Source organism: Dendrobium catenatum, unplaced genomic scaffold, assembly GCF_001605985.2.
Source record: "Dendrobium catenatum unplaced genomic scaffold, ASM160598v2 fragScaff_scaffold_231, whole genome shotgun sequence".
Classification (NCBI taxonomy): domain Eukaryota; kingdom Viridiplantae; phylum Streptophyta; class Magnoliopsida; order Asparagales; family Orchidaceae; genus Dendrobium; species Dendrobium catenatum.
Genome location: NW_021318693.1, coordinates 3,011,842 through 3,082,454, shown reverse-complemented (window position 1 = coordinate 3,082,454; position 70,613 = coordinate 3,011,842). Strand labels below are relative to the sequence as shown.

At 34.1% G+C, this 70,613-nt stretch overlaps 2 protein-coding genes across 2 annotated transcripts; both read left to right on the top strand.

Moving 5' to 3' along the window:
- The first annotated feature begins 1,289 nt into the window (after positions 1-1,289).
- Positions 1,290-2,589, top strand: LOC110115993. Its single transcript, XM_020849416.2, has 3 exons — positions 1,290-1,551; positions 1,628-1,733; positions 1,815-2,589. The coding sequence occupies exons 1-3, from the start codon at positions 1,379-1,381 to the stop codon at positions 2,127-2,129; spliced, it is 594 nt and encodes a 197-aa protein (XP_020705075.1). The 5' UTR covers positions 1,290-1,378; the 3' UTR covers positions 2,130-2,589.
- Positions 2,590-9,921: 7,332 nt separating this feature from the next.
- On the top strand, positions 9,922-40,960 carry LOC110115994 (chaperone protein dnaJ 49-like). The gene is made up of 3 exons (XM_020849417.2): positions 9,922-10,082; positions 10,162-11,307; positions 40,507-40,960. Exon 2 carries the CDS (start codon positions 10,164-10,166, stop codon positions 11,292-11,294), a length of 1,131 nt encoding a protein of 376 aa, XP_020705076.1. The 5' UTR covers positions 9,922-10,082; positions 10,162-10,163; the 3' UTR covers positions 11,295-11,307; positions 40,507-40,960.
- Positions 40,961-70,613: the final 29,653 nt, after the last annotated feature.

Below are 70,613 nucleotides of genomic sequence, written 5' to 3'. Positions count from 1 at the left end.
CTCGTCGAGCCGCTCAATTCGACTATAATAATTTCATATTTGAAAACCGTTTGTTAACTCAAATTATGGTTTGAACTTTCTTATTGCGCTTCAGGTGCTTGATTTGGACTCATTTGGGCTCGAATTGAGCCGATTTTGGTGTCGTTGAGTTCGTATTTCCGAGACACTTAGACTATAAGTTTGCTGAAATCAGAGACTATAAGTTTGCTGAAATCAGAATTCAGGTGATCCTAGATTTAGTTTCTGAAATTTCCGGCTTGATTTTGCTCGATATTCGTGCCCGATCAAGATAATTTTTTTATGATATATCAAGCATTATTTTGTGAAATGAAATTCTTACTATGCTCTTGTATCAACTTTTTTTTTTGGTGAAAACATATACTAGATATGATTAAGTATAATTTGATTTGATCTATGAATTGAATTGCATGGTTGATAAGTCGCTTGAATTATATTGCTATAGATTTAAACCAAATATTTATGTGATTGAGATGTTTATTTGCAGACGTAGCTATAGCATAGCTGTAATATACTAATGTAGATCTTTGCGATCCAACTCGGTTATCTTTTGTTTGTTTCTCTGAGAATAAGTTATTTAAAATAAAAGGTCTCTTTTACGTTTGAGGTACTTTATCCAAATTTTAGTTTTTTTAATGAAGAATACTTATTATTAAAAGTTATTTTATTTAAAAATTAATGAAAATACTTTAGTTTAGTCAATACTATACGTAAAATTTTCTATTCAACGAGGATATTTATTAGCGTATTTAAATTGTTTTATTTAAGATAAACTTGGACCTCAATCCTTGTGGAAGTTTTATTGTTTTTTAGTGAATCTGATTTTAATATGAAAAAAAAAAGAAAATTCCGATTATGAAGTCTCGTTATCCGGCTTCAATAATTCTAAAAAAAAGAAAAAAAAAACGTCACCCAACAACTGCTAATTTAAAACTATTAAAGAAATAAAATAATTATAAAATTATGTTCGTCATATCTAGCTGGCAGGATGAGAAAGAAAGATCTAACGTTATTTTAATAATGATAAAATTAAAAAACTAACATGTGATACCTTCATTTTTTTTTAAAACTATGTTCGAAATATCGTCATCAGTTTTACCATTTTTATTTTCCAAAAATAAAATAAAAAAATTTTACCTTCTATTTTTCATTAAAAAAAAAAATCAATGGCGGCCATGAGGCCATCTGTGTTTCTCTCTCCTCCTCTGCTCGCCAGTTCATCCCATAAATACAGCCCTGACCTTCTCACCTTGTACCAATTCTCTCTTACGCACTATCCGTCCTCCTTCGTTTTCTTCAGCATCTCACATTTCTTTTTCTGCTTGCTCTTCCTTTTCTCGAATACGAAAGCAAATAAGAGATGGTGGGCTCAAACTGCAAGATTGAAACCTCCGACGCTTCCCTCCCACTTACATCTCTTAATCACATCTCCATCGTCTGCCGATCTGTCGAGGAATCCCTCAATTTCTACCAGAAGGTTCTTGGCTTCTTTCCCATTAGAAGACCTGGCTCCTTCGACTTCGATGGCGCCTGGTATTTTTTTCTCTGAGTTTTTATACGAATCTGAGATCTTTTTCAGATTAATTAATTGAAAAAATCTATGTAATAGGCTGTTCAATTATGGCATCGGCATCCACCTTCTGCAATCAGAAAACCCCAAAAGCATGCCGATAAAAGCCGAGATAAATCCGAAGGACAACCATATATCATTCCAGGTACTGATACTCTGTCAATATGTTCTGTTCTTCATCGGTGTTTACTCTAAACGGATATTCTAATATTGAATTATTTTGTAGTGCGAGAGCTTGAGTTTAGTTGAGAATAAGCTAAAGGAGATGGGGATTAGCTACGTTCAGAGGACAGTGGAGGAAGGAGGGATCTTTGTTGATCAGATCTTCTTTCATGACCCAGATGGCTTCATGGTAGAGATCTGTAACTGTGAGAACCTTCCGGTCATCCCTTTGCCCGCCGCGGTTCAGGTGGCCGGCGTTTGTAAGAGGGTTGGCTGCCTTGTCAAGCAGCAGCAGCAGCAGCAGCAGCAGCAGCAGAAGGTTGGCCAGTGCCTCTCGCCGGCAATCCATGTCAAGGAGGCTCATATCCCCTGTGCATGAAGTGGACCAAAAAAATATCTCATTAAAAAAAAAATGGGCATTCATAATTCATGCATGATGTGATCTAAAAAATGAACCATATATTATTTTGGGTGCAGCATGCATTAATTATTTGAAGTGAGATGCCGTTTTTATTTTAATGATGGTAGGTAGACTAGTAGTTTTTTATTTCCTCAAAACCTAATGTAGGTTTATGGATCAATTTCATATGTTATTTTGTATTAATTTATATTAATGAATTCATATTTATTAATATAAAATAATATGAAATAATATATTAAGTCGAATAATATATACTCTCCTTGAATGAGAGGAATTATTAGGTGGTGATTTGCACGGTTGTGCAAAGTTGAATTTAGGGTCTTGGATTTTAATGAACTCTTATGTATATGTATTCTTATGGAGTGTTGGTGGCTCATGAGTGTGAGGTAATAGAAATATTTTATATGCATTGAATCTATACATTTCTATGATAAATATAATAATTTACTCATAATATCCACTTGGTGACTCATATTTGAGAGAGAGAGAGAGAGAGAAGGAGATGTTATAAGATTATTTGATGGGTCGAAGGGAGTTATAAATCAAATTTGGTTTAGTATAGTCTAGGTTTAGTGGAGAGCCCTTCTTAGAATTTTGAGTGAATTTTTATGGTGAAATGGATGAGAAACTAATATGGGAGTGCGAGGAAATAAGTATAAAAAAAATTTAAATAGAATAAAAAGGGTTAAATAAATAGAGTACTTACCATTCAAAGTGGTAAGGCTTCGAGTATTTACCAAACTCCAAGCCTAGGGTTATTGGTTGAGAGCTTAGGCTTTCAACTAAGAGGTTTAGGATTCGAGTCTATGTGTATACATTGTGTGTGTAAGTTTGCCTTAAATGGCCCAAAAAAAAAAACTTCTTAAATGATGAGGTTGGCTCCATAGCATCCTCTTTTATTGGAAAAGAACTAAATTTTATAACACAACAAAAAAATATTTCAATTAATGGCATGAAGTATTTATAAGCACTAAATAACTCCTGAAAACAAAAATAAAAAAAATCAATGAATACAGAAAATTCACATTTTGCATACATATGTTTCACTTCTCCATATCTTTCAACACATATTTTTGACAAAATCATACACTTTTACTTTGAAACACACACACACACACTTCTCAATCTTACGCACAAACACTTCTCAATCTTACACACAAACACTTTCCAATACACCCACAACAATTAACTTTTCACACACACATGATTCACTTTTCACAATCATCCATACACTTCACTATTCACATACACATACTTCACCTTTCAAAACACTTTTACATGTTTCAATTTTCAATGCACCTTTTAGGCACTCCAACTTTCAATGCATACAATTCATTTTTCAACACACACACACTTTACTATCACTTTTAAACATTTATGCACTTCACATACACTTCACATGTCATACCTACACACAACACTTCACTAACACACTTTATTTTTCTTTTCCAAAATATACATACTTTTCATACAATTCACTTCACTTTTCAATACATGATACATTTCCCAATGCACACATGCATTTTACAAACTTTAAACACTTCACTATTACACATTTACACATTTTACATTTTAAAACATACACCTGGAATGTTGCCAATTACTTTACACAAGCCAAAATACCCTTCTATTCTCCACAAAGTCATCTTATAAGACAATTATAATCATGAAAGCCCAAATCGATGAAACTAAAATATGTAATGCTCATAATATCTGAGTGTACTGTAATGACATTAACATTCTCCAATAAATTTCCAATTTTCAGACCATAAGCCATCAAATACCCAAAGGAAACTTTTGATCCAAAACTCACAAAATTGCCTTCGTATACACAAACTCATATACCTACTCTTCCAACTCATCATTTCTTCAAATGTAATTAAGAGGAAGAAGACTCCATGCAAATTTCTCTTTTCCAAAATTGAAGAAAATGCAAGATGACAAATTAAATATCATTGGTCACTACTACAACAACATATGTAATCCTCAAGAACACATTTAAAATTAACTCTAATTTTAGCATTCCCTCACGAGCCTTCGAGGATTTCTAGGCTAAATAAAATATAGCATACAAGAAAAAAGATTAGAAAAATAAGCTATTTCTAAAGCACAATCAATATAAATAATCAATGAATAATTAAATAAACTCAGTGTCCATGTGATAAGCGCCACTTAATTATAACCCAATGTTTGTAGAAATTAAAAGTGTCTAGGTTTAAAAATTTATTGTGGGGTTTATGAGGTTTTAAATTTGTGTTTAAGTATTAATAAATTAGAGTTAATTTTAAGATAGATTTTAAAAGTTGGGTGATTACTGCCTTTATTTACACCAGGGTCATGATTTCTATTTTGAAAGTTCGTTAGGGATGTTAAGCCCTATAGAACTGGCCCAAGCTAAGTAAGAGAAAGGTGAATTGGAAAACATTAAAACCAAAAACACGAACCAAATCACCACAAATAAAGTGCGGAAGAAAAATAAATGCGGAAGCGATAATAAAAAAAGAACACACCAAATTTATAGTGGTTCGATCAAACCTTGACCTACGTCCACTCCTTGGAGGAACCCTCCAAGTATTGCACTAACTAAGTGTCTCTCCTTTAGCTCCCACAGCTAGGCGGAGAAGCCCTTACAAAATCACTTCCATCTTCCCCGGTGCGGCGGAGTCGCCGGGTCCTTTGACACCAAGGAGATCTTCTTCTTTGGTGAACTTATCTCGAGACAAGCCTTGAATCCGATGGTTCTAAGGTACGTGCTCGCCGGAGCAACCGTGTGGAATCCCCTCCACACTCCCTTGAGTTCCGCTCGCCTTGTAAGCCCGGTTTACCTAGTAGTAACCAGTATTATTAATTAATTTAATTGGGTGGAAGTTAAGAGTTGATAATTTTTTATTAAATTGATCGGTTGTTGGTTTTAATAATTGAGTTTGATATTTTCTAAAATTTACGTTAATTATTGAATCTTTAAAATATTTGTGAATTATTTAATGTATTAAATTAAGGGGTCAAAATTTAACTTTTTAATTAAGATTAAAATATGTAATTTTATTATTTTTTCAAAATATTAGACCATAAGTTGAGTAATTAGATACTAAGTTTGCTAGATTTCAATTTTTCTAAATTAAGTTATGATTTTTTTATGTTTTGACACAAATTTGAATAACAATTGACCAAAATGTTGACTTTTTGACTTTAACTTATTTATGGTGGTTTCATATTTTTAATAAATACTAGACCCTAAATGCTAAAGGCTTTGTGTTTATTTAATTTGAAAATTTTTGGAATTAATTATGAATTTATAAAATTTAGGTATTTAATTGAATTATTTAATTGGTTAATTAAAGAGGCTTTTAATAATTTTGCTCCAAACTTCAAGAAATCACTCCCAAAGGTTAGGAATGACCCATGGGAATGTCCTCAAGTGTTTTAAATATCTTTTGAATTTTTAATTATTTTTAAATGTATATTTAATTAAATATTAATTTTATTAAAACTTAAATTAAGGACAAATTAAGGATCCAATCATGTGGCTTTTAACTTTTTTAGGTAGAGGGTTAAATTTTGAAAAGTTTGATATATTAATTATAATTTTTTGATTTAAATTGAATTAATTATGATTTTATTAAATTTGTATGCCAATTTCAAAAGTTAATTTTGGTTGTCTAAATGGTGGACCAATTGAACTCCATTTTCAGTGAAAATTGGCCATGAGTTCACCTGATCTCAAGGCACAGGCTCGCTAAATTTAGGCCTATGATGGACCTTGTAAGGTCGTTAACCAAACCACCCAAACCACCTTCATAGGCTTAATCTATACTACATAAATCAATATTGGGATATAAATGGGGATGTCTAACCCTTACACTAAGCATAACTAACACACCAAAAGCAAAAACCCTAATTCCCATTAGAATGGTGGTTAAATTAATTTGATCTTAAAGGCTAATTAGTGACCCTTGAATTCAAATTAATTGAAAAGTGACCTTAATCAAATGAAACAGAAAGGGAAAATTTTGGACAAGTTAGAGACATGCTCAAAATAGATCCCTCTAAATCTCAAGCCATGGTGAATTCCTGAGACCATAAAGCTTTGATAGGTCTCCTTAAGACCTTTCCAAAAGCCTAATATCATTTAATTTGGTCAATTGTGCGGGGAGTTATAATTTTTTTGAAGCTCATTGTATTTTTTAGATTTTAAAATATGGAATTATCCAATCAGCCACGCACTTTCAACACGGGCTTTATTTTATTGGGCGGCCAATCATTGGCGGCTGATTAGATAACATGAAATTAATCTAAGCTGTCAAATGTTTAATTAAGCAATCATGATATAAAACAGCTTAAGACCATGGGATTTAATTGGAGCTCTTGATTGAGATTAATGACTATGAATGTGTTTTCAACTTTCCATAGCTCTCCGCAACTATAAAGCTTCTCCAACGTGATACGAGAAATCTCTCAGGAGAAAGTTTACCAAACTTTGCAAGGAGCATCAGAGGGATGTAAACCTAGAATCCAATGGTGGAAAACCATTGGTTCGAAGGCTTACTTCACATTTGATTGGACAACTTAACTAGAGAGATTGGGTTTAGGTTTATACCTTAGGGAAAGATCCAACACATGTGTTTTTCTATTAGGAATCTTGCAGGGACATCAACGAACACTTCTCCTTCAGACGTCTTAGTCGGTGGGTCACCGAAAGCAGGTGTTTGAGAAGTGGGTGGAGGAAAGTCACCATAGATTGCTCAAATTAACTCTAGAGAAGATTAGAAAGCTGGGTGAAAGAATGGGAATGCTCAAAGGGCTCAAAGGATTAATTTCAAAAAGCTAGAGGCGAATGAGGACGTCTAGGTGAGAATGCCCTATTTATACATTGGCCATGGCGACATATGACCATGATCGATTAGCGAGACTGTTAAATGCTTGCTAGCTGGATGAGAACAACCTAGGAAGACTCTCTGAGCTTGAAGAAGGCAAATTCAGGCCCTGGAAAGGGCTTTAGCTAAGGCTAGTGATTGGATATCCCCTGAATCATTGCCATTCACTCCATCTACCATCAACCATTGCTCAGGTCAGGGCGAGATGGAAATTTTAATGGGTAAAGGGTATATGTATTAGGTCATGGTGAAACCAATGCAACGATTGGCTTGGTCAGAGGTGACCTAGGGTGAATTTTGGCTTATGGTTAGCCTCCTTTGGACACTTAGGTCAAGCCATATGGCTAACCCAAGTGGTCCCAAGGCTTGGGCCTTTAAAGGAAACCTCTTAGGAGACCAATGGACCATTTTAATGGTTTGGTTTGGCTTGGTAAAGCCTTGGCCAATGGGTTTGACCTAGGTTGAAGTGTATGTGTGCTTGGTTAACTTGGTCAACCAGGTTGACCTAGGGTCAAGGATTGGGTCAATTGAGTCTGAATTGATGGTATGAACTCAATGAAAGTAGTCTCAAGTGATGGGAGACCCCTTGGATTGAAATACATGTTTAAATGGTTAAAGGACACTTTAGTCAACCATGGCTGACTTGGTTAACTAGGCCAAACCAAAGTTTGGGTTTAGTTTAATGCATTACTAATGATATTTAGACAGCATTAGAGGAGATTTCAAGGTTTGATTTGAGTGGGCTATGTTGAGGTTTGGAGAAAATTTCAAATTTCCCATTAAGGGGCATTTTAGTCATTTGGGCCCCTGGTCAATTGAGGGTCAAGTTGGACCTACCAAAATGCACTTTAATGCTGAACATGTCATAACAAAGGTTATGGACATTATCAAAAGTCTTAGGAAGGGTCCTAAGGTTAATTTCCACTAAGTGGAAGGTCAAGTGACATAGGCTATAAATATTTGAAGGTTTTGCAAACTTTGAATTTCAAGTGAGTTTCTAAGGCTAGGGGCGTCCCCTTGGATTTAAATACATATTTAAATGGTTAAAGGACACTTTAGTCAACCATGGTAGACTTGGTTAATTAGGCCAAACCAAAGTTTAGGTTTAGTCTAATGCATTACTAATGATATTTATAATGCATTAGAGTAGATTTCAAGGTTTGATTTGATTGGGCTATGCTGAGGTTTGGAGAAAATTTCAATTTCCCTTTAAGGGGCATTTTAGTCATTTGGGCCCTGGTCAATTGAGGGTTAAATTGGGCCTACCAAAATGCACTTTAATGCTCAACAAGTCATAACAAAGGTTATGAACATTAAGGGTCCTAATGTTAATTTCCACTAAGTGAAAGGTCTATAAATATTTGAAGGTTTTACAAACTTTGGATTTCAAATGAGTTTTTGAAGGCTAGGGGTGTCAAATTGAACTAAAATTTGGAGGGTTTACCCTAGGGGCATGCCTAATCGATATGCAATTAATAGATTATGAATTGAGGTTATTTGACTAGATTTTGAAGTGATTGAAAAATCACCTAAAAAGAATATTGGCCTTTAACCTTGAATTTTGGTATGAAATTTTGGATTTGACTGGACTTTGGATTTGATTGATTGAGCTTAATTTATTTACCTCAATCACAATCAAATAAATAATTACTGATAATTGTAAATCATTGAAGTTTGATTAAATGAATACTTGTTGATGATTGTATATCATTGAAGCTTGTTTAAAGATTGGTTGAAGGCCGGTGTAGGGTAGGGTTGGATTAAAGTTTAGATTAGAATTTGATTGGGCTCTACGTGATTGACAATTGGATAATTGTCAACTATGAGATCAATAGGTAGGAGTCAGGATGGATCCTGATGACCTCATATCGAAATGAGGTCAACACCTATCTATCTTGCATTTTATACTTAAACTGAAATTATATTTTTCGAAAGAACCTAGGTTGTTAACTTGGTGTCCACTCCAGTCATGCAAAGCTTAGTTGCGCATTTCTTGCAATTCCTTTTGGGAGTTTAATCTTGCTTATCTAATAAATTGTTAAATTAAATGTAAATTCAATCATATCATAAATCACTAAAGCCCAATTATAATCCAGGTTTGAGTGTTTTTGATATTCTAGAATCTTAAAGCACTCTCTATATTTTCCCTTTGGATTATATAAATAAGTGTTCAAATTTGTTCCATTCCATCTTCGTAAAATAACTTATTCAATTCCTTTGCTGCAATCTTTATAAATCAATCAAGATTTAGTCATCACTTTAATCGAGAGCTTTTTTAGGAGTTTCTCCTTTGATATAATTAGTCATAGAGGCTTAAATTTAATTTATTTTTTAATAAATTTGTTTTATTATTACATGCTTATTTTATCATTTAAAATTTATTTAAATAATTTTCATATTTATTATAACATCCAGCTTAACCCAAATTTGTTTCCGATTGAATCATTGAACTCTAAACCTTTCCTTCTTTCTATTTTATGTTGATCCAATTTTCACAATCTTGACTATGACATCCAAATAATATTTCATCAAACAATTCCAATTGCATGTTCCTTTAAGTGATTTACTGATTGCTCGATTAAAATGGTGATTAATGACTCTGTTAAATTTTATATATTTTTAGGACCTTCTCGTGAACTCATTTATATTTTTTTGTGCTTAACAGATTTTATTTATTATTGGTGGACCTGTTTCATGTCAATTTTATTTTTATTTTTATTTTTTATTTTGTTGAGCCTTAACTTTATTTATTTTGATGGTTTTTTAGTATTTATAATATAAACATAATTGGACCTCAAGGAAAAAAAATTAACGGTTAGATCCAGCTTGTCCGCCGGCATCAAGGATTTGACGACTTACCTTGGTCTTACGTGCGGTTGGCTGTCCCGGAGAAATCTTCGTTTGCCCTTTTACATTATTCCGATTTTTTTTTTTGCCCAGCTTCGGCTTTTGCTTCGGTTTCATTGCATTCTGAGGATTGATAGCGCGTCGCGGGAAGAGATTGAGATACTCCTGTTGGTGTCTGCGCTTCGCTTTGGTGAGATTGATTCCTGCTGCTTCATTTCCCTCTTTTTCATTCGTTCTTACCGCTAATCCGTGAATAATTTGGTCGTTAGTGATGGATGGGAACAAAGACGAGGCGCAGAGATGCGTGAACATGGGAAAGGATGCTTTGGAGGCAGGGGATAGGGCTCGCGCGATCAAATTTCTAACCAAGGCGCGGCGCCTGGACCCTACCCTTTTTATCGATAACCTCCTCTCCTCTGCCGGCGCAGATGATGCCAACGGGACTGATGATGCCGGAGATATTTCGCCGACGCAGTCTGATGCTCCTGGAAAGGACTTAGACAAAGGTGGGGAAGCCTCATCATCTTCGTTCTCTTCTGCCACTCTTAGGGCTAGGGAGAAGTCTTCCCCAGCTTCAGCGAATGGATCTGCAGCGGCATACACGGAGGAGCAGATCACTATTGTTAGGGAGATAAAGAAGAAGAAGGATTACTATGAGATATTGGGGCTAGGGCGGAGCTGCACCGTGGAAGATGTGCGCAAGGCATACCGGAAGCTTTCATTGAAGGTTCATCCGGACAAGAATAAGGCGCCTGGTGCTGAGGAAGCATTTAAGGCGGTCTCTAAATCCTTTCAGTGTCTTAGCAATGAAGAGAGCAGGCAAAGGTATGATGTTTCTGGTTCTGACGATCCTGCTCCAGTTAGGCGGTACCACCAGGCTCGTGGACGTGGGTTTAATGCCAATGGTTTCTATGACGCTGACATTGATGCGGAGGAGATATTTAGAAACTTTTTTGGTGGAATGCATCAGGCAACTACTCCTTTTGGTACCTTTCATTTCCGTGCTGGTGGCATGGGTGGTGACGGTGGTCATGGGATGCATGACTCTGGTAATTTTAACATCCGCACTCTTTTACAGATCCTGCCCATCATTGTTCTGCTCTTGATTAATTTCCTCCCATCCTCTGATCCTTTGTACACATTCAATCGTTCCTACCCATATGAACACAAGGTTTTGACATCAAAGGGTGCCCCCTTTTATGTTAAGTCTGCAAAGTTTAACCAAGATTATCCTTATCAAAGTTCTGAAAGGGTTGCATTGGAGGCACGCATTGAGAGGGAGTTTGTTGGTTTGCTTTCACAAAATTGTCGGCTTGAGTTGCAGCGGCAACAGTGGGGTTTCCAGCACCAGACGCCTCACTGTGACATGCTTCGGAAATACCAAGAAGGAGAAATTGTTTGATGTCTATTGCAAGGTTTGTTCTGATAATTTCAGCCATTATGATAGTTTTCTATTATTTATGTATTTCATTATTCAACATGTTTAGGGTAGAATATGAAAAATAAAATAAAATATTACCCTAAGATTAGATTTGGGTATTTAAATAATGCTAATTAAAATATTTTTAAAAGTAAGATTCAAGATATTAAGATTTGGATTATTCACGATGATGCTATTATGTAAGAAAAAAAATAGTTAATGATATTAAGAATATTATAAAGTATATGCTTAAAGAATCAAAAGGAAAAATTTCTCGTTGTAAAAATAATTGGTGGTGGAATCAAAACGTGCATGGAAATATCCAAAATAAAAAGTTTGGTTAAAAATTAGTTTAAATGTTAAATTTTGAAAAATTGGGAAAATGATTTGCGATGTAAAGTATTTAGCTTTTAGTGATTTATATAAGAGATTAAATATTAAGGAGAATGAAAAATGTATGTATAAGTTAGTCATGTAAAGAGATAGAAGAAATAAGAACCTGGTTCAAGTGAAATGTATTAAAGAAGAAGATCAAAATGTGCTTTCATTAGAAAAAGATATTTAATATAGGTTGATGAGATATTTCGATTAGTTTTAAAAAAATATTGTGAGAATATGATTGATTTTAGTGACCTTGACACTCTAAATGAAAATAGAGATTTTTGTTTTTGTCATTATATGCAATTACCGGATTTGGGAGACGAATTCAAAACAAGTAGAAAGTCAAAATGACCTTTAATAGGATCAAATTAGGCTGAACCAAATCAAATTGGGCTGAGATCGGGTCAGACTCGAGTCTAAATTTGACTCGATTCGAGTCAATTTGGGCTCGAGCCGTCTCAACGAAATTAATCGTACGAAATTGAGTCCAAAATAATCAATAATTTTATCGAATCGAGCTCGACGCAACAAAAATTGATTATAAAATTAAATTCAAAATGATTATTGATTTAGATTGAATCGGGCTCGACACGACCAGAGCCAATTAATCGAGCCTAACTGAATACGATCGAGTCTAACTGAACGCATTCGAGTTTGATCCGGCTCGAGTCGGGTCGATTCGAGCTTGAATTGGGTTCGACGATGTTCGATTAAATCGATCGAAAGTGCTCGAGCGAAAAACGAGGTCAACAATTGTGGGACGTGTGATATTCCAATAGAGGTGTCTAAAATCTTAGGACATCCAGGAATTTCTTTGCTTACTAAAATTTTTAATATTATTTTGAAAACTAAAAAGATCCTAGATGACTGGAGGGATGTGTTGGCTCCTATTTTTATGAATAAAAGTGATGAACATGAGTATGCAAATTATAAATGAATTAGGTTAATGTGTTATATATTAAAATTATCAGAGAGAGTAATTGAGCATAGGGGTTAAGACTTGATACTAATGTTTCTCAAAATCAATTTGGATTCAAGCTGGCTAGGCCTACCATGAAAGCTATACATTTGTTTGAGAGGTTTGATGGAGAAGTAGAGAGGGAGAGAGAGAGTAATGAGGATTTAGATGTAATATTTATTAATTTAATGAAATCATATGAAAAAGTTTCAAGAGAAGTACTCTAGAGAGTTTGAGAAAAGTATGTTCTTGGAGAATCAAAAGGAAAAATTTCTCGTAGTAAAAAAATTCGTGGTGGAATCAAATTGTTCGTGAAAAGATCCAAAATAAAAAGCTTGGTTTAAAAAAATAGTTTAAAAGTTAAATTTCGAAAAATTGGGAAAACAATTTGCGATATAAAGAATTTAGCCGTTAGTGATTCATATAATAGATTAATTATTAAGGAGGATGAAAGATGTATGGATAAGTTAGTCAAGTAAAAAGATAGAAGAAATTAAAACTTAATTCAAGCGAAGTGTATTAAGGAAGATGATCAAAAAGTGCTTTTATTAGATGAAGATATTCAACATAGATGGATGAGATATTTCGAGAAGCTTGCAAGAAATATTGTGGGAATATGATTGATTTTAGTGACCTTGACACTCTAAATGAAAATAGAGAATTTTGTTTTTATCATTATATTAGGAAAACTGAATCTGGAAAGGCTTTAAAAATAAAGTGTGTAAAAATAGTGGGACATGTGATATTCCAAAAGAGGTCTGGAAATGCTTAGGAGATCAAGGAATTTCTTACCTTACTAATTTTTTTTAATATTATATTCAAAACTAAAAGGATGCTAGATGAGTGGAGGGATGTGTTGGCTCCTATTTTTATGAATAAAAGTGATGCACAAGAGTATGCAAATTATAAAGGAATTAAGTTAATGTGTTATGCATTAATATTATTAGAGAGAGTAAATGAGCATAGGGGTTAAGAATTGATACTAATGTCTCTCAAAATCAATTTGGATTCAAGCGGGGTAAACCTACTAAGAAAGCTATACATTTGTTTGAGAGGTTTAATGGAGAAGTGGAGAGAGAGAGAGAGAGAGAGAGAGAGAGAGAGAGGGAGGGAGGGAGGGAGGGAGGATTTACATGTGATATTTATTGATTTAGTGAAATCATATAAAAGGTTTCAAGAGTAGTGCTCTAGAGAGTTTGAGAAAAAAAGGAGTTAATGCTTATATCTAAGTTATTAAGGATATGCATGCATAAACTGTTACTTGTGTTCAAACACAAGGTGGTTAGGATCAAGTATTTTACTATTCCAATTGGATTATGTGAAGGATCAGATTTAATATCATATCTTTTTGCTTTAGTCATGCATGTTCTTACCAGGCGTTTGCAAGAGGATGCACCATACTATATGCTTTTTGCTGATGATATTCTTCTTGTTGTTAAGAATAGAGAGGAAGTTGAAAGAAAAATTGAATTATGGAGGTCAGCCTTAGAATCTAAAGGTTTTCATTTGAGTGGATCTAAAATTGAATACATAGATTATAATTTTTATAGTAATAATTATAGTAGTGAAATTATGACTGTGTGATCAAGTCATTAAAAAAAGTGCATATTTTTGAGATCTCAAGTCTATTGTTCTAAGAGATAGTGAAATAGATGGGGATATTATTTGTAGAATTCAAGTTAGATGGTTGAAATGAACGAATGCATCGGGTCTGTTGTGTGATAGAAAAGTACCACTCAAATTTAAGGGGAAATTTTATAAGATGGTGGTGAGACCTGCAATGTTTTATGGCTTAGAATGTTGGTCATTGAAAGAGAAGCATAAACTCAAGTTACGTGTTGCAGAGATTAGGATGCTTAGGTGGATGAGTGATTTTACACTTAGAGACAATGGGAAATGAGTATATACGCGAAAAACTTGGAGTAACTCCAATGGAAGATAATTTTAAAGAGATTCACCTTAAATGATTTGGTCACATAAAATGTCGGCCTTTTGATGACCCGGTTAGGAGAGTAGATGTGTTATGTCTCACTTATGTTAAGAAAGGCAGAGTTAGACCTTAAATGACTTAGTTAGAAAGTATTATAAATGACTTTTTTTTATTAAATTTAAATGAGAATTTAACTCCTAGAACACAATGAAAAAAAAAAATATTCATGTAGCCAATCTCACATTTAAGAGGCCATTATTCAAGTTTGGTATTTGTATGCTAAAGTAGCTTGCCAGATCTTGTTTTTGGTTGATGTGCTAAACTGGTCAGTTAGGAATTCTTTCTTTAATTAGCCACTATTTTGACTTAAAGTTTGTTACACGTAATTCTACTTCTGGAAATTAAACAGTACTATATTCTCCTTGCTGACCCACCTTTTGTAATTGCGTTTGATGCTGATGCACACTGGTGCTCAAAATGTTCTGACTTTCTGAGTGATCCTCCTTTATTATCCATGTAGCATACTTATCATATAAGAATTTAGCTATTTGCTTTAACCAATTGCGAGCAGTTCCATGAATTCTCAACTCTTCTTGTCTAGCACTTTATTTGCTGTCAACACCATTCAAACTGATCCTATTTTCACTTCTAGTGATGTGGAAGAATAATTTATTTTTTCTAATATTTTTATTTTTCTCTTGAGACGTCTGGTATTTTTGTTTTATGTTCAAGCTATTTTGGAGTTTTGCGGTGATTATTTCATATGATGAATTGTTATTACAATGAGATTATTATTGCTAAGGCATTGCGCAGGCTCTTCTTACCATTTTGTGTCCCATGTTCATTATTATGTATTTTTAACTTGATGGTTTGCTATGATAGTTGTATTTTCTCTTTACTTTGGTTGAAACTGCATAATTCTTATATGAGCTATAGTGTAATGATTGTGTTAATCAAGCAAAATGGATTTTCTTGGAATGGTTAGCTCTTCTTATAGAAATGATGTTAGGATTATGATGTAGGGCATAAGTTTTTCTTAATGATTTAGTCTTTTACCTTATAGGTAGGTGATCGAAATTGCTAAGCAATAAGCAGATACTTTGATGTTATCGACACTATCACAAAAAGAGTAGTTTGTTTAAATTACTATTAGATTTTGTTCACTTCACCATATACCATTAGTACTAATATATATATATATATATTAAAGATTGTTTGTCATCAGTTCCAACATCATTATTTATATTGTTTTTTAGTCATCAACAAGCCTATTGTATCTCATTGCATGATGACTTCATTTGTTGCAAAGTTAGCTAGAAGAATGCTTATTTGAGTTCAGCATATCGTACAATTATCATGATCAATCAACCTATCTGGTTAATTACACATGTAAAGTTCATGAAGCACCTGATTTTGCTAACATTCTGTGATAATAGATAATCCCACATTCTTTTTCAATGGGAAAGCCAGCTTGATAATAGATAATCTCAACCTTCTTGATCTTAACTACTTATATATACTTTTGTTCGGTTGCTATTTTTTGTGTTTATATGAGGTTTGGTGTCCGTAGCACAACATTGAAAAATTTCTTTGTTTTTAAATTTTGGTTGTAAAATACTCCTCCCATCATTTGTCATCCTTTTAGTTTTTAAAATATTATTGAAAAAATTATTAATCTTATCACAATAAGATTCCCCATTGCTCATGAATTTTTAATAGGTATATCATACGAACAGAAAGTTTTACCTTTATTCATTGTCTTCAAAGCTAATTTCACTTAGGGGTTGTTTGGTTGCCTGAAAAAGAAATGCAGTGTAAAGTAATTGCAATGTAAAGTAAATGTACTGTATTCCGAATACGTTGAGATTGTTTGGCTGTCTGCAAAATAAACGCAGGAGAACTGTTTTCCTTGTTTGGTTAGGTAGATCCAGAGTAAAGTAAAATCTATTTTTTTTAAATAATTTGATAGAAATCATGGATACTCATGCAACCATCTGTTAGTATTTTCATCAAAACCTATCACATCGCCATTTGCAAATTTCAATATTTTTTTTACATTCATAAGACTCGAATTGAAGGGCTCTTAGGCATTGTTTGGGATAAAATATTACTTTCTAAAGCTGCTTTTTAAAACATTTTTTTTTCAAAAAAATCTTTATACTATAAAACAAATTTATAAATAAATACAAATAATGTCAAAAAAAAAAAAAAACCTTAATTGAAAGCAAAAACTATTAATATGAATAAATTACATGCTTTCAAAAACAATTCTTTTTTAGCAACATATCTATCAAACGAATGCCCAAAGATTATATAGTTACACAGAGACAAGAAAACAATAATAAATCCAAAAATTAAAAACAAAATTTCTTCCTCTGATGCCTAACAACGAAGCTATTGTTCAGTCAAGAAGAGCTCATTTCTGTAGGACCCGAATCACCCATAACCTCAGCAAGTCCTGTCAGATTATGATAAGGAGATTCATTATTAAAATCTTTGCAACTCACACTGCCACCGGAAACAAATCTATTTTTCTTATTCAAATGTTTTTTATCCAAACGAGCATGAATATGTTTTTTCTTCATAAGGAGAAAGACTAATGCGATAGCAAGCACCACAACAGCTAACACCCCCAAGACTGGCAGAATCAAATTAGTGTTGGCTAAAACAAAAGACTGAACTTCAGATAGGAAATTAACAACTCCAGCATCATCTTTTTGGTTCTTCATTTGACAAGAAACTACAAGTTCAGTGGATGAGTCAACATGTGTCTTTATTTATGAAGTGAATATTCTCCTCTCTCAACGCCATCAGAACTTGTTCTTCAAGCTTCTGTGCTACCACAAACTACATAAGATAGTCATCTCCATGAACCTCTTTAGATATGGCGATATCAATCTTCTTAGGTTAAACCATAAAGGAACTGAGGCCTTCTTCATTCTTGAGATGGTTAATATTCTCAATTGCAGCTTTGAACAATAATTCGATTACCTGAGGTTCATAACAATTCAGACCTACAAAACTCATATCCAAAGTAAATGAGAAATCTAAATGCAACTGTATTCAACTGCTTCTCCTGGAAGCCAACACACATGAATTATGTATGCATTAACTAGCTTGGCATTCAATATATTTGCCTTGTAAGGCTTTGTAGGATACTGCTAAGATTGACTCAATTTATTAACGCTGCACATATATCCTAGCTATTTTGCAACATGTTTTCAAGCCAACTTAATTTATAGCTACTTTATGCAACTAAAAAAAGCTTATAAATCCTTCCAAACAATTTTTTTGTCATTTCAGTGCTTAAAAACAATTAATATATTACTCTAGCTATTCCATTTGTGTACTACTTTTAGGTTAAATCCTATTTATACCTATTCCTTGAACCGTGATTAGAATGAAGTCAAAATTAATAATTGCTAGGAATGAAAATATTTCCCAGAATTGAATGCTCACCTTCAATACCTTATGACTGGGACGAGAAGGATATGCAAACCAGACATCATTAAGTTCCACATCACAATCTTTTACACTGTAACAAAACAAAATATGTAATAATAAGGCTGTAGAAATAAATATGGATCAGACAGGACTTATATTCAGCAATAAAGTTATCAGTATTTTGATTAATCTAGTGGGACATTTATCACCAGATTTTGGCATAGAGGACACACGATCAAGAAGCTGAAAAACTCTTCTGCTTGCACCTGCAGCTTTCATTGCTGTTATATACAACCCTGACAGGGCAGAGACTGATGAACCAACTGCAAGTGGACAAATAACAGATATAAGAAGTCATCCAAAAGGTTATAATATGTAAATAACAAGCATCTATGAACTTCAGCATATGAAGTTCCACAAAATGCAGATCAATTTTTTCTCTATTTTATATCATAGCAGATTTTCATATTGCTTGATAACAATACCTGTAAGACTGTAAAGGATGAAAGAAGTTAGGTCTCCAATTGTCATGGATCCCTTTCATATTTGGGGATATTCTCGCCATTGATCTGTTCGACGGGAAGGACGAGAGGGTTTAGGGTTCGCCTTTCATCTTCTCCTTTTCGTTGTTGCTGTTCGTTTTCGTTGATTCGCAAGGGGTGCATGGATTGCACCGTCGCTTCTCGGCTCCCTTGTCGTCGTTCGACTTCGTTCATTCGCACGAGAGCGACATACCGCACAGATCGCTCCTTCCTTTCCTTCGTTGCTATTCGACTTTGGCTCCCTCTTAGCTGTTCGACTTCGCTCTTCGCAGGAGAGATCGCACGAGGCTGGTTCTCAAGAGAAGAATTTCAAACCCGCTCAATTTGAGCGGCTTTCGAAGTCGCAGGATCCGCCTCCCGTAATACACGCCTAATGCTTCGGAGGATTTCCTTTTGTTCCGCTCAAAATTAACCAAACAGCCAAATTTAGTAAATATATGTATTTGTTTTATTTTACCCTCCTAATTCAGGCAACCAAATAGCCCCTTAACTTTTTTTAACACTTTATAATGTACCTCATTATTTTGCTCATTTTACTTAAAGCTCTCATTTAATAATTTCATAAAGATGCATTCTTAACTTTTGCTTATAGCTTCATATATAAACAATATTCTATTCTCTTTGCATGTAATTCATCTAATTTGATCAAAATCTCCAGCTAAGTTATCTTTTGGCTTAATTATTCTTTTTGATTGTCTTTTTTTCTAGCATCAATCTAATTATATAAATAATACAAAAAATATAACTTTTATTTTATTCACTATGCTCTTTTTAAGATTTTTGGGGTTCTTACTATCATTATTTGCTTCAATAGTATATAAATTTTTTCTTTAAAATCACAATTTTTTAATAAGCTTTGTTCCCTCATTATAGTTTACTATTTAATTTATGTTCTTTTTCTACATTCTTATAAGGCTTTTATTGAAATTTTCTAATGGAATTCATCAATTTATCCCACATCACGTTTTCCTCAACTAAAAAGTTTTATTTTAATTCTCTTAACAACTTATCTTGAAAGATTAAGAATTTGTCACATTTTAGATTCCACTACCGTATTTTAGAGCAATTTGTTGTTTTGATTGTTTTCTTTGATTAAGATATACATCACATTATATATTGTGTGAATAAACTCTTTTTTGGATTCACCATACAATCTCTTAAAAAGATTTTCTTTTTGTCAAAATAAAAAGATGCCTATTTGTAATTTGGTGATTCACTTTTGAAGTAACTAAGTGTTCTTATTTTTGAAAGCATGTCTTCGCTATTGCAAGATAATAGATTATTTTGAAATCTAGTATAGTTTTTTCCATTATATTTCTAACTCAATAGTACTCAAAATGAATCATCTCATAGATCTTTCTACTTGAAATTCATGTCCATTTAAGTCAACTCTAAGAAATATTCTTTCCTTTTCAGGTACTCATAGTAGTATTTCCATTTCATACCTAGCTTGTTTTTTTATCACTTTTTTAATCCTACTTGAGGATGATAAATACTAACCACATTTATGATATTATCATTAATAATTATCTTAATAAAAATCACCTTACCACTGGTCTGTTCAATTGAATAATTTTATCTTTCAACCCTCTAACATATACTAACCCAAACTCATTCCTATTATGAAACATTTCAACGTACAATAACTTGTAATCTATCTCATTATCATTGGATATTTTTCCCTTCCATTTGGTTTCCTCTAAACAATAAATATTTATTATTTTAGTAATCGTTGTTTATTAATTTTTTAATCTTTTCATTCAAAGTCCTTACATTTCATGTTGCAAATCAAAATTTTAGTTCTAAATCTTGTAAACACTTGCTTACTTTCCAGCACAATTAAGTCATGTTCTGATACATCACTGATGTCCAAGCCAACTCTTTTCCCACTTTTTAACACAATTGGTTTAAGTTATCGTGCGTCACTTAAGGGCTGCATCCTAGAAAAGGCATCTCAATGTTAAGGGTTAGAATTAGAAGACATTTGGAATGTTAGAAAGCTACTATATGTCAAGGAATGTTAATACTTTAGTTGTCTTCCATTTAGTAGAGAATAAAGAATTGTCAGGTAAAATTGTTTATTTAAATATGTTTAGTGTTAACCATTAGAGGGATTGTTATTAGGTTAATTATTGGAGGAAAAAATCATAAATATGGTTTGTGCTTATCTTCTTAAGTTGGAGTGGAAGATAGTTTGATAAATCAATTTTCATGTTTGATAATTCAGTTTTCATGGAGTAATAGGGAATGAATGATAAAATTGAAGGTGAGGACTTTATTTAACAATAGCATAGGATTTTCCAATAATGAACACACTCCAAGAAATAGAAGAATTTTCAAATTTTTTTCTGAAGTTGAGCTACTAAATTATGAATAGAGTTATCTTAGAAATGATTTTCATAATAAAATTATAAGGTAATTTTTAGAGAACATTGAACCATGCAACCTAGAGTAATAGCTATGTGTTTATAACTTAGCAGTGTAAAGAATGCAATACATGAATGCTTTCATTTAATAAATAGGTTTAACGCCTATACCAAAACACAACTTGATGAAACATGTATAAAAAAAATAAAAAAATAAAAAAATAAAAAAATAAAAAAATAAAAAACTTGATGAAACATGTATAAGATCTAACTTGACATAAGAAGAAATTAGATTTGATCATGTTAACAATGAAAATTTACCATAAGAATTTGTTTTTAATTGGAAAGATGAAGTTACCTTCATTATATTGGTTTAGTTTAGATTGTTGGACCGACTTGAGCTCAACTCAAACCTCTTTCTCATGAGTGTTGGCTCAGGCTCATCTAGAACTTTTGTGTTTGATTCAAGTGGAATTATCTTATAAAGTATATTATTAAATTAATCTAAAAGTTGAATTTGAGAGAAGAATATGCTTAACCGCAACGCTTTAGTTTCATGTGAGATATCACATAAGATTTTAAGAGTTATGGTAGATGTTAGACGTTTATGATTTAACTAATCATTTTAATAATCTTAGAAACAAAGAGGATGTCAACAGATCGGAGCAGTAATATTTTTGTATCAAAATTTTAAAACAAAAAAGATGTAGACCTTGGCGATTATAGGGGAATTATGTTTATGAGTATTTCAATGTAGTTAAGAGAGTGTAGTTGAATATAAGGAATTGAGAATCATATCAGTTGAGTTATCAATTTGGTTTTATGCTAAGAATATCATTATATAGGTACTTTTTGTGTTGATTTGAAAAGTATAGAGAACAAAGAAAGGTTATTTATGTGATTTTAGAAGGCATATAATTAAGAATTGTAAGAATTGATTTAGTCTGTTGAATGAATAAAATGTTTCATGGGCTTATTGAAGCTTTATGAAGATAGATATGTATGTTTGGATAGTGACTAGCAATATATATATAATTTTGAAGTGAGCAATGAGGTTATAATCTAGTTAGTATACATGAAAAGTTCAATGCTTCATCCTTATCTTTGGTATTTGTTATTGGAGATGATTATAATTGATATTCAAAGTGAAACACTTTGTTGCATTGTTTAAAATGAAAATGAAGGTGCATGCCTCAAGGCATCCAACAATATGATGCACACATAAAACTCATTAAGGCTTGTCCCCAAGTGTTATCAATGAGGCTTATACATTTTTTAATTTGGATATATACTTTGAGGCATGTAGCTCAATAAGTTAATATAAAAATAATTATTGTTAATATATTATGCATCTAATATAATAGATCTTATGTTATAGCTAATATATATTCTATTAGGTTAGTTACCCCCATTTGACGCATAATTTAGTCAAGCCTCCCTTTTTATGCCAGATGTGTGGAGAATGAGTGTGCTAATTCCTATCTTTAAGAATAAAGGTGATGCACAAGATTATACAAATTATAGAAGCATTAAGTTGATTTGTCATACTTTAAAACTATGGGAGAGAGTTATGGAGCATAGGTTACGACGTGTTACTAATGTTTCTCAAAATCAAATTGGATTCATGCCGAGTACGTCTATTATGGAAGCCATACATTTATTGAGAGATTTGATGGAGAAGTATAGAGAGAAAAAGGAAGATTTTCATATGATATTTATTGATTTAGAAAAAGCATATGATAAAGTTCCAAGAGAAGTGCTATGGAGAGTTCTAAAAAAGAAAGGGATTAATAATGCTTATATTCAAGTTATTAGAGATACGTATGCTGGAGTTGTTACTTGTGTTCAAACGCAAGGTAGTTTGACCAAGTATTTTCCAATTTCAGTTGGATTACATCAAGGATCATCCTTAAGACCATATTTTTTTGGCTTTAGTCATGGATGTTCTTACTAGAGATTTGCAAGAGTATGTTCCCTAGTGTATGCTTTTTGCTGACGATATTCTTTTTGTTGATAAGGCTAAAGAGGGAGTTGAAGGTAAATTTGAATTATGGAGGTCAACCTTAGAGTCTAAAGGTTTTCGTTTGAGTAGATCTAAAACCGAATACATTTAGTGTAATTTTAGTAGTAATAGATCTAGTGGGGGGTTTGTGACTTTGAGCAATCAAGTCGTTAATAAGAGTACACATTTTAGATATCTTGGGTCTATTATTTAGAGTGATGGTGAAATACATGGTGATATTACTAGTATAATTCAAGTTGGATAGATGAAGTGGACGATTGCATCAGGCCTATTATGTGATATAAAAGTACTACCCAAACTTAAGGCAAAATTCTATGAAATGGTGGTTAGACCTGCAATGCTTTATGGCACAGAATGTTGGCCATTGAAAGAGAAGCCTAATAATAAGTTAAGGTTGCAGAGATGAGGATGCTAAGGTGAATGAGTGGCTTTACTCTTAGGGGCAGGATATGAAATGAGCATATACGTGAAAAGATTGGAGTAGCTCCAGTGGCAGATAAGATTAGAGAGATTTGCCTTAGATGGTTTGGTCACATAAAACGGCGGCCTTCTGATTACCTAGTTAGGAGACTAGATGTATTAGGTTTAATCAATGTTAAGAAAGGTTGATGTGAAACGATCATCTAAAGATGATATACTTGATGAAATTGCATGCTTAATTTTTAGAAAGAACAAATAATTATATATTTATAATGATTTGAACGACGAGATAAAACATTAAGAGTGGTAAAACGAGCTTAGGGTAAATCACATACAAAGGAGTTAAGATCGTAAAACATTCAATTTAATCTAACGAAGCATACATGATTGGCTTTCAACGATGAATCCCTAAACTAACAGTGAGATTAGTCGCTACAAGAAGATCCTTCACACAACTCTTCTAATTACTAGGCTTTAGCGGAGAAGCATTAACATGATCGTCATGAATTTACTAGACCACAATTGAGAAGCACTTCGAAGTGAAAAGAGTCGGGGAATCGTTTACCCAAAGACAAATGGTGCCAAAGTGTAGTCCGTTGGGTAGCCCATATATTTGTCGGTGGTCTTCCAAAGTGCTGGACAGTAGGATATCTTTGCTGGCATAAGTGGACCGCAAGCTGTATGCTGAAATCTGAGGACAACAGAGAAAAAACTGCCTACAGGAATTCTGGACAGTAAATTCAGCCTTCCAATGGTGCAGGATAGAGCCAAAATCGGAGAAAAATCTCAGGATTCTAGGCTTAGCAAGGGGAATTGAGAGGGAGAGGTGGTCGGGTAAGAGAGGAATCCAGGATTTACTTCCTAAAATAAAAGAAACAGAATTTGGAAGGCATTTATGGTAGTGGGGCCTTGAGGGGAATTTCGGCCAAAGGGAAAAGTCTTAGGTTTTGGAATTATTTCCAAAGAGCTTTTGAGTGAATGAGGGAAGTAATTAGGAGCATTAATTGGCTCTTAATTTGGCAAAGGAAAGAGGAAGAGGGGGCCGGCCTAGGAGAGAGGGAGGGAGAGGGCCAGAGGGGTTTTATTTCAAATAGGTGGGCCCCAATTAATTATGTGAATTAATCCCTAAATATGAATTTAAATTTCAGATTTAAAGCTGCGATTAATTCTTTAATGACGGGAGGAAATTTAGGGGGCATTTAACTTCTAATGCAAATTTGAATTTTGGATTTGAAACTCCCTCCAAGTGACCTCTCCAAATTAGGAAACTAATCAAATGCAATGAGGGAAAATGGAGGGGATGGAGGAGGGGTTATTGCGGGCAGGTGGTGGCAAAGGGGAAGGCCGTCGGCCTCCAGCTTGGAGAGGTCACTTGGAGGGAGTTTCAAATCCAAAATTCAAATTTGCATTAGGAGTTAAATGCCCCTTCAATTTCCTCCCGTCATTAAGGAATTAATTGCAGCTTTAAATATGAAATTTAAATTCAGATTTAGGGATTAATTCACTTAATTAATTGGGGCCCACCTATTTGAAATGAAACCCCTCTCCCTCCCTCTCTCCTAGGCCCCCCCTCTTCCTTTTTCCTTTGCCTAATTAAGAGCCAATTAATGCTCCTAATTACTTCCCTCATTCAATCAAAAGCTCTTTGGAAATAATTCCAAAACCTGAGACTTTTCCCTTTGGCCGAAAATCCCCTCAAGGCCCCACTACTGTAAAATCCTTCCAAATTCTGTTTCTTTTATTTCTGGAAGTAAATCCTGGATTCCTCTCTTACCCGACCACCTCTCCCTCTCAATTTCCCTTGCTCCTAAGCCTAGAATCCTGAGATTTCTCTCAGATTTTGGCTCTGTCCTGCACCGTCGGAAGGCTGAATTTGCTGTCCAGAATTCCTATAGGTAGGTTTTTCTCTGCTGTCCTCAGATTTCAGCATATAACTTGCGGTCCCCTTATGCCCGCAAAGATATCCTGCTGTCCAGCACTTTGGAAGACCACCGACAGATATATGGGCTACCCAACGGACTACACTTTGACACCATTTGTCTTTGGGTAAACACTTCCGCGACTCTTTTCTCTTCGAAGTGCTTCTCAATTGTGGTCTAGTAAATTCATGACGATCATGTTAATGCTTCTCCGCTAAAGCCTAGTAATTAGAAGAGTTGTGTGAAGGATCTTCTTGTAGCGACTAATCTCCCTGTTAGTTTAGGGATTCATCGTTGAAAGCCAATCATGTACGAGTCGTTAGATTAAATTGAATGTTTTACTATCTTAACTCCTTTGTATGTGATTTAGCCTAAAGCTCGCTTTACCGCTCTTAATGTTTTATATCGTTGTTCAAATAATTATAAATATATAATTATTTGTTCTTTCTAAAAATTAAGCGTGCAAATTCATCAAGTATTTCATCTTTGGATGATCGTTTCACATCAAAGGTAGAGGTAAATCTAAAAAGACTTGGTTAAAAAATATTAAAAATGATTTTTATTTATTAGATCTAAATGAGAATTTGACCCTTAATTGGACATAATGGAGAAAAAAGATTCATGTAGTCTACCCCACATAATAGGATAAAGGCTTGATGTTGTTGTTGTATCCCTTTTGGTGCAGGAGTGCGAGGAGGTTTGCCGTATGAGAGTTGTGGCCAAGTGAGTCCTAGTTGAGTGAAAGCTTACAAGCTCATATTCCAGAGCATCTGAGCACAAGAGCAAGGACAAATGGTCATCTGCATGTCTCTATTAGAAGTCTTGTTATTTAGAATAATTAATTTTTTTCATCATATGACTTTGCGGTTTGTTTTTATGATGATAAACTAAGTGAATATATTGATGATTTATGTCATATTTAATTATTCTTAATTTTTTTATTATTATTATTTTATTTCAAGGCTTATAGATCAATTTACCTCAAGGCTTATCCTTGCCTCGTTAAGGAAAAATGCTTTTGTTCCCAATTTTGCTTCTATTAGATAGGGATACTTCTAGCCTACCTTAAGAAGAGATGCTAAAGATTTTTTTAAAAAATGTCTACAATGGTGGAAGTTCGCCCCAATGCAACTGTAGCCTTCCCACAAGTTGCACTTGACCACAATCTCTTGGCCATTTTTTATGTGGGGAATGGATTTATTAGGCCCGTTCCCTCCATCAGCAGGGCAAAGAAGATTCATCTTAGTTATGATCAACTACTTCACTAAATGGATTGAAGCCAAGGCGCTCGCCCGTTTAACGTCTTCCGTTGTTTGAAATTTCATTTGGATCGGCATTATCTACCAACATGGAGTTCCTTTCACAATCAATACAAATATCAGACCATAATCCTCCGACCAAAGCCTCAAAGAATTCTATATCACTCAAGGCATTTGCCTCAAGTTTGCCTCTGTTCACCAACAACGAACTGTCAGATAGGTTAAAAGTGCCAACAAATTTATACTCAAGCTCCTAAGAAAAAGATCGATGGTGCCAAAGGGAAGTGGGTCGAACTATTTCCTTTAGTATTATGGGCTCTCAGAACGGCTCCATCAATAGTTATAGGGCATACACCCTTTTTTCTTGCATAGTACCAAAGTTGGACTACCAATACAGCTTGAATTGCTAAGCCAAAGGGTGCTAGCCATGGCCCATGAGACAATCGCCGAACCTAACGAATGAAATGTATCCCGCCAAGAAGGCTTACAGACAGCCACCGACCTACTATAAGAGCACTGAGCACAATTTGTGCTCCAAATAAGAAGTGAAGTGAAGAACCGTCAAGTATTACAAACTCCATGTCAAAGAAAAGACCTTCCGACTTGATCCTAAAAAAGTAGACACATTTGCTCGTCATGCCACTCTTGGCAAACTAGCAAGTACGTGGGAAGGTCCCTACATCATCAAAAGATAGGCCGCCTAGGAGCCTACCAATTATTGACCCAAAACAGAATCGAAATGCCAAGGACTTGGAGCCTTGACGACCTCAAACTATTTTATCCATAAAGTAAGTACTTGTCCTCTCTCGCTCCATGTTATTACTATTTTCTCTATTAAAGATCATTTTCTATTCATAAAAAAATCTCACGATCAATTATAGCATTAGAGGCACTGATACGCCTGGGAAGGGCACCTTGTGGGGCCTAGGGGAGATATAATTCGTTAGGTAAGGAGGAGGAATCAAAGAGGAGCTGTTAGGAAAGTTTTCTAATTGTGTTTATGATGTTTAGGAATGTTTTAATCATTTAGAAAAGTGTCCTAATTGTGTTTATGATGTTTAGGAATGTCTTATTAATTAGGAAAGTTTTCCAATTGTGTTTATGATGTTTAGGAAGGTTTCCTAAATTATGTTTAATTATTTAGGAAGATTTTATTTGTGTTATTGTGGCTTGGGCTATTTAAGGGGAAGTTTGGAGTAAGGTTTGGGATCATGCCATTGATGAGTTTTGTGAGTGTTTGTTCTCCATTATTTTTTTGAGAGATTCTTGCGGCGTCTATATATTGGGAGAGAAGGTCCCCCTCTTGAAAGATAGCCATTGTATCTTGCTCGTTCGTATTTCATTTCTTATCAATAAAAATCTACGGTTTGCTGAATTTCTCTTGGTTTGTTGGTTGTTTTTGATACTAAGGCGTATCAGGCACCTGCCTAACAATCACCCCTCCAAAATTCTCGGGAAACTCGGGTTCTTGAGTCTATACCCAAGCCTTGTAATGAAAACTCCTCAGAAGGAGCCTCCTAGGCGAAGCTTGTCCTATCACATCGAATTGACCTTGCTATAAATAACTGCGATCACTTGAGCAACACGAGATTGTCAAATCCCCCTGTGTTCGAGCTGAAAGAGTTGAAGGAAAAGATTGGACTGCTCTCTGCGGCAAGTCGAGGCCCCTAAGCACTCAAGACCTATATGAATGTTAGAACCTCCAACATGAAAGAAAGTCATCTTTTTGTAATATTGGTCACTAAATTCCTGCCGGGTCACTAGAGCACTAAAGTTTTGCTGAACTTGCTCTCACTCACAAAACCAGTCATCAAATATTAAACATTGCCAAGTAAGTGGTGAAACACACACGTTACTGAAATAAGTATTCCCATAAAAAGAGACATATAAAAAATGACTTTTTTTTTCATGCCTGTAAGGCATTACAAGTAACTTCTGTTACATTACTTGTATTGCAAACATTCACACTTATTCGCACAAAAGGCTCGATCTAAGAATACATGATGAGTGAACGACAAACACTATCGAGTAAGGTTCGAAATAGGCGAGAAACCTCTACTCCCATTTCACTTTACTCGATATGAACTTTTTCAGAACATTATCCTACTTAAAAATGAGGAGATTGGATACTCTTGCAATAGTGTCCCAACTAGGTGAGTTAGGTGAATAGGATGACCTCGCCCAACTCATCCAAAGAGGCGAACTAGCCTCCAAGCCTTCAGCTTATCATAACTAGTCGGGATCCAATTTCAGACCTTCTATGGCTTACTCTGATAATACTAATGAACAAAATATAGAAAAATAAAGAATGGAGAGATCAAAAGAGGGATGGAGCAACCTATTGCTTTAATGCATCCACACTTTAACACTTCTCTTTATCTCTCCCAAAACATGGAGTGCTGAGTCAATTCTTATGTGAAAATTCATTTACGCCTGAATACTAACATTAGGAAAGAAAACACATTTCATTTCTCCTCTTCTTTGCTCCCAATGTCGTAGGAAGGCAAAACACCAAGCCAACGAAAGCTTGAAGCTACTCCTATCTTCTTCAAAAAAGCTCACTCTCGATGACAAGCCTAAAAGAGCCTACTGTTTCCACAAAAGCCATCAGTATACTTGCTTAGGCATCTTGCACGCCTCCATCCTATTTATAGGGGGGAGAACATGAAGAGTTATGTCAGTAATCATAATTGGGCATAATGACTCATCAAATTAGCAAGATTTTGAAAAAACGCATAATGTGCCACTAACCACCTAGGCTAATTCGATACACCTTTTGAAAATACTTATTGCCATTGTATGGGCAGGATTTGCATTATTCCGCCAAAAGATCGTAGTCACATCATCTTCGAAAAATCGGCTACAATAAAACGCCTCAGTCACTGTTGGCCGACTTCCCATTTTGCGACAAGTTTTGCAATGAGTAGCGTTCGAGTTCCTAATAATTAACAAGTCTTAAGTATCCTAGCACTATTGGTGACTACAGGCATCTAGCCATTGTCCAAAACAAAACACTTCAGCTACTATTGGCTGATTCCCTCCTTATGATGAGCTCCGCAATAAGTAGCATGTGAGTTCCTAACAATTGATTAGTCTTAAGTGCCCCGTCACTATAGGCGACTACATGCATTTAGCCATTCTCTACAACAAAATGCCTCAGCCACAATTGGCCGACTTCACCCATTGCGACATACTCTACAATGAGTATCATGTGAGTCCATAATAGTTGGTAGGTTTTAAAGATCCCTAACACTATAGGCGACTATAGGCATTACACCACTAAGGGTATGCTCCCACTTTTGCGGCAAGCTTCGCAATAGGCAGCACATGGTTGCCTCTGGAATCGACAAGACAATGACACCAAATGACCTTGAGGGGAGACTCCCTTTTTTAGCACAACGCAGCTTTGCTCTCATTGAATCCAGTTCAAAATGGTGTTGATCTCGCATCTGGGCGATCTCTTTTCCAATACGACTCATCCAACTTACTCTCTCACAGTAGACTTTCTTCTCCTCAAATAAGGCATATTCAATATAATTCTTGGTCACCTTTACTTTCCCAAGATTGGCAATTGATGCCATGTAATGTATTCCCAAAAGGAAAACTTTCTTTTAGGAGTTTGCCATTAAATTCATTGATGAGCAAATCAAGATGTGTGGATCCATCTTTGAGATAAGTCACTACATCAAAGGGCTGAGGATAATATCTCTAGTATCAAAACTCCACCTAGACACTAGTTCATCACCTTCATCTTTTCTTTTAGAAACTTCGCTCTTACCAGAAGGATTTGCCGCGTCGCCACCCGACGAGATGTAGCCCTTGGAGCCATTGAGAGCATCAACACCTGTCGTCAGCTCTTCTCTCCTACGCGCTACTGCCATCTCTTCTCCTCTTATGGTCAGATTGGTAGACACCACCTCCTCCCTGGGAAGGCCCACGACATCGTTGCCCTTTAAGGGCGCACTAGCATGACCCTACTCCTTTGACATAAGTGTCTTCTTAGCCACCAAAACCTTGGAACTCGGCCAGATTCTGCGCTCGTTCTCTTCTTCGGACAAACTCTCACATCAACTTTGCCTACGACCAAAGAGGATTTATCCCCTGGCCTCATGATCGCCATCGTCACATTGGATTGCGATGACGAATTCATGGGATAAGTATACCTTGTGACTCCCTCTGCAATAGACAAATAAAATATCAGAACCAATCAACGATATCGTCACTTCAAGAATTAACATACAACGTAGCATAGAAATTCTTGAAAATATTTTGATAAGCCACATGGTGCAGAACCACCGGTGTTTCATTCTTCACCACCAACAATACCGCCCTCTCATTAGAAAGCTTAGAAAGAGGTAACTTCTTCCACAATGATATCCGAGCAGTACACACTCTCCATTCGAGTGCTCAAAACAACGACAAACTTTGCTTTTCAGTCTCGTACTTTGTTCGCTAGGCCTATCGTTCTGCCCGTCGAATGCGAGAATTGGACAAAACTCTATTGCGAAGCCTTTATACTGTAAAGACGTGTCTAAATAGATTCAGAGACCATGGCAGATTGCGCTCTTGCAGCAAAGAAGCAAATGAAATCACTCCTGCCACCAAATTCAACAGTAATTATGTGGGAACCACCCCATAAAAAATCAAAACTTCCTTTATTGAGCACAGGGGAAATGACAACCCAAGATTTAGATGATCATCGGGAATTACCAATTCCTCATCTAACATAGAGTTAATATGTTCATTTTCCATTGCCGGTTTGGCGACGAAATCGACATTTGAAAAGCTTTATGCTCTGAAAGCATACTCGGCGTACTCTTCAATCAGGTGAGTCTAGGACAAGTCACTCTTGTCAAGTAACTTATCCTCTCATTTGCACAAACCAGACATCCTGAAGTCATAATCTGAAACTTGGAAGAATGGAAGATATAAAAATAAAAATTAAGATGAAAGATCTCACTATTCTTTCTCATCATTGCACAATCCGAAAGGCCATATCATGCTCATTCATAGTAATTGCACAACCACTCTCAAAATCCACGATGCATCTACCGCTCCGTCCCATTCAATGGAATTGAAAAAATCCTCTTAATTTCTTTTGCAGGAATCAAAGACTATCCATTTGAGAATTAACACGTCTAAACTCATGGACAAAACAAATCATGGAAAAAGAAAAGAAAGGTATAAATCAACCAATAAGGGGAATACGCCTGGCTTGCTCTAGTACATGATCCTTCGCCATAGTCTTAGACATTCCATTCGGTTAAGGTATTCCACAATGTACTGAACACCCACAAAAAAGTCCCGCTTGGTCTGATTAAGCAACGACCACTGTTCGGTTTCTATCGAGATTGCACAGTCCCACACAATCGTCAGCCGGGCGTCCAAAGAAGCCATTGCCTCTCTCCAGTCGGCGCGTCATTCGCTGTTGCAACCCTCCCTTCAACAACACTGAGCTCTCTTGCACCCTTGAACTTGGCCACTGACTCCAGAGCCTTTAACCTTCTAATAATTTCATCTATCGAAATTCATTTCGAAGGAAAGATGAGGTCAGTAAAGAGGGTATACGAGAGAGAGGTCGTCGGCTTCCCAGGCGCCTTATCTACAGCTCGCCCCTTAGCAGCTCCTTCAATTCTTTCAGTAGTTACAACAATTTCCAGAACAACTGCCTCCCTCTTTGGCACACTCACCTCCTTTGAAGTACCTCACTCGTGCTCCCTTGTGCACTTCCAAAAAGAAAAGGATTATATTCCTCATTGTCAGAGCCTTTGCCTCATAAGTAATGCCTCCCACAGCCAGGACCATAGGAACAATTGTCTTCTTTGTTCACATAGCCAGACCATGCGATTGGTTATCCCTTATAACAATTGGTTCCCCTACCTCAGCTCGCTTCTCTTCGGCAAAAAACTTAGTCAGATCGATCGAGTCAACAAACACTCTCCCCCCTTTTCCAACAATGGACCTACTTGGCATAACCTCCTTGATCATAGCCTCCATGCCAACGGTTACTCATGCCTTCTTGGCAACCTTTTGAGAAGCTCGAATTCCAAGAGAGGCTCTTAGTTGAAAAGCAAAAGAAAACATTTATTTGACCCGAAGCTGATATTTTTAAAGATACCTGGAGATGAGGTCATCTAGTCTATATGAGGAAACACAAATCATAAAGGATATTGGGTAGTAAATTAGTAATTACTCGTGCTCTTCTTTTTGGTTTTCACTTATCGAAGTATCGAACCTTTTCGACATCCGATGTTTAAAGAGTTTCATAAATCGAGTAACCAATTGTATAATCATTAATACCTGTGCAGATACCTGTTCATAAGTGTCTTATAGTTTATGTTTGAATCAAGGGAAAGGAGTATTTACTCCTCTATTGGAGCTTTTCGTTTGAGGGATTCACTCAGGAGCTGGAAAGGTGGTTACCACTTGAGCATGGTGAACCAGCATCAACCACCTCTTCCAAGTAGTCACTCTCAGGCGAGGGAAACCTCAAAAGTTCTTTTCTCAGACAGAAAAATCTTTATTCATCTCAACTAGAATTGAGATTCCCATGTGGGCGACCTTGCAGACATCTCTTGCAACCAGATCGATCTATAGGCGTTGTTAAGACATCAGTCGCCCTTCTCACCTCACAATAGAGCGACCACTGAATGACCTAATATTTTACATTAGCTCTTTAACTACACTTCGATGATACCCACTCTTCCCTTATCTCAATAAGGGCTTTTGGACTAGCTCTCAGCCAAGGACGAGAAGTCTCCATAAGTCTATTTGACTAGCCCCTCTCAATCGCCGTTCCACTCGACACCGATGACCGACTTACAACATAGACCGACAAGACAATAATAATGTCAAAGATGTACCTTATGCAACTTTCCAGACTCTATAAAAAGGGGAGGACTGATAAGAAAGAAGAAGAAGAAAGATTTTAATAGTTTCAAATAAAGCATCCTCAAAAGAGAGAGACCACAAGGAAGAATCATTGGAGGAAAAATTAAGAAATGTTATTTCTTTCTTTGTAATCTAAAGCTCCAGCTTTCCACCTGCTTGTATCTCTGACCTGAATAATAAATATTAAGTCTAGATTCATACAATCTCTTAACTTCTCTCTTTCTTTCTTCACATTCATACTTTATTACATTCTCTTCTCGTACTCTCTGCCTATCGTTGGCGTATAGTACGGTTCTCGATTATCGACGAAACAAAATGGAATTCAACACGTCTCACATTTTGTTTCTAAGTGTAAAGCTATCGCAGGTTTAACCATCTTATAAAATTTTTACTTATTTTTTAAGGGTACTTTTCTATTACACAACAAGTCAAGTCCAATGCATTCCTCCATTTCAACCATCCAATTTGAATTCTACTAATAATAAACCTATCTATTTCACTATTTCTTTGAACTATACCTCAAGATACTTTTTAATGACTTGATCACCCAATATCACAATCCCATCACTAGTTTTATTACAACTAAAATTACACTCAATGTATTCATTTTTAGATCTAATCAAATGAAAAACTTTTTACTCTAAGGTTGATATCCATAATTCAAGTTTTTAATCAACTCCCTTTGTATTCTTATCAATACGAATAATATCATCAGCAAAAAGCATACACTATGGTATATCTTCTTGCAAATGTCTAGTGAGAACATCCATGATACATGATTGAAGTAAAAATACATGAGCTTAAAGTTATTCCTTGATATAATCCAACTAAAATTGCCAAATGCTTAGTTCAAACACCTTGTGTTTGACACTAATAATGGCTCCTGTGTACATATCTTTAATGACTTGAATCATTATATTTATTAATTTCATTAATTTGCTTGTAAGGGAACCTATATTCTAAGTTTTTATCCTAATTTTAATTACTTGGACTAACTTCTTTTGCCACATCTGTCCATGATATGGAAACCCTTACCTATTTAACATTGCACCCGAGTACCGGTGCAACAGCCCTTGCACACTTGTCAGTATATTCAGGTCATACAGTGTGTTTCTTCAAGGGAACGCCCTAGCATTAATAAAATATATTTATGAATTCATATCATGAGTATTCGACAAGTTTTATGCTAGTTATTGATCATCTAACACAACCCTCAATATTTTTCCTCCAGAACTTACGACCTGGTAATGACAATGTTTAAATAAATTATAAATATATAATAAACAATTTTTTTTATTTTTATCATAATATTAATAAAATTGAAATCAGAGAGACTTTAAAGAACAAAAATGTGTGAAAAATAGTAAGAGCTTATGATATTCAAATAAAAGTTTGGAAACGTTTTGGAGATCAAGAGATTTTTTGGCTTACTACATCTTAAATATTATTTTGAAAGCTAAAATGAACTTAGATGAGTGGAAAATATTGAGTTGATTCTTATTTTTAAGAATAAAGCTGATATATAAGATTGTGTGAATTACAAAGAAATTAAGTTAGTGTCATATAGAAAATTAAATGGGTTGGAGAGAATGCTAAGGAGATTGATATTTTAAGATTTAATTTATGTGGTAGAGGTCGTCTTAGAAATGATGTAGGTGTGATTGTAGATAAGAGTTTTAAGGATAATATTTTAAAAATTAATAAAATTAGAGATAGAATTATAGTTTTAAAGATTGTTATTGATGTTAAGATTATTAATATTATAATTGCTTATACATCTCAACTAGGTTTAGGTATGTGTTCATTTAGAAGATTTAATACAAAATATATCTTTTGAAGAAAGAATTTTTCTTGGAGGAGATTTTAATGAACATGTTGGTAGAGAGTTAGATGATTTAAAAGTATTCATGGTAGCTATGTGTTTGGCATGACTAATTAAGATAGTAAGGTTATATTATATTTTTCTTTAGTTTATGATTTTATAATTGCTAATAGTTTATTTAAGAAAAGAGATGAATATCTCGTCACTTATAAGAATGGTTATAATAAAACTCATATTGATTATTTTTTTATAAGAAAAATGGATCGTTTATATTGCAAAGATTGCAAAGTTATTTCAAATGAAAGTTTATGTACTCAATATCGCTTATTAGTTTTAAATTTTAAGATGAAGGGGCAGAAAATAAAAAATAAAATAAAATATTTTTCTAGGATTAGATTGGGGCATTTAAAAATATTAATTAAAATATTTTTTTAGAGTAAGATTCTTGATGTTAAGATTTGTTTGTGTAAGAGGAAGCTAATGCTATATAAGAAAAAGTAGCTAGCGATATTAAGAATATTGCAAAGAATGTACTTGGAGTATCAGAGGGAAAAGCTCTTAATAGTAAAAATAGTTTGTGATGGAATCAAAATGTGCAAGAAAAGATTAAAAATAAGAAGATTTGTTATAAAATTGATTTAGATCTAAAAATTCTAATAATAGGGAAAGATATAAAGAAACCCGTAAGGAGTCTACGAAAGCAATATGCATAGATTAGGTGCTAAGGTGGGTGAAAGAAATATGTATAAGTTAGCCAAATAAAGAGACAAGAGTAGTAAGGATTTAGTTCAAGTGAAGTGCATTAAGTATGAATATCAAAAAGTATTTTTATTAGAAGAAGATATTCAACAAAGGTGGATGAAATATTTTGTTAAACTTTTCAATAATGATTGTGAGAATACGGTTGACTTTAGTGATCTTAGTAACCTAAATGAAAATAATGATTTTTAATTTTTATTGCTGTATTAGTAAAGTGAAGTTAGAGGGGCTTTAAAAAAAATGAAGTGTGAAAAAGCTATTGGACCTGATGTTATTCCAATAGAGGTGTGGAAATGCTTAGGAGATGAAAGAATTTCTTGGCATACTAAACTTTTTAATACTACTTTAAAGATTAAAAAGATGCCAGTTGTGTGGAGAATGAGTGTGTTGATTCTTATTTTGAAGAAAAAATATGTTGCACAAGATTGTGCGAATCATAGAGGAATTAAGTTAATGTGTCATACTCTAAAATTATGGGAGAGAGTTATGGAACTTATGTTTTGACGTGATACTAATGTTTCTCAAAATCAATTTAAATTTATGCCAGGTAGGTCTACTATGGAAGCTATATATTTATTGAGAGGATTGATGGAGAAGTATAGAGAGAATAAGGAGGTTCTACATATGATATTTATTAATTTATAGAAAACATATAATAAAGTTCCAAGAGAAGTGTTATATAGAGTTCTAGAAAAGAAAGGGTTTCATAATGCTTATATTCAAGTCATTAAGAATATATATGCAGGAGCTATTACTTATGTTCAAAACACAAGGTGGTTTGACCAAATATTTTCCTATTTCAGGTTGATTACATGAAGGATCAGCCTTAAGCCCATTACCTTTTTCTTTAGTCATGGATGTTCTCACCAAACATTTGCAAGAGGTTTTACCATAGTGTATGCTTTTTGCTGATGATATTCTTCTTGTTGATAAGACTAAAGAGGGAGTTGAAAGTAAACTTGAATTATGGAGGTCAACCTTAGAGTCTAAAGGTTTTCGTCTGAGTAGATCTAAAATTGCATATATGGATTGTGACTTTGGGTAATCAAGTTATTAATAAGTGTACACATTTTATATATCTCGGGGCTATTGTTCATAGTGATGGTGAAATAGATGGGTTTTTTATTTTTGGAATTCAAGTTGGATGGTTAAAGTGGAGGAATGCAGTGTGTGATAGAAAAGTCCCCCTCAAACTTAAGGGAAAATTTTATAAGATGGTTAGACTTGCAATGCTTTATGATGTAGAATGTTGATCAATAAAAGAGAAGCGTAATATTAAGTTAAGTTTTGCAGAGATGAGGATGCTCAGGTGGACGAGTGGCTTTACTCTTAGAGGCAAGGTATGTAATGAGCATATATGTGAGAAGGTTGGAGCAGCTCTAGTGGAAGATAAGATTAGAGAGAGTTTCCTTAGATGGTTTGGTCACATAAAATGGTGCCTTCCGATGACCCGGTTAGGAAAGTAGATATATTAGATTTGATTTATGTTAGGTAGAGGTAGACCTAAACAGATTTAGTTAGAAAATATTAGAAATGACCTTTCTTTACTAGATTTAAATGAAAATTTAACTTTTAACAGGAGCACAATGGAGAAAAAGGATTCATGCAGCTGACCCCCTAGTGGGCTAAAGGCTTGATGTTGTTGTTGTTGTTGTTGTTGTTGTAACGCTAAATGCTGTTAGGAGGCATGTGATGTTGACTAGATGGGCTAGCATATTGGGCTAGTGTTTCTAAACAACGAAGATCAATATATGTTTGTGATTTTCTATTGGGAAATTGCGTGCTTTTGCTTTCACTAGCTTTCAACTTATTTTGTAGAGGAATTTGTCCTTCTCGTTCTCATTGTTTTGGGGCACTAACGACTTCTTCATGGTAGTTGTGTTAGAATTATTATTTTTCTTGAAATAGGTGCTACAAGAATTGGGGTATGCAATAGTTATTGTTTTATGTTATAGAAGACCTCATCCCAAATGAATAGAGCATCCTTCTTCATTATCTTTGAGAAGGGCTGCTGCCTATTAGATAGGTTTGGGATGAATCACCATGTGCATAAGAAGGATGCCAAAGAAATATGTGTGGAATCGTCTTCTTGATGGCTTGAATATTGGTGGGGTTGATTTCGATAATCCAAACCTGATGCCTTTATCATTTAAATACAATATCCAAATTATTTAATAGTATCATTCAAAATAGCTGCATGACTTCACAAACTTTGACAATAATTTGAATATCAATTAGATGTGTCATGATTATCTTAGTGGATAGTCTCAACTGCATGAGAAGATAGTTTTGATTTTAATGTTTCAAGTTCTTTAAATTGTAGGCATCAAATTCATGTTTTATTGATTACATACTGCAATTGTATGAATTTGATCATTTTGACTGCTGAAAGATATTAGTAAAATAGACTTTTAGCTTTCTATAAGTTGTCCATTCACCATTTGATGTGAAACGTACATGCGATGATGGAGTTACTTTAAGAAATTAACAAGAACAATTTAAACAAATAATCCCAAAGCAAAATTATCACTTATAGCAAAAGATTGATCCTTGGAATTCGTGTTCTTTAACTTGGTTAGGCAAGGTAGAGCAAGATCAATCAACCAAGCAATTCAAGAAACACAAAGAATAATTGTAAAGCTACGATGGTAACAAGAGTCCACAATTTAATAATGAAAACTTTCACCTTTGGAGCCCATACGCTCAACTAGTCTAGGCTTTAGCGGAAGAAGAGTCTCCACCTTAGAATCGAGGTCGCTCCGAGGAAGAAGGAACCTTGGATCGTCGTTCTTGGATAGGTGGCCGGAGTATGGAATTCTTGCCAGCAATTTCTTGAAGGTGTATTCGGCGGCCTGGAATGTCCGGACAGTGTTTGGAGACCTTCTAGCAGGCTGGACAGCAAGAAAACATGTTCCAAATCTCCTAAACAGCAGGTTTCAGATGCTTGAAATGCGAGGCAGCAGATAGGAGAAGTCTGGACAGCAGTTTGGCCTTTAAGGAGTTCTGGACAGCAACATATAATGCTTGTACAAGCCTTGGACAGTTGCTATAGGGTGCTGGAGGTGTTTGGACAGCAATTCTAGGTCTCCAATGGTGCAGGACAGCAGGCTGCCCTGGTTGGAATGCATGAGTATACAACAGATTTTAGGGGGGGGAGGGAGGAGAACCGTGAGGGGAGACTTGGGCGGGTGAGGCTATGGGGGGAAGAACACAAAATCTGAATTTTAATTCAGATTTCCTTAAGTGTAGAGAATTTATTTTCAATTTCAAAATTTTGAAATTGAAATTAAGCTAGGAGGGAAGGGATTAAAGGTGGATTAAAAGAGAATTAAATGGGGAGAGAGAGGAGGGAGGGCCGGCCATGTAGAGAGGGGAGATGTTTGAGACTTAAGTAGGTGGGGACCACTAGTAATTAATCAAAATCTGATTTTTAATTTCAGATTTTAATTGTCTCATGTAACTCCCTAATTTAAATAAAAATTAGGAGGGAATTTGAATTTCAAAAGAGTGTAACTCCCTTAATTAATTCCCCAAATTAATTGGCTCAATTAGTAAGGTAATTATGGAAAATTCAAATGTGCAAGGGGAAAACCAAAGGGGGCCGGTGGTATGGAAGGTGGCGGCTAGATTGGCCGGCGTGGATCTGGCCGGCGGGTGGCCGGCCGGTGGTGGCTGTTTTTCTGGCCGGCGAAATAGGAAGGGATGGGCAAGGTGGCCGGCGGTCTAGGGTTGCTTGGAGCAAGCGGCGACAAAGGGCAAGGAGGAAGAGATGGAATCTTCTGAAGATTTGACGACTACGAATTTACTAACCTCAAATGTCTTCTCGTTGAATTTCCACAAGATTAGTTAGCACGAACTAGAACTCACAAAGAGATCTAGTCTTCTCCGGCGAACTCACTAAGAGATCGAGGAGGGTGAAGAACTCACCAAGAGATCTTCTTGAACTCACAAAGAGAACACATAGTAGTAAATTTTTATTTCATCAAAACTGAAATTACAATGCATGAGGCCTCATATAAATAGGCCAAAATGAAAAAAAAGAAGAAATGACACAAATGCCCTTCCGGGCTACATAAGCGACTAAATGCCCATAAGGGCAAAAGCGAAAAAACATCAAAATAAAATACGCTACTACATAAAATGACAAAATACAAGTCATGCTCATGGCCGTCGATCTCCGGCGTCGAAAATGCTGACGATGTCCTCATCACCATTGTTTTTCCATTTTCTGGTAATTGTTAGAAGTATTATGAAAATTGAGGAAATTTGATCCAACAACTAACAATCTGTTGCGTTAGCAAAAGTTTTGCGCTTTTTTGTCTCATTCTTCGTGAGACGAGGCATGTAGAAATTAAAGGACAAGCAGGTTTGTTGACATTCTATTGTTTATTTCTTACGCCAGCTGAAATAATTTGTTTATTTGCTTTAATTAATATAGTTAACAAAAATTATGCTCATTTAATGTGTGTTTGCTTTGTAGATTTGGTGCCATTTACTCTAAGATGCCGATTTAAATGCAAATTAAAGTTCTGGAAGCTGCTTTCCATCTCTGAGCCAGAGATGGTCCGCATTGAGATTTATGGCTGAGTTATTGATCATTCAACAAGTCAGTTTGTGCTATCTAATAAAAACAGATTTCAACATAGTAGACCTGCAGCATCTTACTAAACCGCTGCCGTATTGCAATTCAACATACATAATGTAGTTGCAAACGTGCATAGAGAAATCTCATATTTTTTAGCTTCTTCCTGCCTTATATTACACATTATGAATTATTACACTCATGGAGTGTAGTTTTTCTTTCAACCTTTTATTGGAAATTGAAGTGCTTATGTGCAAACTAAATGTTTTTGCTCCCATATGTTGCTGAATTCTATGTGATCTGGTGTGACTCGATACTCAAAAAAATCTGTTCTAATGGCTAGTTTGTGGCACCTCAAATTTTATTAGGTAAATTACTGTTTTTCTGCTAAGCTTTTCCACCATCTGTGGAAGTGGCTTTATGCTTTTGGCCATGGGAGGATGCTTTCTTTAGAATGCTGAAGTCTTCACCTCAAAATTAAAAAACTTCTCGTTGCTTGACGTCCGGCTAGGATTTTTATTGCAGGTTAATACGCCATATGGAAATTAGAAAGATTTTAACTGTTTTTTTAATCTGAAAATAATATGTTAGAATTTGGGCTGAATGGGTTTTCAAACCTTTGGGGTTGTTTTAAGATGATTGTGATATTAAAAAAGATGTGTTATTGATAGATTGCATTTATTTTTAAGCTAATTTAAGATTTTTTAATTTTCTTTTTACACCAAGGATCAGCCTTAAGCCTATATCTTTTTGCTTTAGTTATGGATGTTCTCACTAGACATATGCAAGAGGTTGTAGCCTAGTGTATGCTTTTGGTTGATGATATTCTTCTTGTTGATAAGACTCGAGAGGGAGTTGAAGGTAGATTTGAATTATGGAGGTCAATTTTAGGAACTTTTATTACGTCCGGTGCAAGGACGTAGAGGAACGTCTGGTCGGAGGTAATTTTCCGTCAAAAAATTAGGTATTTGCTCGGTACAACTAGGTATTATTTGATAATAATGAGGAATACCATTTTCTGAAGACCAATATCGAGTTATACCGAGCTGTACCGAGAAATACCGAGTTGTACTGAGTTTTTTCTAGAAAAACTTGGTACAACTTTGGTATAACTCGGTATTTGCTCGGTAAAGCCCGGTATAACTCGCTATTGGGTCTTCAAATGATGGTATTCTTCGTTATTGTTTGGTATTGCTCGGTATTTGCTCGGTACAACTCATTTTTTGGCGGGAATTTGCCTCCGACCGGACGTTCCTCTACGTCCAGTCGGAGGACGTAATAATTGTTCTTGAGAGTCTAAAGGTTTTCGTTTGAGTAGATCTAAAATTGAATATATGGAGTGTAATTTTAGTAATAATTGTTCCTTTGGGGGGACTTTGACTTTTGTTGATCAAGTCATTAATAAGAATAAATGTTTTAGACATATTATGTCTATTGTGTAGAGTGATGGTGAAATAGATGGGAATATTATTAGTAAATTTCAAGTTGGATGGTTAAAGTGGAGGTATGCATCTGACATGTGTGATAGAAAGTTCTCCTCAAACATAAGGGAAAATTCTATAAGATGGTTTAACTTATAATACTTTATGGTGCAAAATGTTGGTCTTTAAAAGAGAAACTTAATATTAAGTTAAGTGTTGTAGAGATGAGGATGATCTGATGGATGAGTGGCTTTACTTTTAGAGGAAACATACAAAATGAGCATATACGTGAAAAGGTTGGAGTAGCTCCAATAAAAGGTAAGATTAGGGAGAGTCGCCTTAGATGGCTTGGTCACATAAAATGGCGGCCTTCGGATTTCCTAGTTAGGAAAGTAGATATTATTAGATTTGAGTTTTGTTAAGAAAGCGATAGACCTAAAAAAGATTTGGTTAGAAAATATTAGAAATAACATATTGTTATTAGATTTAAATGAGAATTTAACATTTAACAAGGCATAATAAATAAAAAAGGACTCATATAGCTGACTCCACATAGTGGGATAAAGGTTTGACGTTGTTATTGTTAAGAATTTTAAAATATATTTTAATCAAATTTAAGTCAGATATTATTATCTAATTTTTATTATTTTTTATCCGCAATACCAACGACTACAAAGATTTGACTTATTTATATCTCTGTGACATCTCGCACACGATTAATACTTGGACCTTAAAAAGCATCATTGATAAAGTGAGATATATTTAAATCATTTAAATCTAAGGCTTAGGATCCCTAGCTTGTAATTTTGATGATAACAAACATTAGTGTTTGAGTTCTTTTAATTTTTCAAGCATATATACTGGATATTATTTTTTTCTGTGCTCACTAACATTTTAGGAAGGACGCACACCACTCAAGACTACAAGACTCAAGCTTGGGTATAATAGGTTGTCAATCAAAAAGAGTCAGTAATTTTTAATTTTCTTATAATTTTATTTCATGAGACTGGCCATGTAAGGGTGTATGGTAAAGTTGTGAACATACACACACACTAGGAGAGTAAAAAATTTGAAATTAAAAATTTGAACAAATCTAATCATACGATTTTAATCATATTGCATAATATGTTATTTGGAAAATTATGTCTAACGACTAATTGAACCATTAATTTTAATGAATTGAGCGTATTGCACAATTCATATCGTACAATAAGATTTGATTTGATATGTAAACCATAACTGTCATATAAATTAAGGATTTTTAAAAATGAAAATTGAACTAATCGTACATTATGATTACAATCATACTTTATGATATTATTAAATCATACTTAAATTATCCCACGTGATTAGTCAATCATATCATGATATAATAAATATGATCGATCGAACTGTACGATCTTGCTATAAAATGATTAATATTGATTCCTTTTTTTGCTATAAAATTGTTTTAAAAACTAATCCAAGTAATTATATTAAAGCCCGTGGAAGCAACTGAGAATTTAAAATATTTTTCAATATATAATTTTTTTTTAAATCACAACCTATCATATATGTAGTTGATAGTAAATATTGAAATTTGTGCGGTAAATTCAACTTGTAGATAATTAAAAGAAAATAATAAAAAATAAAATGCAAAAAGGAAAAAGCACACCAAAGTTTTTTATAGTGGTTCGATAAATTTTGACCTACGTCCACTCCCTGTAGTCATCCACTCTGGGTATTGCACTAATACTAAGTGTCTTTCCTTTTGGCCACATATCAAGGTGGAAAAGCCCTTACAAAAGTCCCTTCCATCAACCCTGGTGCAGAAGAGTGACGGAAGTTGTCATGCTCTTGGTGCCGGTAGTGGACCTTCAATCCTTTTACTCCCTCCTACGAATGTAGAGAACTCGGAACCCTTATTTACCCTCCTAATAATGGCAGAGTACCACAATCATTTTTCTCCCTCCCGGAGAAGGCAGAGAATCCTAGACTCTTAACTTTGAAACTTCTCTTGTTGCAATCCAGGATCCATAGTATGTGATTTTAATGATGATAATCATTATTGATTGAATTGTTACTTTTCTTACCAAATATTTTAGATATTTCTTCTATTTGTGAGCAGTAACATTGCATGTAAGAATTACACCGCTCAAGGCTATCGAAAGTTCAAGAATGAGTAGAATAGGAATGTCAAGTAAACAAAGTCGATAATTTTACTTTTCTATATTTTCTATTTCTTGAGTTTGGCTACGTAAGAGTGTATGCAATTGAGTGACTATGCACACATATATTAGGTGAGTGAAATAAGTTTTAAAAGTTAAATTTTTTCTATTAATCATATTGTACGACTTATAATCTTACTACTAGTACATAAAGAATTGGGCTTAATAGCTAATTAAAAAATTAGTTTATGTGAACTAATTGTACTATATGATCTGGATCATACTATACAATTCGTTACGATTTGAAAACCCTATCTGTCAAATTAATATAAGATTTTGAAATTTGATTTTTGAACTAATCATACTGTACGATGCCAATCAAACTGTACGAATATTTAAAATCTAGCTTAAATTAACCCCAATGATTTGTTAATCAAATCATGGTTTAATTAATGATAGCAGATTTTTGCGAATATGATTTCAGGAAATATAATTTTAATGATAGCAAATATTTTTATTTTTCTACGACTGTCTCGCCTACTAATGTTTCAGGTCCACAAGATTAAATTGTAAATCGAACCAGCTCAAATTTGGGTAGATTAGGACTAAGTTAGCTTGTAATATACATTAAGTGTCTTTTACCTTTTTTTGAGTCCATTATAATATGTGGGTCCTGATAATCTTGCACACACATATTTGGGGAAAAAATATGTTTATTTTTAGTGTTCTCTATTTTTGATCACATCATCTGAAATGATTCATAATCGTCATGGATGATCAGTTAAAAATAGAAACCATAATTAGGGCATCCTGGTTAAGATAGCTACAATTAAGCAAATCATCCTAGACAATATTATCATCATCCGGGATGATAGGATCAAATCAGAAAGAATCAGCCGCCAAATCTTGTTATGCATGTTTTATTTTTTGGCATCATCCATGACATCGTCTTGGGCAATGCACTATAATTATGCCTAAATTAGTTTGGTAATTAAGGAAAATAATTAAAGTTTGATTGCTCGATTATATCGTCCTGGATGATTACAAGATCATCCGGGACGACCAGTTAATAAACCTTAGTTCTTCCTGAATGATCCTTAATCGACCTGGCTCTATCCCGGGCGATATTCTGGCCGATATGTGATGTTTTGTATTAATCGTCTCGGACGATCGTGAGATCGGCCTAGATGATCAAGTTATTTTTCATTATCTAGACATCAATCTAGGGCGATGCTCTGGATGATATGTGACGTTTTGAACTAATCATCACAGACGATCGTGAGATCGGTCTGGACGATCAAGTTACTTTTTTATCATCCAAACATCCATCCAGGGCGATGGTTTGCATGATATTCATTGACTTGAACTAATCATACAGGACGATCTGAACAAAGGAACCTTCTAATCATCCAGACTCTCCCAAATCTTCCTTACTGATTAAACTAAAATTGAACTGATCATATGGGACGATCAGTCTATCGTCCAAGATGATATTTGACGATTAGTTGCAAATTATGGCAATTTTGGAGCCCTTGTTTAAAAGATCTATTATTTTCTCAAGAGATCTTTTGCTATTGTCTTGACCTGAGAGAGCTAAGAAGAGAGGGAGAGCAAGGGAGAGAGAGAGAGAGAGGATCTTGTGAGGGGGAGTTTATGAGGGATTTCATAAAGGTTGCTCCAAGAAAGGATCCAAGTCGTCTGCTCCGGTCGTCGTCCCTAGTTCCTTGGAGGTTCGAGAGAGATTTACTTCAGTAACTGATCGAGGTTCTTTGCCTGCTTCAGGAGGAAGCAAAAGGAGTTGGGTTTTCTTCCTGCTTCAGGAGGAAGCAAAAGGCATTGGGTTCTTTGCCTCACCAGGGTTGGTGGAAATGAGTTTTTGTACGAGCTTCTCTGCCTTATTATGGGGGCAAAAGGAGAAATACTGAGTTCAGTGCAATACCCAGGGAGAGGCTCCGGGGAGTGGACGTAGGTCAGGTTGAACTAACCACTATAAAATATGGTGTGTTCTTTCTTATTATTGTTCCATATTTAATTTTCGGACTTCAATTTCTATGGTGATTATTTAGTTGTATTTATGATTTTGTTTGGAGAAATTTTTAAATACTAATTCACTCCCTCTTAGTTAGTCTTGGGACTAGTTCATAAAGGCCTAACACCCTTGGCGAACTTTCATGTGGTATCAGAGCGAGATTCATAAAAATGAATTTTTAAAAATTTTTGAATTTCGATCAATGGCTAACTTTAATAATTATAATATTGTGGAAGGGTATTCTATTACCCGACTACATTTATTTGATAATATTCATTTTAATTTTTGAAAAACTCGTATATCTATATTTTTATAATCGATTGACGATGATGCTTGTTCAGGATGAATATTCACATCCGTCTTGTAAAATTAATGACATTAAAACTGAACTTGCTTTTACTGAATGGACTTTTGATGATAGAGATTTAGTGCAACTGAATAAAAAATATTTGAATTTTTTTTTGTGCTTTAAAATTTAAAGATTACGTGCATGTTTCAATTTGTTCTGCTGGTAAAAAATATGGAATAGATTGTGTATTACTTATGAGGGAACAAATGAAGTTTAGCAATCTTGGTTGAATATTTTATTGCATGACTATGAACTTTTCATATGAAACTTACTGAATTGATTTCTGATATGTATACTAGGTTTACCCAAATTGTCACCTGATTTTATGCCTTATGAAGAGAACTAACTAACTATGAAAGAGTTAATAAAATTTTGAGATGCTTGCATTTTTCTTTTGATGCTAAGATTACTACAATCACTGAATCTAAGATTTTGAATACTTATTATGTTGACAACTTACTTGGGTCACTCATTGCTTACGAGCAAGGGGTGAACCAAATATAATTTGATGTGGGTGAGAAGAAGAAGGAGAAAACTATGACGCCGAAAGCTAACAATACAGATACAAATTCTTTCAGACTTTTAAGCCATGATGCTTTCTTAATCACTAGGCAATTCAAAAGCCCTCTAAGGAAAAATCACAAGCATCATCAGAAGTGGATAAAGGCAAGGATAACAAAATTTATAAAAGTTCTTATGATGTTGTTTGTTTTGAATGTAGGAAGCCTAGACATGTCAAAGTTGATTGTCTTACACTTAAGGATCACTCAAGCAAGGAGAAGGGTGAGGGGAAACCCAAGTTTAGGAAGGATAAGAAGCGATACCAAAAGGCATTCTAGGCGAATTCTGCATCTGACTCCTCTAAGACTGAAGTTGAGGAGGAGACAATAAACTTGTGCTTGATGGCCGGTGATCATCTTGGTTAGTATGACTAAGAAAATGTATGTGAACTAATTTACAAATAATTAATTGAAGTTTGTGAAAAAATTCATGCATCATATAGGAAACTTAAGAAATCGCATGCTAGTTTGAAAATAGAGTTATTAAATTTACAAAAAGAGAATGAAGTTATTTTTAAAAATCACGCCCAAATTGATTGCAATCACATATCATTACTTGATGAGTTTGATGAGTTAAATAAAAAATATATTGAATTAAATGATGCACATGATTCCTTGAAGTTATCTCATGTTGAGTTAGAAAAGGAGTTTAAGAAGTTAGAAAAACTCAAAGCTTTTGAAAATGATAAACCAACTTTGCATGCATCACGTAATGTTAAGAAGAAGCATCACCACCCGAGTAGATTAGTAAATCCTTTTCTTAGTGTTAAATATTTTTTATGTGGCAAGCTAGGACATATTTCACACACTTGTACTGTTCACCGTAGTACACATTGGGTGTGGAAACTCAAATTACATGATTTACCACATAACACACATGCATCACTTTCTTTTATTCATAAGAAGGGACCCAAACTTCTTTGGATTTCTAAATTTGACGTTTAATGATTTTTGTAGGCTTGCTCTCACAAAAGGTCTCATGAGTGCATGTGGTACCTAGACAGCTGAGGCTCATGACACATAATTGCTTGAACTTGTTGCTTAATAAATTTTGATCTGTATGGTTTATGATCTACTGCTCGTTATTTTCTATTCATTTTGTTGGTTTTGTGTGTTAATTTTATATTTATTATTATTTTGTAATGTTTTCATATCTTATGTTCTATTTATTTTTTTTTGTCATAACTGAAATGATATTTTATGCCTTATTTTTATTTTTTAAAAATTTGTAGTCAATATCTGACATTCCTAAATTAGTTAAAGGGACAAACACCGTTGATTGTTTCCTTCCCTCTAATATCTTTTAGTGGTGTAATTTTCTTTGATAAATAAAAGTCTATCTCAAATTAATAGCTAGACTTTGCAATTGAGATCTTTTCTTTCTTGCTATAGTAATCTATCTTATATATATAATGCTCAAAGTCTTTTTATTACTTTCAAAATTTTATAATCTTATCATTGTATTTATCATATAAATTTGATTCTATTTTGTGGTTTATTCTTCCTTATATTAGAGAGAGAGTTTTTTTCTCTAATATCTAGAAGATATACTCACAATTGAGAGTATTTAAGAGTTTGAAAATGGATCTTGCTTGCAAAAATGTCAAGAGCATAAAATGAGCCTAAAAAAATGAAAAGATGCACAGTGACTAACCTAAAAAATTGAAAGATACACCAAGTGTTTCAAAAATCAAAAGATGTACAAAGTACGTCAATCAATTGACAAGAGACATAAAATAAGCCCACAAAAGTCAAGCTTGCTTCTCTTTCAAACCTTTAAATCTTAGAAGATATCATGTGTCACTTGATATTTTCAAAGAATTAATTTCAAATTTTGTGATTATGATAAATTACTTTGGTATATTATTTTATAAGATTTTTTTGTGGAATCAAGTTTTGAACAGATTTCTTTTTCTTATCCAATTGATTTTTCTGAGTTAGGTGTTTTATTTTTAAAAGACGATTTGCCTTGAGAGAAATCCGAGTTAGGGCTAACAAAATCGGCTATCATACTATTTTTTGGATTTTGAGGATGTTAACTCATTATTTTTATAAATTTTTAATTCAATCACATGGAGAATTTATCATATTCGTGCTTTGATTAAAAAAAACTTTGTTTTTTTCCTTTTATCTTTTTTATTATCTTTTTCATATTTTATTTTTATCATTTACTATTTTTTTTTTTTATGTTTTTGGGCCTTCTCTGATCATCTCCATCCATATCTAGATCTTCAATCTTTGGTTACATCATCCTGGATAATACATTCAATCCACTCTTAAAATTCCATTTGGCCGATGATATGACTTCTATTTTTATGATTATCCTAGACAATCTGTTATCGTCCCGAACAATCTGATCATCATCTTCTTCAATTATTTATGATCATCCTGGACGATCCTCCTCGTCCTAGAAGATCTTCACAACTTATGCTCCATTATTGGTGATCGTCCTGTACAATCCACCTGTTTTTCATGTACGCTCCACATGACAAAATTTGGTACACATTTTAAATTGGGTCGTTACGATCAATTATTACCAATCATCTTGAAGGATCCATTTAATCATTCTAGATGATCTACTTTTTTAACAGTAATCTAGCATGACTCCTCGAGATGATCACTTGTGTCTTATCATTACAGACGATGTCTGATCGTTCTGGCCAATATTACTACTTTTTTGACCAATCGTCCTGGACGTAATTATTTCACCTGATCATCCTAGATGATTATACGATCGTCCTAGATGATTTTACGATTGTCCTGGATAATCTATCCGTTTCTTTATAAATCGAGGATTGCAAACATTTTTTTCTCACCCAAGCATTCTCCATTCATCTTTGCTTTCACTATTTATCTATTCTTCATGCTCATTGCTGATAGCAAGCATTCTCGTATGCTTTCTGGAAGCTCCTTGAGGGCCAATCTTGACCCTCATTTCACTGAGGCGACCAACGAAGTCGTCTATCTCTATTACAAGATAGCCAGACCACCTTATCCCAGACTATCAACCCGAGTATGCTTTCTTATCATGTGCTCGACCTTTTCGCACACACCTCTCTGACTTTTATCCTTACACTTCTCGTTCCTTTTAACTCTTAAATACTTTTTGAGTTTTTTGCTAGCCTTAGAATCAACTCCTCCTTCACTACACTCTAGTCTTATGTTAATAGGCATCCTGTTGAGATTACGTATCAAGATTGTCACAAGCTCTTACAATTGTCCATCTCAAAGCTTCACCTCTTGTCTCAAGACTCCAATTTTGACTGGAATCCAGCCAATCACTTTCTTAGGAGAACTATTATCTCCTATCATGTTGGGGACTCTAGCAGCTTACTCAAATATGCTAGTATAATTCAACATGTCCTTCGTACTTCAGTTCTTCCGAATGCCGGTGATCATGTCCATATTACTCCACTCCTTTCGATTACCACTTTCTATATCATGGACCATCATGAATTCAATGAAACTGATTTAATTTTTTGCTACATTGAGCACTTCACGAGCATTAGGGATCTAGGACATAGGAGGAAGCCTAACCTTACACTTGGACACATTATATCTTGTCGTGGAATCCAAATACAACCTTCAATTTCCAGCCCCTCCGAACTTTCAGTTTGCCTTCTACACCAACAACTCTTTTCATATTCTTCACAGTACTCATCTCCACTCGGAGTGTGAGGAAGTTGAGGGAGTAGAGGAGGCGGCTCCTGCACCTATTCCTGCATCTGCTCCACTCTACCAGAACTCTCAGCTGGATTAGTTTGACTAGTGGGAGGCACGATTTAAGTCCTACATTTCTATACTGGAGTAATAATATGCATATGATATTACTCGATTTGACTCTTATATGGCTCACCAACAGCGCCAGCATGACCAGGACATGGCCTGGTTTGGGGAGTAGTTTTCTACTATTTTCAGTTTCTTTCAGCCGCCACCATATCCTCCTTTTGATGATCAGGGGCTATCCTTCTTTTAGTTTGTTTTCATAATTTCATTTTTTTTCTTTGATGTAGTTTACTTTTGTTTGGTAGTTTTTGTTTTGTTTCTTTTCTCTTTCACTCCTCCTTTTTGTGATGTCAAAAGGGGGAGTAGTTGTAGTGTGTACTTTATTCATTTTTTAGTAAAATTTGAACTTCTTGATTTACATTATTTTTGTGATTGAACTACTTAAATTGTTTTTGTTTGCCATCATCAAAAAGGGGGAGATTGTTGCGAATCAGATTTTAGGAAATATAATTTTGACGATAACAAACATTTCTATTTTTCTACGACTATCTTGCCTACTAATGTTTCAGGTCCATATGATCAAATGGAAAATTGAACCAGCTCAAGATTGGATAGATTAGGACTGAGTTAGCTTGTAATGCACTTTAAGTGTCTTTTACCTTTTTTTGAGTCCATTATAACAATGTAGGTCCTAATGCTAAGTAAACTTGGACACACTCACTTGGGGTAAAATTTTTATCTATTTTTAGTGTTCTCTATTTTTGATCATATTATTTGGGATGATCCATAATTATCCTAAATGATCAGTTAAAAATAGAAATCTTAATTAGGACATCTTGGTTAAGACAACCATAATTAAGTAAATCATTCTAGATGATATTATCATCGTCCGGGATGATTGGATTAAATCATAAAGGATCAGCCGCTAAATCCTGTTAGGCATATTTTATTTTTGGATATCATCTAGGACATCGTCCTGGATGATGCACAATAATTATGCCTAAGTTTGGTAATTAAGGAAAAAAATTAAGTTTTGATTGCTTGATCATATTATTCTAGATGATCAATTAATAAACCTTAGTTCTTCCTGGATGATCCATAATCGGCCTGACTCTATCCATGGCGATATTCTGGTCGACATGTGATATTTTGTACGAATCATCCCAGACGATCGTGAGATCGGCCTGGACGATCAAGTTATTTTTTCATCATCTAGACATCCATCCAGGGTAATGTTCTAGACTATATGTGATTTTTTGAACTAATTGTCCCAGATGATTATGAGATCGGCCTGGACAATCAAGTTACTTTTTCATCATCTAGACATCCATCCAGGGTGATGGTCTAGATAATATTCATTGACTTGAACTAATCGTATAGGATAATAGTATATATCCTGGATGATCTGAACAAATGAACCTTCTAATCATCCAAACTATCCCAAATCCTTTTGGCTTATTAAGCTAAATTTGAACTGATCATACAGGATGATCGGTCGATCATCCTAGATGATATTTGACGTTTAGTTGTAAATTAGGGCAATTTTGGAGCACTTATTTAAAAGATCTCTTGTTTTCTCAAGAGGAGATCTTTTGCTGATATCCTGACCTGAGAGAGCTAAGAGGAGAGGGAGAGCAAGGGAGAGAGAGAGAGAGAGGATCTTGTAAGGGGGAGTTTGTGAGAGGTTTCACAAAGGTTACTCCAAGCAAGGATTTGAGTCATTTTCTCCAATCACCATCCCTGGTTCCTTGGAGGTTTGAGAGAGGTCTACTTTAGCAGCTCATTGAGGTTCTATGCCTGCTTTAAGAGGAAGCAGAAGTAGTTGGGTTCTCTGCCTTCTTCAGGAGAAAGCAAAAGGAGTTGGGTTCTCTGCTTGTTTCAGGAGGAAGCAAAAGGAGCTGGGTTTTTTGCCTCACCGGGGTTGGTGGAAAAGAGTTTTTATACGGACCAAAAGGAGAAACACTGAGTTTAGTGCAATACCCGGAGGAGAGGCTCCAGGGAGTAGATGTAGGTCAAGTTGACCAAACCACTAAAATTTGGTGTGTTCTTTCTTATTATTATTCCGTATTTAATTTCAGCACTTTAATTTCTATGGTGATTGTTTGTTTATGTTTGTGATTTTGTTTGGAGAAATTTTTAAATACCAATTCACCCCCAGTCTTGGTTAGCCTTGGGACTAGTTCATCAGGGACTAACATCCCCAACGAACTTTCATAGATCTTACTAAATGATGTCGATCAATATAGATGAAATTTGGTCATATCAAAGATTATACTAAATGAAATTATGATTTTTGAACTAATCATTCCATATGATATTCATATCGTATTGTATGACCTATTTGTAATAAACTAATTATACTATACAATGAGAATAGTACAGCATGATTGATAGAGATAATTTCTAGTTATCCAAGGAATCATCATGTATGAATAAATGAAGTCAAATAGATCATATTGGATGATCTCAGGATCACACTGTACGATGTGTTAAAATTAATTGAACACTTTGTTTGAATGACTGTTTACATCATAATAGATGAGACTAGTTTTGAATTGATCATACTATACGAATTAGAATCGTAATGTATAAATACTATTAACTTGATTTTTTTAGTGTTTCTTAAAGCCCAATACTCAAGCAAGTTTTAGAGACTCTCTTTGTAATGGTGAGAGGATTGTGTGACTACTAAAGGTACTCTGAGAGAGAAGCTTTAAAGAAATCCAAGGTTTGAGAGGAAGGAGAAGGTAAGTTTGAGTGTGAGGGAATAAGAGTTTGAGGGTATCACACGATTACTATGAGCTAGCTACACCCTTGCTTTATCTATGTCCTTGATGAATCTTTGGAAGCTCTCTATGGAGAGAGGATTCTAGGTCAAGTCCTCAAGGTACTCTACATTCTTCAAGATGGAGAAAAAGGAGTTGAGGTTCTATGCCTTCTCCAAGAGGGAGAAAAAGGAGCCAAGTTTCGTTGTCATCACCGAGAGGGTGACATAGTGTTCGACACTTCGCCGCATCAGGTTTGATGAAAGTGAGTATGTAAGGGCTTCATAACCTTATTGTGGGAGAAAAATGACAGTCACTTAGTGATTTATGCAATATCCAGAGCGGAGGACTCCGGGGAGTGGACGTAGGTCAAGGTTGAACCGAACCACTACAAAATCTCCAGTGTATTTTTTCCTTTTTGCACTTTTTTTTTGTATTTTATTTCTATTAGAATTACTTAAAAAATTAGTGATTATTGCTTAATTTCATGAATCAAGATATCATCATAGTTAAACTAATATTTTTTGATAAACTCATTCGCTTTCATAATTAATTAAAAGTTTATAATTTTAATGTCTAAAACTTTTCAAAAATATTATCATCATTATTTTTTAGTTAAGATTTCTTTTTTTAAAATTCCAATTCATCTCCCTCTTGGTGAGCCTTGGGCTAGTTCTTTAAGGTTTAACAATCTTCATGATGTTCACGTGGTATCAGAGCAGGTTTCAAAAATATGATTTTAGAAAACTTTTGAAGAATAATCAATAGCTCATTTTGGTAATCGTAGCACTGTGGAGAGTTATTCAATAAACCGTCCAACACTATTTAAAAATATTTCTTTTGATTTTTGGAAAACATGCATGTCTATGTTTTATAATCCATTAACTATAAAATTTGAAATATGATTCAAACTGGTTATTCACTTCCATTGCATATAGTTAATGGTGTTAAAAAAGGTATTTCTTTTATTGGATGGAGTTATAAGGACAGGGAGCTCGCGTAGTTAAATGCTAAATATTTGAATTATTTCTTATGTGTTTTAAAATATGAAAAATATATGCGAGTTTCTACATGTATTGCGGTGAAGGAGATTTATGATAGGTTATATATCACTTATAAGGGAATTAGTGAAGTTAAATAGTATTGATTAAATATTCTACTGCATGACTAGGAACTACTTCGCATGAAACCTAGCAAGATTGTATCTGAAATGTATACTAAATTCACTCAGATAGTGACATCCATACACACACTAGGTAAAAAACTATCAAACTTTGAAAATTTTAATAAGATTCTATGCTATTTACTTAGTTCATATAATGCCAACATAATTATAATTACTGAATCTAAAGATTTGAATATTTATTCCATTGATAATTTGCTTGGTTCACGCATTGCCTACGAGCAAAGAGTGAGTTAAAGGCAAAGTGATACAGGAGAAAAGAAGAAGGAGAGAACTGTAAAATTAAAAGCAAACAATTTGGAGAGTGAAAGTTTTGTAGTGTAGGAGGATGACGACATCACCTTAATGACATGACAGTTCAAGAGTTTTCTAAAAGGAAAATAGAGACGTCATCAAAATAAATTGAGCAAAAGTAAAAACAATAAAAAAGATTAAAGATACTTTTGACACAATTTTCTTCGAGTGCAGGAAACTTGGTGACTTTTGAGCTGAATGCCCCATTAAGATGCATAAAGCTTTTTGGGACAACTATGTTTTAAAATCATCAAAAGCAAAAGCAGAAAATGAGGTAACAAGTATGTGTCTTATGGCTAACGATTATCTTGATCAATCAAATCAAGATGAGATTTGTTAACTTTCATATGATGAATTGCACATTATTTTTCAAAATATTTATGATTCATATAGGAAGTTGAAAAATATGCATGCTAGTTTTAATACTGAATTCTTTAATTTATAAAAGGAGCACGCTAGTATAATTATCAAGCACTCTACTTTAGATAGCAATCATATAAAGGTTTTAGAAGAATTTGATGCATTAAATAAGAAGAATGTTGACCTCTCTAATGCACATGATTCCTTAAAAACGTCACACATTAAGCTAGAGAAAGCATGCAAAATATCAGAAGCATTTGAATTGGAAATAGATGGTAGGGAGCATGCAATGAAAATTAAAGTGTCCATTCTTGAAAGTGCAAACAAATTATTGGAAGTAAAATTAACCTCATTTTAGAATAACAAACCACCACCTACCATAGAACAATTTCATAAGCCCTCACTTTAGCATGTATCACATAAACCTAGAAGAAGGCACCATGACCGATGTAGGCTAGTAAATCCATTTCCTGGTGTTAGGTGTTACTCTTGTGGCATGCTAGGTTACATAGCTCTCACTTTGTACATTCCATCGTATGACACATCTAGTGTGGAGGCTTAAATTATATTCATCACAGCATAACATGCATTCATCTCATTCAATTAAGCATAATATAGAATTCAAACTCACATGTGTTCCCAAATCTAACCTTTGAATGACTATATAGGGCTACTCTCATAAAAGACTTAATGAGAGCATGCTGTACTTGGACAGTGGATGCTCGAGGCACATGACTGGTAATATAAAATTGTTCATCACACTAGAGGCTAGGCCAGGAGGCAAGGTGACATTAGGGGACAACACCAATAGGAAAGTGGTGGGCTTATGTATAATTGACAACTCTAAAAACTTTATGATTGAAAATGCTTTATTAGTTGATAGTTATAGTTTATTAAGTATGAGTCAAATGTGTGATAAAGGATATTTGTTATAAAAATTCTTTCTAACAGTGCATGATTAGTTTAAATGGTTTTAAAAGGAAAGCGAATGAATAATATTTTGGAGAAATGACTTGGATTGCATTGAATGTTCAAATTTGTTGTGATTAAAAACTATAACCGATGAGTCTTTGCTATAACATAGGAGATTATGTCATGCAAGCATAAAGACTTTTAGGAATATCACTTAGAAAAACCTAGTTAGAGACATACATTAGTTAGAATTAACTAAGAACCACCTATGTGATGCCTACCAATACAGAACAAATGTTTGGTCTTCATTTCATTTAATCAAAGAATTTAACACCTCTAGGCCACCAAAAATCCATCATATGGACCTATTTGGAAATATTAGTATAGCTAACATAGAAGGGAAGACATATGGATTTGTAATAGTGGATGACTACTCTAGATTTACTTAGATTATATTTCTAGAATATAAGAGTGAGTCATTTGAGTAATTTAAATTTTCTCCTCCCATATTCAAAGGAAATTAGGATGTGCAATCTCAACAATTCATAGTGATTATGGTGGAGAGTTTAAAAATGATAAGTTTGAATCCTCTATCAAGAGATAGAAATTAAACATAACTTCTTTGCTCCTAGGACCCCCCAGTAGAATGTAATAGCTCATAGGAAAAATAGAACCTTGGTGGAAGATACTAGGGTAAAGGTAGCTGAGTATTCACTCTCTAGGTATTTTTGGGCTGAAGCAATATTGCTTGTTATCTTTTAAATAGTGTGAATGTTAGATCCATGCTTAATAAGACACCCTATGAACTCCTTAAGGGTAGGACACCCAATCTTTCTTACTTACATGTATTTGACTATATATGCTTCATCTTAAGTAATGCCATCCTTCAAAATAATAAGTAGAGAATTTGAGATGAGTATGGAGAGCTCAGCTACTTTCTTGGATTTAGTATAAATCAGGTGGATGGTAGAGTATTCTTTAGCCAATATAAATACATCAATGACATCCTTAAAAAATATAAAATGAACAATGCTAAGGCAATAAACACTACCATGATCTATAATATTTAATTAGATAAGGACCCAAATTGAAATTTAGTAGATTAGAAAAAGTAAGGGAATAATTGGATCACTTCTTTACTTAACTACTAGTAGACCATATATTATGTTTAGTGTTTGGCTTTATGCTAGATTTTAGGCAGATCCAAAATAATCCTACATAAATGAGTTAATAGAATCCTTAGATATGTGTTATGCAATCCAAACCTAATAATCTGGTATCCTAGACACAACACTTCTTTTGAAATCATAGGATATTCAAATTCTAATTTTGCAAGATGTAGGTTAGATTTAAAATGCACCTCTTGAAACTGCCAATTCATAGGTTAATATTTAGTTTCCTAATCCAGTAGAAAATAAAACTCAATAGCACTTTCCACATCTAAGGTAGAATATATAGTAGTAAGGAACTGTGTTGCTCAAGTCTTATGTCTAAAGTAACAACTCTTAGATCTTAGACTACTTGTAGGAACCATTTCAATTATGTGTGAAAACACTAGTGCTATTTTCATATCCAAAAATCTAATTTAACACTCTCATAAAATATTAGTCATCAGTTTATAAGAGATCATGTAGCCAAGGGAGATATAAAGTTGCATCATATAACTACAGGAATTTAATTGGCAGACATCTTCACAAAACCCCTAGCCTATGACACTTTATCACCTTGAGAATAAAACTAGGTATTATAGACATTCATGCTTAATTCAAGATAAATATATAAAAAAAAATTATTTGAAATCATTCATTCACATGTGTTAATCTGTATGTCTTTGTTCTTGTGCATGTTTATGTGTTATTGTTTGTTGTTTATAATTTAAAAAACTAAATTGGTTTAAGATGTTTCCTAATCATCACACATACACCTCACTGACTCATAAAATATTTCAAATTTTCTTCATATCGTATTGTACGATCAACATTCGTACTATACTATATGCCTAGATATACATATTATAACCCTTAGCTTAATTAACGGTCCAGATTAAATTAATGATATGCACATCATACTATACAAACCTCTACTCATACTTTACGTTCTACGTGTAACTAACCATTAAGGAATTCAATTCATTTGGTATGAAATTATTATCAATCGTACAATATGATACCTCTCTTTATACTATATGATATACATGTAAAATTAGATGGGGATGAATTTAATTCGGCCAGTATGATAATTATTGCATTTTGTATTATACGAACACCTGTTCATATTGTATGATACCTTTCATCAAACATCATACTGATGACTCCTCGGAATGATCAGAATTCCTTAAGATTGTCCAATATGATACTTGATTTTATTGTATGATTTGACCACTTTTTTTGACAAGTCATCCAGATAAATTAACTTCTATGATTGTATTGTATTGTCCTCAATTATACTATATGTTCTACCTAAAATCTATAAATTGGAATTATTTAAACATTTCCATTCACTCAAATCACTACTCTTTCAAACTCATACCCTTTAAACCTTCTTGTCTAATTGTCGGTGGAAGCAAATGCGATTGAATGACCCAGGGAGCTCCTCCTCCTCTCCTCACTTTGACTATTATTTCTTTTCAGCAAGGGATGAAGATGTCTATTACAAGTATAAGGAAGCAAAAATTACCCCTTCTCGAATGTTAATTCAACCAACCCTTAACTTTGAGGTGATGAACCTCTTTTCCTCTACTGCTCTTTAATTTCTCCTCACACTAGCTTTTCTCTTCAACTCTGAACATCTTTATGAATTCTTAGCCAACCTTAGGCTAAATATGAAAACCTCTTTCATGACCTCCTTTCTTTGCTGACAACCTGTAGAGATCACCAAGGAAGACTTAGGGGAATATATAGGTCTTTCTATCAAAGGACCTCATCCATAATCACTTATCTCTATAACTGACTTTAACTGAACTTATATTAACTTGATCATTAGTAATATGCCCATAAACCAACATCAACCACTAGTCCACACTTTGAATTAGAATGCCTGTGTCATCCAGCATGTCCTTACAACCTTAATTATACCCAAAGTTGGGATTAGGTTAATATAACCCCACTTATTTTCATCATCACCTACCTCATAATGTCGAACACCCAATTTGATGAAAACTAAATGATTCTTTATTATATCCAAAACATGACTCATATTTGACATCCTAGTACTTCAAAACAAAATGTCTCCTTAGGATACATCATAGGATATACATTAGACAAAAAATACCAAATCAATTATCATGCGTATCCCGATAATATTCATATTTTTTATATGGATGCATCCTTATGTATCCTTTTCCATCAGTGCAAGAGTACACCAAGCTAGAAATTGCTGAAGAAGGGGAAGCTACTACGGTAGGTGGACCTCCAGCACCACCAATACCATCACATGTACCTTCCTTCCTTGAATACCCTCACGCTGACATAATTTAGCAGCTCGAGTGGAACGATAACAACAACAACATGAGGAAAACATGAGATGGGTTGGAGAAAGGTTTTCCTAGATTGACAATCAATTTATCTCCATCCATCATTACTTTAACCACCACCACCCCCACCTGATCAGGATTCCCCTTTCCTTTAATATTTGTATGTTTTGTCTTACTAGTTTTTCTTGCACTTTTCTCTTTGTTTGATTGTTCATCTTCTTTTTGATGATGTCAAAATGGGAAAAAATGCATGTTTTTTATTATATGTTTCAGCTTAATAGAATCTTGTGCAACTAGTTTTTTAAATCTATCACCTAGTGAGGGAGAGCTTAGGATAAAAGATTATTTATCTTGCCTATAAAAAATATTATTTGCCATTATCAAAAAGAAAAATATTGTTGCAATCAGGGAACCCTAGTATATGATTTTAATGATGATAAATATTTTTGATTGAATTGGTACTTTTTTAATTAAATATTTTAGATATTTCTTTCTTTTGTGAATACTAACATTGCAGGTAAGACATACACTTCTCAAGGCTACTGAAAGCTCAAGAATGGGTAGAATAGGAATGTCTAATAAACAAAGTCTATAAATTATTTTTCTATTTATTGAGTCTGGCTATATAAGAGTGTATGAATTGGGTGACCATGCACACACACACATAGGGGCAATGAGATAAAATTTTTATACTAATTGTACTGTATGAATTACAATTATACTGTATGATCAATATAGAAAGAATAAGGCTTAACGACCAATTAAAAAATTACTTTATATGAATTAATCATAATGTACATTTTCTTACGATCTAAAAACACTAATCATTAGATTAATTTAAGTAATATTTTGAAATTTAAAATTTAAATTGATTGTATTGTACTATGTTAATCTTACTATACAAATATTTGAAATTTTACTTAAATTAACCACTATGCTTAATCATTCAAATCATTATTTAATTAATGATAGTCGATTGTATTGTACAATGTCGATCATACCAAATGATTGAGAGAGACAAAATTTGGCCATCTGAAAAATTGTACCGAATGAAACCATAATTTTTGAACTAATCATACATTGCAATATTCATATTATACTGGACAACAACCTACTTAAAATTAACTAACCATACTATACAATGAGAGAAGTACAAGATGATTGAAAGGGATGATGTCCAATTGTACCACGAATTATCCTATATGAATAGATGAAATCAAACATATTGTATTTGACGATATTTGGACCGCACTGTATGATGTGTTTGAATTAATTGAATAGTTCATTTGAATGATTATCTGCATTATACTAAATGGGACTAGTTTTGAATTGATCGTACTATACAAAATAGAATTTTACTGTATGAACAATGATAACTAACTTAATTATTTAGGGTTTCTTGAAGCCCAATACTCAACTAAGTTTTATAGACCATCTTTGTAATGTTAAGAGGATTGTGTAACTACTAAGGTACTCTTAAAGAGAAGATTTTGAGAAATACAAGGTTTGAGAGGAAGGAGAAGGTGAGGTTAGGCGTGAGGGAGGAGTGTGAAGGGATCACACGATTTCTTTGGGCTAGCTACACCCTTGCTCCACTTGTGGCCTTGGTGAGTCATTTGAAGCTCTCTAGGGAGATATGCTTTTAGGTCAAATCATCAGGGTACTCTTCCTTCTCTAGGAGGGAGAAAAAGGAGCTAAGGTTCTCTACCATCTCCAGGAGGGAAAAAATGAGTTAAGGTCCACTGAGGTCACTAGGAGGGTAACATAGTGTCTGACACTTTGCTAGATCTGGTATGGTAAAAGTGAGTCTGTAAAAGCTTCTCCATCTTACTGTGAGAGCACTTAGTGATTAGTGCAATACCTGAAGCGGAGGACTCTAGGGAGTGGACGTAGGTCATGGAAGCTATTATTTAGTTTTATAAGTCAAGATATCATCGTAGTTAAATCAATATTTTTGATAAACTCAATAGCTTCCACAATTAACTAAAATTTGGTATTTTCAATTTCTAAAACTTCTCAACAATATTATCATCATTATTTAGAGCTGAGAAATTTTTTTAAAATGACTAATTCAACCCCCTCTTGGTGAGCCTTGGGCTAGTTCTTTAAGGTTTAACAACTTTCACAAACTTCCATCTCTCTGAAGAGAATCTTCAAGAACTTATAAGGCCACATGAATAATTTGAGTACAAGATTGCTTGGAGCAACCGTTTGAAACCTCTGACACTCCTTCTCCCTCACACACAACCTCATCTTCTTCTTTCTCTATCTCTTTAAAGCTCTCAAGAATAATATCCCTCAAGGTTTCTTCAATAGCCAAAGTCTCTTACTAAGAGTCTCCAAGAGATTGCTTATGTATTTGGCTTAAAAAAAAAAAAAAAAATCAATTTAGTTGTCTTTATTCGTACAATACAATCTTTATTCATCTAGTATGATTAATTCAAATCTAGACTCATCCAGTATGATGCAAACAATCATTCAAATAGACTATTCATATTTTGCAAGCATATCATATAGTATAATTGTTAGGTCAAACTATACGATTAGTTTTATTTCTCTCTATTCATATAGATCATTACTAGGACTATTGAAAATTATCTCTGTCAATCATCTAATACGGTTCTCATTGTACAATACAGTCAGTGAATTTCTAATAGTTCTTCCAATACGATGTAAACATCGTAGTATATGATTAGTTTAAAAATAAAGGTTTCATCCAGTATAATCTTTTGGATGACCAGATTTATTCTCTATCAATCAATTGTATGATCAAGATCATATAGTATGATCGGCCATATTTATTTAGCCATAATTTGATTGACTAATAATGGAGGAAAATTTAAGGAAGATTTCAAACTATCATGCAATATGATTAGGATGGTATAATACGATAAGATCAAATTTTATTTTAAAAAATCCTTAATTTATCTGGAAGCTATAGGGTTTATAGATTGAAATAAATTATACAGTATAATTAGTTCATTAAAATTAATATTTCAATTAGCTATTAGACTTAAGTTTTTAGATAACAGATCGTATAGTGTGATTGTAATCATTTGGTACTATTTGTTCAAAATTTTAACTCCCCTAGTGTATGTGTGTGCATGGTCACAACTTTACCATACATCCTTATAAGGCCAATCTCAAAAATAAAAATATAAGAAAATTAAAATTACAGACTCTTTTTGATTGATAACATATTTTTACTCAAGCTTGAGTCTTGTAGCTTGAACGGTGTATATCCTGTTGCAACTCGGGCTTCCGAGTTTATGATTTTGATGATAAAAAATAATATTTATTAATCTTTTATTTCTCCTAGTATTTGCAGTGCATATGTCTTTCTATGATGACTAATATTTCAGGTACATCATGGACCGTTCTTTGAAGATTCAAGGCTCAAGATTACATAGAATTGGTCGTATTAAATGAGTCTGTAATTTTCATTTATTGAGTCAAGTCTTGTAATGATGTATGTTAGTTTGTTGATCATGCACACACATAGAGGGAGCAAAAAATGATTATAAATATTTTAACTTTTCTGTTCATCGTACTGTACGAATTTATTTTGTACTGTACGATCTAGTACAACAGAAATAAATTTAAATATTTTATTTTTCCTAGAAAAATTATTTTTGAATATAACGAATCGTACTGTACGATCACCACATCATACTATTCGATCTGTTATAATTAGAAAACACGCTGTCCATTAAATTAGACAAAACTTTGAATTTAAAAAGTTGTATAATTGTACTGTACGATCATTATCGTATTGTACGTTGTTTAAAATATTGCCTAAGTTAATGCTGAGATTATGCAATCAAAACAGCCAAAATTTGTCATTTGGATCGTACTGTATGAACTGTATCGTACTGTACTAACTGCATCGTACAGTACTAACATGTCAATTTCTACACATCGTACTGGACGATATTGAGATCGTACGGTACGATACTTGATGGCCGAATTGAGTTTTTTTCAGGGTTTTTTGAGCCCTCTATTTAAGCACTCTCATAAGACTTTGTAAGAGTCTTTGGCAGCCGTTATGTCTTCATTCTTTTGGAGAAAACTTGAAGAGAGGACTTGAAAGGGAGAGAGGAAAGGGTGAAGTTTGAGAGAGGGAGAAGATCCTTTGAGGGGGTTTCAAGGGAGTGTGAAGGAGATCACACGGTTGCTCCGGCGAGCTTGCACCTCAGTACCATCGGATTCAAGGTTCGTCTTGAAGGAAGTTTTGGGAAGAAGAAGATCTCATTTGTGTCAAAGGACCCGGCTCCTCCGCCGCACCGGGGAAGGTGGAAGTGATTGTGTAAGGGCTTCTCCGCCTAGCTGTGGGAGCTAAAGGAGAATCACTAAAGATTTAGTGTAATACTCGGAGGGTGCCTCCGGGGAGTGGACGTAGGTCATGGTTTGACCGAACCACTATAAATTGGTGTGTTCTTTCCTTTATTTTTCCTGCACTTTATTTCAGCATTTATTTTTATTGTGGTTAATTGCGTGGATGAATTTGATTATCTATCTTTTTATTGTGAATGAAATTCGCTTCCGCATAAATTCATAAAAAGAGATTTCTTTTCATTAAAGAAGTTTTTAATCATCCAATTCACCCCCCTCTTGGCGCATCTAGTAATTTCAATTGGTATCAGAGCAATTTCATATCCTTCTTGAAATGTTAGTGTGTACAGATAAAAATAATGTCCAATATATATTCTTGAAAAATTAAATGAAACACAAATAATAATATTTATTATCATCAAAATCACAAGCTATAGATTTTGGTTTAAAATAATATCTACATTTTATAATCAAATTTTAGAAATATGACATATGATCCAATCTAGATATTTTGTAGCGTGATATATTGTTAATACTATGAAAATCGATATTCCTTATGCTAAATGGAGCCAAGATGATATAGAAATTGCTCAGTTAAATTATAAATGTCTGAATTATTTTTTCTGTACTTTAAAATCTAAGGATTATTTGTGAGTATCTACATGTACTATAGGGAAGGAAATCTGGGGTAGACTGCACATTACATATGAAGGAACTTCTGAAGTAAAGTAGCCTAGATTAAATATTTTACTACATGATTACAAACTTTGTTGCATGCAACCTAGCAAATCAATATAAAAAACGTACACTAGGTTCACACAGATAGTGACACCCCTGCATGTATTGGATAGAGAACTCTCTAATTTTGAAAGTCAATAAGAGTTTACATTGCCTACCTAATGCATATGATGCTAAAGTTACTATGTTTTTTGAATCAAAAGATTTAAATTTTTATTCTATTTATAATTTTCAAATTATTAGTCAAATACTAAATGATGTAGGTGATAAAAGGAAGGAGAAGACTATAGCTTTGAAAGCAAATGACTCGGATAGTGATACCTTTGTAGTGGAGGATGATGATGACATTGGGTTAATGACTAGATGGTTTAAAAGTTTCTTAAAGAGAAAGAAAAAGTGTCATCAACAACAATGGAATAAAGGTAAAAGTAGTAAAAAATTTTAAAGAGTCATCTGACATAATATACTTTGAATGTAAGAAACCAGGTCATCTTTGAACAGACTGCCCTAACCTAAAGTATCACATGATCAAGGAGAAGGGTGAAGAAAAAGGGTAATTCAGGAAAGAGAAATAAAAGACATAAGGCATTTTGGGCCGAATCTGTCTCAAAATCATCAGAACAAGAAGTAGAGGAGGAGGTAACAAACTTGTTTCATGGTTAATGATAATCTTGATCAGTCATATTAAGATGAGATGTGTCAACTATCTTATGATGATTTATTTATTATTTAAAAAAATTCATGATTCATATAGGAAACTGAAAAATATGTATGCTAACTTAAATATTAAATTTTCTAATTTGTAAAAATAACACACTAGTCTGATAACTAAGCATTCTACTTTAGATAGTGATCATATAACTTTACTAAATAAATATGATGCATTAAATAAGTAGCATGTTGACCTAAATAATGCACATGAATCCTTGATGTCAAAGCATATTGAATTGGAAGGATCATTTAAATAATTAGAAGCACATGCATGCCAATTACATAAAAGTGAGCATGCATTAAAATTAGAAGTGACAAGCTTTGAAAGTCTAATGAATTATAAAAAAAAAAAAAAAAACTAAATGCACTTTAAAAAAGTAAACCATCACCTACATTGGCATAATGGCATAACTCATTAGAGCATGCATCATATAACCATAAGAAGAGGCAGAATAACCCACATAGATTAGTAAATCCTTTTCATATTATTTGGTATTACTCTTGTGGCATGCTAGGTCACATAGCCTGCACTTGCACCATCCACAGTTGGACACATCTAGTGTGGAGGTCAAAATGACTTGCATCATAGCATATCATGCAAACATCTCATTCATCAATACATAAGGTGGAACCCAAACTCACTTGGGTTCTCAAATTTAATGTTTTATGACTTTATAGGAGAGCTTTTACAAAAGACATAGTGAAAGCATGTGTTACTTGGATAGTGGATGCTTGAGACACATGATTAGTGATTTGAAGAAATTTATCACACTGGAGGTCAAGTTAGGACGCAAGATAATATTGGTAGATAGCACCACTAGGAAAGTGGTTGGGTCAAGTATAATTAAAAATTTTATAATTGAAAATGCCTTATTAGTTGATGGTTTGAAGCATAATTTACTTAGTATTAGCCAATTATGTGACATGAGTTTTGATATAAAATTCTTATCTAAAAAATGCATGATTAGCTTAAATGATAAACTGGTCTTAGAAGGGAAAAGAATAAACAACATTTATATGCTTGATTTAAACTACATTGCATATTCGAATTCAATGTTCTTGAAAATCATACTATATGAATCCTATATATGGCATAGGAGACTATGTCATGCAAGCATGAGAACTCTTAGGAATATTATCCAAAAAGACCTAGTTAGAGGCATACCTAAGTTATACTTCACTAAGGACCAGAAGATGTTCTCCTCGCTAGTTTGGGTCCTATTTCCTTAGCTTACTCTGATGTATTTGGATCCTTATATTATTTCTTGTATGGCTACTATGTTTGGTGAGCCTTTTTGGATGGATGAGCCTTCTTCATCTTGGGGTCAAAGTTCTTTTATTAGAGTCTGTGTCCGCATTAATTTAACACAAAAACTTTCCCAGGAGTTTTGGATTAAGGGCTTGAATGGAAATTTTTTTCAAAGAGTTTAGTATGAGGGTATTTCTCATCATTATTTTTAATATGGATTTATTGGCTATAAAGTGGAGTCTTACCTTTCCAAGACTAAGAAGTAGACTATAAGTAATGTTGACAACATTCTTTATTCCACAGCAATAGAGATGTAGAATCCAGCTATGTCTGTGCATACTCATCAATTTGATACACCTTCTTCCAAAAATCTCTTGGGAACTTGTAACATCATCTCTATAATGTGAAATTCTAAGAAGAAAGGTTAGCTTCTAGTCAACCCTTCTAAAGGTCATGAAATTAGACAACCCTTGCCAATGTCTATTATATCTAACCCATAGCCTATTATTTTTACTACTAAAAAATCTCAGTAGCATGATATATCCATTAAATATCTAGATCTTTCCTTGTATAGACCAAGAGTGTCTAATGATCCTCTTCAAAAAGAAGTGTTGCAACTGGGGCTTATAACCACTACCCCTCGGAAGAGTAAAATAACAACTGTTGAGATCCTAACTGAGGTTTTGGGCTACTTAAATAATCATATATGAGGCCTTCTTTGGTGTTATTTTATACCTTGTGGGGGCCCCTTATTTTCAAATGAGGGGTTTTCTTTCCCCTTTTTTCTTTTGGTTGTTATTTTCTTTTGTTTCCCTTTTTATGCATGCTCGTATGTGTTAGGGAGCTGGGGTAACATTTTATTCCTAGTTTGTACTCTTTTGAACCCCTTTCTTATGCTTTATTGAAAATCTCTTTTTCGGGTAAGAAAAACTTATGTGATGCCTGCCAACTAAAAAAATAAGTTAAGTCTTCATTTCATTCAATTAAGAATATCAACACCTTTAAGCCACTTGAAAATTTTCATATGGACATATTTGGACAAGTTAATACAGTTATCATAATAAGAAAGACATAGATTTGTAATCATTAATGACTACTCTAAATTCACTTGGGTTAGATTCAAAGAACAAAAGAGTAAATCATTTGAGAAATTTAGAACTTTTTTCACCAAGATAAGAAGAAAATTAGGGTATGAAATTTCAACCATTCATAGTCTTTATGGTGGAGAATTTTAGAATAATAAGTTTGAATCCTTTTGTTAAGAGATAAGAATATAACTTTTTTTCCTCGTAGACCACTTAACAGAATGGAATTGTTGAAAGAAAAAATAAAACTATGGTAGAAGTTACTAGGGCTATGCTAGCTAATTCTCTCCTAAGATTATTTAGGGCAGAAGTAGTGAACACTGCATGTTATGTTTTAAATAGGTGAATGTTAGATCCAAGTTAAATAAAACACCCTATGAACTCCTTAAGGGTAGGATACCCAATCTTTCTCACTTATATGTCTTTGGGTGTAGATGTTTTGTCATGATTAATGGAAAATCACCCTTATGAAAATTTGATCACAAGTTTGATGGAGTCTTCATTGGTTATTCATATATAGATACGATCTATATATTATTTAATAAGATGACCTTAGTAAAAGAAGAGTCTACAAATATTATATTTGAAGAATTAGATAAGACCACTGAATCTAAACCAGTAGAAGAAGAAGCATAGGTAATTCAAGGGGTATAATCCATTAACCTAAGAGATAGAGTAGAATCTCAGGAACCCCTGCCTAGAGAATAGAGATACTCATTTAGTTATCATAAAGAATTGGTCTTATGAGACCCATCTGAAGGTGTAAGAACCTGGCATGGACTTAGAAAGCAGGTTAGTCATTCTGTATTTATCTTCAAGATAGAATCCACCAATATAAATCAAGCCTTAGTTGATGAATTTTGGATATTATCAATGTAAGAAGAACTACATTATAGTTTCAAGATCAATATCGTGCAACATCTCTCTGGCTCCTACTCTGAGGCAATTTCTGGGCGATTTTAGGGCTCCTCTCTATGCCCTAGATTTTGGCCCTCCAGGCTTGGATTTTTTTTTTTGTGGTTTTGATTAATTTTTGTTATTCTTCTTAACTAGATCTCTATCATGTTTTGAGTTTGTTTTTCTCTATTTTTCTGAGCGGGGCGATGATGATCCTGTCATCATCTAACCCTGTTTCTTCCTTTAGTTTTGAGGGGAAAACTCATTCTTTCAAAGAGGCTCTCACTGGATCTTCCTCATCATCTTCAAGATTTAAGTTTGTTCAGTCATCATTTAAGGGTTGTACGGCCCTTCTTTTTGAGGATTAGGTGGTGGATCAACTGGCCGCTCCTTATGCTTTAACTTTGGTTGGTAAATTTGTCTTGAGAAGGCCTAATCTTGATGTCATTCGAAAGTTTTTCATTAATCTTAAGATCTCTGGATCATTTCATGTAAGTTTACTTGATTAAATGCATGTTGCCATTCAACTGGCCAATGACCTTGACTATAGTCAGATTTTTGCTAGAAGATCGTATTATAGTCAAGCGTATCAAATGCAGTTATTGAAATGGATTCCAGATTTTGACGTTAGGGAGGAATCTCCTATTACTCTGATTTGGATATCATTTCCTAATTTGCATTTGCATTTTTTTTAACCATCAAATTCTTTTTGGTTTGGCTTCTATCTTTGGCCATCCCATACAGACTGATCAAGGAACTACTTCAGTTTCAAGGCCGTCAGTTGCTAGGGTGTTGGTTGAATTGGATTTTTTTAAGAAACATCCAAATGAAATTTGGATTGGGTCCGAAATCAAAGGCTATTTCCAAAAAATTGATTTTGAAAATTTACCTATCTTTTGCTCTTTATGTGAAATGCACGGACATGCTTTGAACGAATGTTTTTGGAAACATCCTCACCTACAATCTAATAAGAATTCATTGAAACAATGTAATCGAGATTAAGTTACTGAAACTGATCCAACTGTTCCAATGAATGATCCTCAACTTAATTTGATACCTTTGGTGGATATTAACCCTAGCCACTCCCCTCGGCGTGAGAATCCATTGGTGGGAGCTGAGAAAGACTCTCTACGTATTATTTTAAATAATACTTTCAATGTGCCTCAAGAATAGGAAGTTGTTATTTTAAATGCTTCTTCTACTAATTGCGAGAATATTGTGGACCATGCTTTACTTAATGTTGAAAAATATCTTTCTTGCATTGTTAATTATAATAAATCTGATACTAGTGATATTATGGTTCATAATCCTATAATTATTTAGGAATCATTGAAGGTTACTAATGTTGATGATCAATTGGTTGTTATTGAAGGTGAGAAGAATGCATGGCTTTAGAGGATGGAGAATTTGTGGCCATGGATCACCGTCAATTGCCTTCCACCTGCTTTAAAGAATCGGCCATGAAGGCTACTGAAAATAGGGAGTATGATGGTAGGTTTATGGAGGATGAGTGTCCTAATTTACACAGGGATAATTAAAATGATAGTAAGACTCCTTCAACTTCTAATTATAATAGTGATGCTCTTACTGATACTAAGGAAATGCATATTGCTGCTAGATGTTTTGCCAAGGATGATAATGATACTAGTTTTATTAAATTTCATATTAAAAGAGGGTGAAAATAAAAGCATATCTCTTTACAACCACCTAGAAACATTTTTAGAAATACTTGTTTGAATACTTCTCATTAATACTTCTTTATGTTTAGTACTACT

Bases quoted from the DNA above. Each gene is read 5' to 3' on its own strand.
- LOC110115993 (XM_020849416.2), top strand. From the start codon at position 1,379: ATGGTGGGCTCAAACTGCAAGATTGAAACCTCCGACGCTTCCCTCCCA. The intron at 1,552-1,627 runs GTATTTTTTTCT...TCTATGTAATAG, and splicing joins TTCGACTTCGATGGCGCCTG to GCTGTTCAATTATGGCATCG. The intron at 1,734-1,814 runs GTACTGATACTC...ATTATTTTGTAG, and splicing joins ACAACCATATATCATTCCAG to TGCGAGAGCTTGAGTTTAGT.
- LOC110115994 (XM_020849417.2), top strand. From the start codon at position 10,164: ATGGATGGGAACAAAGACGAGGCGCAGAGATGCGTGAACATGGGAAAG.